This window comes from Cryptomeria japonica, chromosome 1 (assembly GCF_030272615.1).
Source record: "Cryptomeria japonica chromosome 1, Sugi_1.0, whole genome shotgun sequence".
NCBI lineage: Eukaryota > Viridiplantae > Streptophyta > Pinopsida > Cupressales > Cupressaceae > Cryptomeria > Cryptomeria japonica.
In genome coordinates, this window is record NC_081405.1 from 127,334,270 (window position 1) to 127,406,358 (window position 72,089).

The following is a 72,089-nucleotide window of genomic DNA, read 5'->3' on the forward strand; positions in this document are numbered from 1 at the left end:
CAACTAGAAATGTGTTCTTGCATATGTGAAACTGTCCATCAAGCCATCGGGCATGTTGGGAATGTTTCACATATTTTGGAACAATATGAGTTTTAAACTCACTAATAAATGCATTCACACTATTTTGTTCTGTAATCAATTCTAAACGTTTCCCCATCTTTCCATCCTTTAGAGGGTATTCTATATTTTTAAATCTCCTAACATCAACCATTTTTTGTCCAAACTTAGATGAAACATGTTCATGCAAACATTCACCTATTGAAGAATAGTTCCCACATAAATTGCAAAGACCATAAATGCATGAACTGGAAAGAAATAATTGTTCATTAGGTGGTTTACAAAATAAACTTCCAATAAAATCTTTTATAGTTTCAGGTGGAACATAAACACCACAATCCTGCACAAGATCATTACCATGCAACATACAACGAATATATCGAAAAACATCATAATAGTAACGAAACTGGACATGAATTTTACAACAACAAGATATTCTTTGTTTATTGATTTCAACATACCAGGGTTTGCATTTTTCAAATGATCTTTGACTAATTCGTAAATTCATTAACACAGATTCATCACTAAATTTTTTAAAGAATTCAATTTGAGTCATGTCAAGAAGATGTTTTGGATGAGGATCACGAATTTTTGATCCCACCCTTAACTTTAAAACATCTCTAGCATTTGATGAAACTCTAGTGTTATCATGCCAAAATTTTGCAATTAATTGTTTAGTTTCATCATTTAATTTCATGTCCGACCTTTGAAGTCTACCACTAAAACTCCAACAATGGTTTAGTGGATCAATTTCAATTGTGTCTCTTATTTTGGCTGCTCTTGACAAGGTTCTATGATGTAAGTTCAAATAGCCACTTATATCACTTAACATTCTTTTACTAACAATCATTTTGTCAACTATAGCAGTCGTTATAACTCTACGTGTTGCATTCTTATCTTTAGATCGACTTGTTTTTCCTATAGAATCGATGGCACTGGCAACAGTAGATACAACTTGCTTATATGATTCATCTTTTCTTTTTGGTTTTGCATAAATACCTATTTTTTTCATGACTTTATGCATTTTTAACATTTTTATTAATTGTAGCATTAATTGACATTGGAATCCTAACTTTTTATTATAGAAAAATTGTTTATATAATCTGTTTGCATGTGTTCTGATTTGTCTCCAAGAAACTAACCCATTAAGATTATCTAGCACATTGTTATCAATAGTAAACAAATTACATTCATTTTCTTTTAGAGAGGGTGGTGTAATATTTTCAATTTTTATTTCTTTTCGTATTGGTGTATGAAATTTATATCCAGCTTCATTTAAATCAGCAATTTGATTGGCATCATAGTCATCAGGATTTAAAAACATACCAGGATTCACATCCACATCAACATTTGCATCAACAGTCATACCCGTGTGTGGTTCTACATTTCTTGCATCCATCATGATGTCTTCAATGGTCTCATCTACAACGGGCACTGAACTAGATGCTTTAGAAGTGTTATTCAATTCCCGTTGTTGTGATCTTCGATCTCTTTGGCATTTTGCCTCCTTCTCTCTTTGTGCTTCAATTTCGTCCACTGTCATTGTCCTCTTTTTTTTCTTTTGACGTTGCTTAGAACCCATTTTTACAAACTCGTCTTCAAAAAATAATATTTTTTTATTGAGTTCTTCAAAAAATCGTGTAAAAAATATTAAAAAGTACTACCAAATGATGTAAAAAATCTTTGTCAGTACGGATTTCAATGATAGTGTGGTAAATCGATGCAATCTATTTTTTTTTTACAGTAACGGTTATTTAGAAACGGGGGCCCGTTATTTAAATAACGGGCCCCCGTTTTAATAATGGGGGCCCGTTATTTAAATAACGGGGGCCCGTTGTTTAATCCAACGGGCAAAAAATGAAACGGGCCCCCGTTATGCAAAATTTGAATTCACAACCCGCCACTTGCCTCGGGATTAGGCCCGGGATAGGCCTGGGATGGCCACACCTGAGACATGAACCTGCAAATTCAAAGCTCCATGAATGAAAGCACAAATACGATGAAATGAAATAGTTTACATGGCTCTAATCAAAGAATTTTTATACGGAATTGAAACCCATTTCAGATTATACTGTCTAGATTCTAAATATGTAAATTAATTTAAAAATTGATTATTTTAACTATTTTTCATTTAATTTATACTAAATCAGGTTCATAAATTTGAAATATTAACTAATTTTCTTAATTTAATAACTTATTTATTTTAATGAATTTTGAAAAAAAAATTATATGTCATCAATCTACACAAAATTCTTTTCAATTTAAAAAAAAAAAAATTCAAAAAATGCTAAGTTTACGTCAAATTATGTGGGTCGTACACGTCAAATTTTTAAAAAGATAATTACGGCCATTAAAAAATTAATTAAAAAAAAAATATTTAAAAAAAAAATACAGAAAAATATGCTCATCAATCTTCAGTGTGTTACAAACCATTTCCCAAAACGGTTTGAGAAAATAATTTTAATTGTGTCAAAAAGTGTGGGTCGTACACATGCATGGTATGGTCCTGAAACAGGCATTTTTAAAACATAGTTTTTAGAACTCCATTCAAAAAGTTATTTTTTATTATGTGGGTATTAAAATAAATTACATATTTGAAAAGTACACTCAGAGAGCTATCTTTTATATTACTGACTTTTTCCAAGGTTCAATCTCTAAGTGTTTCAAAATTTAAGCTCAAGTGAGACAAAATCTGAAAAACAAGGAAAACACTTCCACTTTTTGGCCAAAAAGTGGACTCATCTTCTTGCACTGACCCACACTCCACAGTAGAACGGAGTTATAGAATGCAAGAATAGAACTCTTAAAGAAATGGCTAGTTGTATGATACATGCACGTTCTCTTGATCCTGCCTTTTGGGCAGAGGCTATCAGTTGTGCCACACACATCCAGAATCAGGTTCCTCACAAAGCTCAAGGTATTACTCCTTTTGAGGCTTGGGTTGGTAGGAAACCAATTGTGAGACATTTCAAAGTCTTTGGGTGTCCAGCATGGGCTTGCATACCTCCACAGAAACGCAAGGCATTGGAACCACAGAGTTGAACTTGCATATTTGTTGGATATCCTGAGGGTGTTAAGGCATATAGATTGATGGATCCAGAGACACATGAGGTATTCATTGAGAGGAGTGTTCACTTTGAGGAAATCCCTCCTAGCTTAGCCTCTCTACCTCCTCCACCTTCCTCCATTGTGGATAGTGATGTTAGTGATTCAGATGATGAGACTCCTTCAACTCTGACTCGCAAGGTTACACCTCCGCAGGGTCCACTTGTAGTTGAGGAGCCTCGTTCTCCACCTCCACCTAGACCTCATTGGGCTCGACAGACACTTGAGTCCACGGGTTTTCTTGTTGGGGATCCTTCAGATACACGAAGAACTCGATCACAACATCAGGATCTTCCACATGCATTCATTGCTACCACTTCCGATCCATGGACATTTAGGGAAGCATCAGGGGTTCTTGATTGGGACCAAGCTATGGAGGAAGAGTATAGTTCCTTGATGAGGAACAACACATGGGATCTAGTCCATCTTCCTAAGGGGAGAAAGATGGTTTGATGTAAGTGGATCTATCAGACCAAGTTTGTAGCGGATGGTAGTGTGGATAAGTATAAGGCTCGGCTTGTTGCGAAAGGTTTTTCTCAGGTTGCAGGTGTTGACTATACTGAGACCTTTGCACCTGTAGCCAAGATGAACTCCATTTGTTTGACACTTGCTATTGCTACAGCTCATGGTTGGGCAGTACATCAGATGGATGTGAAGAGTGATTTTCTTCATGGTGATCTTGATGAGGAGATTTATATGGAGCAGCCACAGGGTTTCATCTAGGATACTTCCTTGGTTTGCAAACTAAGGAAATCTCTCTATGGCCTTAATCTGGCCCCCAGGGCTTGGTACACCAAGATGTATTCCTTTCTTCTCTCCGCAGGGTTCACTAGGTGTCATTTCGATCCGAATGTCTACATTTTGCGACAGGATGACTCTCACTTGATACTTGTGCTCTATGTTGATGACTTGATCATTACAGGGAGTACTTCATCCATCATTAGCAGGGTCAAATCTGCTTTGCATGACAGATTTGCTATGACTGACTTGGGTCTTTTGCATTACTTTCTCGGGATAGAGATTTCACAGTCACCTTCTGGGATTACACTATCACAGCCCAAGTATGCTCTTGATCTACTTGCACGCTTTCATATGGCTGATTGTAAGCCTGCCATGACTCCCTTTCTTTTAGGAGTCAAGCTTGAGGCTCATTGTTCTTCTCCACTAGTTGATGCCACTTTGTATCGTCAGCTTGTGGGTAGTCTCATCCACTTGACTCATACATGCCCTCATATTTCATTTGCAGTTGGCATGGTTTCCCACTTCATGCAGGAACCACATGAGCTTCATTGGAAAATTGCCAAATGCATCCTTCATTACATCCAGGGTACACATCATTATGGGATTCACTATGCAGCAGGCAAAGGACTTCGCTTGGTTGGTTACACAGACTTCGATTGGGCTGGCAATCTAGTTGATTGTAAGTCTACTTCTGGTTACAGTTTTCACCTTGGTTTGGGCCCCATTTGTTGGCAGAGCAAGAAGCAACATGCTATTTCTCTCTCTTCGACAGAGGCTGAGTATCAAGGCGCTGTTAATGCAGCGACTGAGACCATTTGGCTCCAGCAAATTCTCACAGAGTTTGGATTCACCACTCCATGGCCGACAGTTCTACATTGTGGCAATCAGAGTGCTATTGCGATCTCGAAGAACCCGGTCTAGCACCAATAGACCAAACACATTGAGATTCATATGCACTATATCTGAGAGCTCATCCAGGAGCAGGTCATTGATTTGCACTATTGTCCTACCGCAGAGCAGGTTGCTGACATATTCACCAAACCTTTCACCGAGAGTAAGTTCCAGCAGTTGTGAGCTCTCTTGGGGGTGCGGGATGTGTCATTGGGGGGGTCAAATGACTTCTCCTTCCTCTCTTATGGGGGCGACTTTTTCCTCTTTGAGGTTTTGTCCTTCTTCTTTGAGAGTCTTTTGTACATTCATCTCTCTTTTGGGGGGGAGTTTTTTCCCATTGGGTTTTCTCCCTTTCTTTGTTTGTGAGAGATTGCATTGCATAGTTTTGCTTGCATTTGCATAGTCATGGCCTAGTAGCCAGGACCCATCTTGCATTGTTGACTTGAGTCTTCAATCCCCTAAGTTGCACTTAACGGGGGGTGTTGGTGTAAATAAATATTCATTTTGGATATTATTACACTTTACTTAGGTTAACTTAGGATAATGCATCTCTTCGTAGTTTGGATTTGAGACACTTAAGGAAGTGTGCACATAGGGATAAAGCTTGTAGGAGAAATTCGACCTTTTGTGGCCTTATTTTGCTGTTACACTCCATATTCGGTGGGTCATCCACCTCTTGTGGAATATTATATTATTTCCCCTACCTACCCTTAGTATTTCTTACCTACCCTTGTTTCTCATTGAACCACATGTCATATTTGTGTGCTCATACATCCATATGGCCTTGCCTATATAAGCAGGCCTATATTCATTGTATTGGTTAATCCAATTGATCATTTTGCATATTGATGAGAATACAGTTTGTTTTTGTCATTCTATTGTCTCTTTTATGCTTTTCATTGTGCCCTTGATCTTGGCAAAATCCTACAGGCCTAAATTTGGTTTAATCTATCAAGTGGACCCAAAGGATATGCTTTTTCTTTGTTTTCAATTATTGTTTTCAATAACAATCTTCAACACCCACACCTCTTCTCAAACAACCACCTCATTGTGTGTTATACAACTTTGTTCTAGCTTGCTTCCTCAATTTTACTCAAATCCTCCACCATAGGTCCACACCCCAAGTTGATGCCTTAACTGTCAATTTTGATTTAATTAGGCCATTTTGTGTATTTCAATGGTCCATCAAGATTTTGCAAAAGTTCTAACATCATATAGGTAATTGGGTTCACTTTATGTCAAAAGAGGGTTAAAAGGCTACTAGCCCGTGGAGGCCTAATTGGAGTGATTTTTACTTGTGTAGTGCAATGATGGCTAGACCAACCTTGGAACTTGATTTGGAAGGTGTCTACAAGGTCCAAAATCAGAGATTTTTGATGTCTTAGCTCTTGAGAAGGTGGTTTAATGTCTGTCCACAATTTTAGGCAAGAAAGGAGGGTTTTGAGAGAGTTTTGTTCATGCAAAGTAGGAAGTCTCTCTTACACCCTAAACCAAGCTTCCAAACCCTTGAAGAAACTCTTCCACATCATTTTGAACACTTCCCCAATTCTTCCTTGCATGAAATTACATCAAACACTTGCTATTCAAACTGAAAAATGACTGTTAAATGCACTGTCACTATCAAATTCACTGTTTTGCTGCACTTTGAAAGGGTTAGCACTTCAAGGAAAATTTCACCAAGGTTTGTAACAATATGCAAACACTTTTTCAATACTTTCCACAAGATTTCAAAGCATGAACATGTTCATTAATCAACTTTGGATGCAACAGACATTAAATTCCCCAAAACTGGGTACTTGCTGCCAACTATAACTCAACACACTTGCAAGGTGAAATACACATTGTTTGGAGCTCCAAATACATTTAAAACTCCAAGGAAACTAGTGTAGACCTCTGCCTTAAGTTTTTTCACTCAATTGACCTTTGAGCACAAACTTGTTTGAGTCTTTGTTCACATTGCTAGCCAAATCCATCTCCAACTTGCCTAGCATGAACTCAAAAGCACTTATTTTGCACAACCCTGGCCAAAACATGAATTATTTATACTGTACAGGAGCAATACAACTTGTCTAAGTCCGTCCATGGGAGCCCAAACCTGGAACTAGACAAGTTGATGCATTTTGGAGGCCAAAACCCTTGACAGGGCAGCCAAAGAGCAAAAATGAAACAATTTTACAAAACCAACTTCCAAATGCACAACCTGAAAAAATATTACATAAAGTGCATTGAATATACACCAAGATCACTATCCAAAAGGTACAATATGGAAATGTTAAGCCCAGTACAGACTGTTGTACAAGAAGCTCAAAACATGAGAAAAAACATAAAATTGCTGCCCTTTTGATTAATTATGATAGAAAGTACAAAAACCAACCCTATACCATGAAGAGGTAGGAATACAAATATAATTTTGAGGTGTTTATCAAGTCCTGTATGGACATAAGCCATTTTTGTCTTCTTTTTACAAAAAGTGTCCAAAATGACAACTTTTATAAGCAAAATGACAACTTTTGTTGCTCCAAGTGGCAATTTGAGCAACCTAACTCAACCAACCTTCCAAACACACTTAGGAATGATTAAAAAATATTCCTAAACATGTTTAAATTCTTTCCAAACTATGGCTGAGCCTATAAGACAATTTTCCACTTTTTAGCCTTATTTGGCCTAGGAGCACAAAACTTACAACACAAACCTTAAGAAGCAAAACTTAATCTCTCAAGCACAAAATGAGATCAAACACTTATGAAATGAATAAAAGAAACCTATAACAAAATTCAAAACCTATTACAAGACTCACAAACACTAAAGCACAAAAATACTAAAAAGGAGAGTGAAACATGACTAGGTGCTCCTACACCATACTCCCCCAGAGACAAAGAAGTCATTTGACTCCTTGAGGTAGAAAAGAAGAAGGAATTCCAGACTTAAAGAAGTCATACTCATGTACACAAGTGGATTCTAAAAGTGGTTTATCTTTCCACTTGATTAGATGCTCCATGTACACTTGATGGCGAGTCCTCTTGTAAACTCTTGAGTCCAACACCTTTTTAGCTTGAGGAATGGATGGACGAGGCAATGATAGCTCTTAAAGTGACTAGTGAACATTGGAAACTCTAACATCCTCATTAGGAATATGACCTTTGAATGCCACCAAATCTGAAACATTGAAAATAGGAGACAAAGAAAGATTAGTAGGCAAATCAATTTTATATGAATTAGAACCATACTTAGCCAATATCTTGCAAGGACCAATCCACCTCATTTGGAGCTTCCTAAGAACTCCCTTTTGCAATCTAGACTTGTTCAAATACACCATCGCAAAGTCCCCAACTGAAAATTGAACATCCCTCTTTGATGCATCCACTCTAGCTTTCACTTTTTATGAGGTATCTTGAAGAGTGTTTCTCACTTGCTCATAAAATTCCTTCATTGATTGAGCCATGTCATCTATTGTACCACTCTTTTGCGGCATGTTACCAAGATCCCTTAACTCCATGAAACCCGTTGGGTGCATACAATAAACAACCTCAAAGGGACTCTTACCAGTTGACCTATTAACACTATCATTCTATACAAATTCTGCTTGATGAATGAGATGATCCCAACTTTGGCCATATTCCTTTGTCAAACACCTTAAGAGGTTGCCAAGAGTCCTATTGAACACCTTAGTTTGGCCATTAGTTTGTGGGTGATAAGTTGAACCAAAAGAAAGATTAGTACCCAATCTTTTCCACAATGTCTTCCAAAAATGACCAAGAAACTTAACATCTCTATCAGAAACAATGCTAGAAGGTAAACCATGGATTTTAATCACTTCCTTGAAAAACAAATAGGATATATGACTAGCATCATGTGTAGTCTTGCAAGGAATAAAGTGTGCCATTTTACTAACTCTATCCACAATCACAAAAATACTATCAAAACCAGATTTAGTCTTAGGTAAGCGTGCCACAAAATCCATTCTAACACATTCCCCAGGCCTTGTAGGAATTGGAAGAGGCTGATAAAGACCAGCATTAGAAGTATTACCTTTTGCTTTCTGACAAACCATATTGCTCCACATACCTTCTGACATCTCGCTGCATGTTAGGCCAATAATAGAAACGTTGCACCAACTCCAATGTCTTGTTGAGACCAAAATGTCCACTCAAACACCCATTGTGCTTTTCTTGAATCATATTCTCCCTCATTGAGCTTTTAGGAACACATAGCTACCCACCTTTAAACAACAAACCATTTTGCAAAGTATAATCAACATATTTACTATGAAAAGGATTATCAAATGCTTGGCAAACCTTATAGATGGCTGCAAAATCTTCATCATCAGGATACAATCCTGTGAAGCATTCTATGCCAATACTCTAAACTTGTACTTCCTACACTATTAGAAGCCTTTTACTCAAAGAATCTTCTACTTTATTGCATTGTCCTTTCTTGTGCTTAAGAGTAAATGTGTATGATTGTAAGTACTCAACCCATTTGACATGCCTATGATTTAACTTATCTTATGAATTCAAGAAACTCAAAGCTTGATTATCTATATAAACAACAAACTCCTTTGGAAACAAATAATGTCTCCACTTTCTAATTGCTTGAACTAAAGTATAGAGTTCCAAATCATAGGAAGAGTACTTCTTTTTAGAATCATTCATTTTTTCACTAAAGAAAGCTACAAGCCTATCATCCTGACTTAACACTGCACCTACTGCAATATTACTAGCATCACATTCAATAGTAAATAACTTGTCAAAACTAGGAAGTATAAGCACTGGTTGAGAAGCAACCTTGATTTTCAAAAGTTCAAACCCCTTATTTGCGGCATCTGTCTACTGAAACTTTACCTTAGCTCCACCTTTTATACTATCAAGCCTTGGTGCACAAATTTCACTAAACCCTCGGATGAAGTTCCTATAGAACTATGCTAAACCATGAAAACTTCAGACATCACTTGCTGATTTGGGTGTAGGCCAATTTGTGATGGCTTCCACCTTGGTTTTATCCATTTTCAAATCTCTACCTGAGATCAAAAAGCCAAGATAAACCAAATACTGTTTCATATAATCAAACTTTTCCAAATTAATTGTCAGTTGTTCATCATATAATTGTTCAAAACAATTTCAAGATGCTTCAAATGTTCTTCTTGAGTTTTACTGAATATTAGTATGTCATCTAAGTACACCACTGCAAATTTACCAATGAAATCATGCAACACTTCATTCATGAGTCTCATGAATGTACTTGGGGCATTAGAAAGACCAAATGGCATAACTAGCCACTCATAAAGACCCTCATTTGTTTTGAAGGCTGTTTTCAATTCATCACCTTCTTTTATCCCGATCTGGTGATAACCACTTTTGAGGTCAATTTTTGTGAAATACTTGGCACCTCCCAAACAATCCATCAAATCCTCAATCCTTGGAATAGGAAATCTATACCTGATAGTGATTCTATTAATGGCTCTTGAATCTGTGCATAATCTCCATGTACCTCCTTTCTTAGGTGCTAAAATGACAGGTACTACATAAGGACTTATACTTTTTCTTATAAGATTTTGATCTAGGAGTTCTTGCACTTGTCTTGCCACTTCTTTGTTCTACTCAGGTGTCATCTTATAGGCTGCTTTGTTTTCTAAAGAGGCTCTTGGTATGAATTCTATCTCATGCCTAATGGGTCTAGGAGGTGGTAAGGTTGCAGGTGTTCAATCCCTTATAATTTATTTAAAGTTATCAAGTATTTGTTGCACTTCTTGTTGTATTTAAACCTTCTTCTCCTTCTTTTCTTCCTTGGGTGTCACCATGAGTGCAAATCCCACTCCTTTACCCTCTTCAAGTGTGTTAATAAAATCTCTCATTCACTATTAAAACATTATGATTCCTTGACCTGCTATCCTCTTTCTCTTCATTTATAGACTGAATTTTGTATGTAACACCATCCTTCTGAAATGAGTAGGAGTTCTTTTCACCATTGTGTATGGCTTTCCTGTCAAATTACCAAGGTCTACCAAGAAGTATATGGCAAGCATCCATTGGAAGAATATTACATAAGATCTTATCTTGATACCCTCCATTAGTGAATTATACCCATGTTTGTTCATTGATAAGAACATGCAACTCCCTATTCAACCATGTGACTCTATAGGTATGTGTGTGAGGGATTCTTTCTAGTTTGAGTTTCCTCACTGCTTCTTCTAAAACTATGTTATCTGTGGATCTTGAATCAATGACCACCTTGCATACTTTTCCCATGATCTTGCACTTAATTCTAAACAATGGCCTTCTTTGAATAGGTTCCTCCTTGATCGACTCCTTTATCAAGACTCTTCTCATCATCAAACTCTCACCATCTTGTGATGTTAAGCTCACTTCATGAGCTTTGCTGCTTGCTGCATTTTCTTGCACATAATTCACTTTTCTTTAACCTCCTTGTGATGAAGTGGGTTTCTTTGGACATATGTAGGCAGGGTGCCCCAACTTTTGATAGTTGTAGCATTTCATGGTGGAGAAGTAGGACCCTCTTCCTAGTCTACTAGATCTACCTTTACCTCTATTGCTAGATCCATTTCCTCTATAGTTTCTCTTGCTCTATGAATCCCCACTTTGCTCAATAAATTTGGATTCTCCTTGGGACCTTTGATCTCCTCTTCCACCAAAACTTCCTCTATGGCCTCTACCATCTCTTCCCCTACCTCTTCCTCTGTTGTTTTGTTCTTGCTTTCTCATATTCTTCTCTTCCACTTTGAGTGCTAGTTGATAACACTTGTGAACTGTTTATGGACATAACAAACTCATCTACTTTGTATGTGTATACACCTAAAAATGGTCTGAAGATAATTAATTAAATAAGAAATTATTTAATTAATCTCCCCCCCTAATTTAATTAAATTCATCAACAATTTGATTAAATACCCCCTTTCCTCTACTTATTAATAAATCTAAGGATTTATTTAATAGGTTCATTTTCTTAATCGCCTTTGATTAATTAATTAAAATTAATTAATTCCCTTCATCAAATTCATTTCTTCTAAATCCCATAATTAATTAAAACAAATCAATAATGAGTTGTTGACATTAATTAGCCTTTTCCTATTATTTGAATTTTCAAATTTAAATTCTCCTACCCCAAGTTTAATTAACTCCATCCTAGCTTGCACATCTTAACCACCATGTCCCCTTTTCTTGAACACTTTGCCCTCTCATGAGCAAAGCTTTGTGACACTTGTCACTAAGTGTTCCCCTTTCATCCAATCTCTTCTAGAACCCTCTTGACACTTGTCACCATAGAGATGACAAATGACTCCCTTTAATCCAACCTCTTTGCCAACCTCCTCCAATTTAACCATTGATATCTTCAGATCAAATCTCGACCATTGATTCCTGCCACATCACCCCTAGCCTTGGAAAATCCTATAAATGGACCCCATTTTGGAGCACAAGGATCCCTTCTCGAATCCCATCTCATTTGCATTCAAGCATTGTTACTATAGGCATATAGCTTCTAGTTTATCATTCTTAGCATTGTTATCGTGTTCAATTCTAGCTTAATTGCATCTTCATTCTAGCTTATTTTCTAGAATAATCATGAAATCATGTAGCTTAATCATGCTATCATTGCTAGATCAGGCATCTTCATCATTTAAGTCTTCCATTTAAGAGTAGTCAAGTCACTGGAATTTGCATAACCAAATCTGAGAGAAAAATTCATACTCGCATTTACTATGAGGCAATAGATCGATTAGCTATGGGTTTATCTTTCATTGATTAATTTTATAACCATTGCTTGTACTGATTTATTGAGTGTTTTGTGTTGTAGTTGTAGGTATAACAGGTACACACTTCACAGACATGACATTTTGGCGCCCACCGTGGGGTCGGAATCATCATTTTCGGCCTCTCAAGCTTAAACAAAACTCCATCTCTACCGAACCTGATTCACAATGTCGTACGAGTTGATTTTCCAACTCATACAAACTTCCTTTTAGTCTAGAGAGAATCTTAATCCTATGTCGTACGAGCTCATTTGCCCTATCGTATGAGATATAAATGCATGTTGTACGAATTTTTGGCTAGTAAATCCTATCGTACGAACTCATTTTCATTGTCATACGAGAGCTAAATTCATGTTGTAGGAATTTATGGCCACTAAATTCTATGTCGTATGAGTCTATTTTGGTTTTTTTCTAAAGTTTAAATCCATGTCGTTTTATCTCATAAATAAGGTCATACGAATCTCTGGATATGTGTCTTCAAACAAACTATGATTTTTAGGATTTTCATGTTGAATTTTATCATTTATTAAAACTAATCCTAACCTGTTTATGAGATTTCTGGTAGCCTAATCAAAGATACGCTTGTCAAAGACCAATTTCAAAAACACAATCAAGATTGCTAACGAATAAATTTTGCAGGTTGCCTATGAATTCGACTAAACTTTGTGTATTCATTTAAGTTTTATAGGAACACTTCAATTTTGCTAAGGGAAATGAACCATCATGTATTTCATGTCTTTGATGATAGGAAAGTATTCTCTCACCTTTCTTAGGTGATCAGAAAGATAGACTCATCTTTTACTTTCATTAGTGCATTTGTTTAGTATGTTTGCCCTCCTGAGGAGCTTAAAAACTCTTAAAGCGATTACGGTCGGTGTGAGGAGAACGACCTAAGTGGGAATGGCTAACGCCAAGTAATCCAACCCACTATAAAATAAATGTGATTTGATGAAAATTAAGTTAATGACAGTGCTCAGGAATAGCTCTCCTCCGTACCTTTGGGTATATCAAACCTTGGTTTTCAAGGCTGGGAGACCTCTTAATTGAGTTTATACCCCAATGCGCCGAACAGATCCCTTACTAGTACCGATTAAAATAGAAGCTACCCGATTCACATCCGAAAGGGTAATAATATTTGTGCAAGAGAGATAGTAACTCTCCCAAGATACTTTCCATATCATGCCCCCATTAGCATTTGGATTCATATAATACGGCGTTGAGAATCCATTGTGTGAGACTCAACGACCGTATTCTGATTAGCTATTGGGTGTGTACCTAAGCTTGCAAGAAAAGGTTTTCACTCTCAGCCAATTTCATTAGGGTTTAGCATGCTTGGAGTCACTTATCACATCATGTGTTTTCTATGTATTCATCCCTAAATTAAAAAATCAGACATATAAATCTGGAAAACATAAGCAAAACACCAAAACTCACTAATCAAATTTGGCAAAAACAAACATATTTTTCATTGTCCTATTCTCTATCATACGTGTCAGGTTCTTTGTCATATGGGATTTATCTTTTGTCGTATGGCTTAGTAAGGTTTGTCGTACAAGTAATCTATTTTATTGTGTGGTTCATAAAGTATTGTCGTACGAACCTCTATTGTTTCACATGAAAATCTCAGTTTGTCATATGGGCTTCTGTTTCTTATCATTCTGGGCTCTATAATTTTTCGTACGAGTCTCTATGTTTACCAGTCCAGAACTCCTGCTTTGCATGAATTTTTTAGGTCTATCATTTTTCTTGATCAATTTACAGTATTCATAAACATCTGTTATTTGTTACTTTGTGCTTGGATTGTCTCCTTTGTTGGCTTGGTCAAGTTATCATCTGTCAAAATCAGACTTTAGAACATAAATACCTTAAGATTTTCAAAGTGCTCACTCTTAAACATTTCAAGATCTAAACATCTCAAAGTGCATTATCACCCTCTTTGGTAAAGTGGTCACTCAAACATAGTTTCTCATCAGGATCAATCATCGTTTATCACAAAACTAAAACATTTGGTCAGGATAATCTTGTCCCACGTCATAGGATATATTGTTCCTACTGGACTTGGTTCTTATCAAATAATCACCATTGCACTCCAAAACTGATGATCAAAAAACTTGCAAACCTTTAAACACTTGAACCATCTTTTAGTGTCATATCACTCTATCGTTTATACCTTGACAGTTGATCACTTACCAAAATAGCTTTTGGACAATCAAAAATTGCAGAAATGGAAACAAAAACATTTGAAATAGTTGAAAATCATGGAAATGTGATATGCCAAAGAAAAACACAAGAAGAAAATATGACAAACCAACATATCAAAGAAATCAAACAAATCCAAAATCAAAATCCAACTATGTTAGAACCTCACAAGGATTCAAGTACATCTCAAAAGAAAGGTGGCTCTTTTATTCTACTCTTAAAGATATCCCTAAAATATTTGGCTGAGAAAGATCAAAATCACGTGCCTATGTCTAGCAAATACTCATTCCCCCATAAGAAAATTGATTCTACAAAGGCATCTATTCCTACACCTCCTGAAAGCTTGCAAGAACCTTCCATAACATCCTCACCAAACAATATACCCATCAAGCCTATTTCAGAGGATCCTATTCAAAGGTCATCTCTTTCATATCCAAGCATTAATTCATTGCAAAATCCCCATAGCACTTCCTTGCAAATTGAAGTCCTCATTCATAGAACGCTTGTTAAACGTGTCCTAATAGATGGGGGAGTTGGCTTAAACATCTTCTCTTTGAGTCTTGTCCATGCTTTAGGTTATTCAGAAGATGTTGTTGATCCCCTGAAAAAGATCACCATTAAGTCATATGGTGAAGAAGAACATCACTCTAAAGGAATTATGGTATTACCACTCAGAGTGGGACCTTTGCAAAAAGACACAGCATGCCAAGTTTTAGACCTGGACTTACCATATAACATACTCTTGGGAGGACCATGGATACAGGATATACAAGCTATTACATCAAAATGTCATCAGTGTCTAAAGTTTCCCTATAATGGGCAGGAGATCACAATATCAACAGACTAAAATCCAATGTAGTGTTGTAATAATCTGAAATCAGCTCAAGAGGTCATTGTTTCACATAACAGAGAGGTTGCATATTCAAGCACATAATACAAGGAACAATCATTTGCATCAATTTTGTAAACCATGGAAAAAAAATGCAGCTAAGAGATCGAGGGAATGAAGAATATTTGCTATCATGGAAAAACAAGCAAGAGAAACTTGAAATTGAAAGGGAAGAAGAAGATATAGATGTCGATGTAGTTCACACGTATGCAAAACAAACGTTAGGAACTAGACCACTTGAATCAAAATCACATTTGCTTGACATGGACTTAACTGAGGATGATTAGGAACCTTTTGTGAGAGGTCATTCTGATGAGAGTATCGTTCTAGACATTGAAATACATACTGAAATCCCTAACATCTCTATCATGACCCCTAATATCTTTGAAACTATTCAACCTGAAGATCCTTTATCCTTAAGCTATCCTGAACCTATGGACTAGGAAAACATGAAGGACATACCACCATTGATACCTTTCTGAATGACCATGCCATATCTTTATATCTTAATGAAATCAAACCCACAATAACTCTCACCAGGAATTTCAGCAATGTATCTTCAAGTCAAATGGGTGTCAAATCTCCTAGTTGCAAAAGTGAACATAAAGAAAACAATATCAAGTCTAATGCTGAAAACCATTTATTGGCAACATTAGATTGGGAAAAAGTAAAAATAAAGGACGCATCTAATGGTAAAAACCTCCTCGAGGCGTCGAAAGATGGGAGATTTGACACCTTACCTAAATGTTATCAAGAGAAGTTATCTATCCTAATAGAACTAGAAGAGACAGTTACAATTGGCACAACTGATCTATATCTAGCAACTTCTCTATTAGAAATAGCAAGGTAGAAATATTTGGAACCCTTCAAAAGGAGGCAAATCAATTTTACCTAGTCATATAAAGACATTCCAGGGTTCGATCCATATCTTACAATACATCACCCAAATATCAGTCCAGGAACAGGCATCAATAATGGAACACAACACGGATCAGGAGTAGTTATTCTATTCATCACACCACAAGGTCATACAATCCCAAAAGCATAAAAATTAAGTTTTCCATGCACCAACAACACCGCATAGTATGAAGCTTTGGTTACAGGTATCAAAATGGCTATAGAACGGAACATAAAACAACTTCAAGTCTTTGGAGACTCTCAGCTCGTCATTAATGAAATAAATGATGACTATCAAACAAAGGATGAAAAGTTAATGCCTTATAAAAAGATGGTTGAGGATATCAAGAAATACATTGTAGAAATAACTTTCCAAAAGATTCCACGAAATGACAACAAAGCAGCAGACACCATGGCTACACTTGCTTCTCTCCTTCAGACACAGGAAAATCAACAATGTTATGAATTCCTGGTGGAAGAGTTGTTTTATCCCGCCTATAATTGTCTTGATTCTCAAAACATCTATCAACTTATTGGACATGATTCCTCCCGCTATGGCCAAACTTACATATACTTGAAAGATAACATCTTACCTCCTGACTTATCGAAAAACCAAAAGAGAAACTTTATTCGCCAATCCTCCCATTTTACTCTCATCGTGGATACCCTATTTAAATGAGGTCTAGATGGTACTCTTTTAAGATGTCTTGAACAAGAAGAATCTGAGAAAGCCTTACATGAAGTCCATAATGACATTTCTGTCACTCATTCAAATGGTCTTACCCTTTCGAAAAAACTCATACACTTGGGCTATTATTGGCCGACCATGGAACGAGATTCTTTTCAAATAGCTAGAACATGCAAACAATGTCAGATCCATGGGAATTTGATTCATGCACCAGCATAAGAACTTCATGCTCTAGCAACATCTTGGCCTTTCTGTCAATGGGGTCTTGATCTAGTAGGAAACAAAAATCCTTCTTCATCTAATGGTCACAAATTGATTCTTGTAGCTACAGAATATTTCACAAAAAGGACTGAGGCAGTACCTCTCATAAATATCACAGAAAAACAAATTGCTGCATTTATCTTGAATTATATCATCTGTCGCTATGGAATACCCATGACCATTATCATTGATAATGGTCGACCATTCACAAATCCATGCAACTAGGGAGATCGAGAAAAGAAAAAAAATTTGAATCGAACTGGTTAGGTCCATTTGTAGTCACAACAGTATTTGGATCAGGAGCATATCAGCTATCAACACAGGATGAAGATCAACTCGAGGAACCTATCAATAGCATGCATCTAAAAAAAATTATGTTTGAAAAAAATAGAAAAATTCAAAAATAGTGAAAAAGTAGAAAAATTCAAAAATAGTGAAAAAGTAGAAAAATTCAAAAATAGTGAAAAAGTAGAAAAATTCAAAAATAGTGAAAAAAGCAAACAAAATTCAAAAATAGTGAAAAAGCAGAAAAATAAAAAAAAGTGAAAAAGCAGAAAAATTCAAAAACAGTGAAAAAGCAGAAAAATAAAAAAACAGTGAAAAAAATAAATAAAAATAAAAACAAAAATCAAATATCAGAAAAAGTACAATAAAAACAGATGGTGAAAACCTGGCAAACAGGCACTATCTGTCTGCTAGCTCTTCCATCTATTAGTTCATGCATCTTTCTGCTTGCATCCATTCATTTTCCATCAGCGCTGACCATCATAAAGCCTTTGTACATACGCAGACATCCCAGGTGGCTTCTTGCCAGGATTTGGATAATTGGGTATATCATAACGAATTTGTTTCTAGGCTTGGGGCAAAATCCTACACCTAGCTGGGGGCAAACTCTTGATCATTCTTAGCTTAATCAAATAGATAGAACAACAGTTAGACAACTCTTATCAAGCGAAAATTGAGACACATCCAACGTTGAACACAAGATGAAACTATCAATTATCAAGCTATCACGAAGTCGATCTAAGCACATCACACACTTTTCAGTGGATAATATCTTTTGGATAATTATTTTAACATGATTGTTCAACTTTTCTATATTGATTTTTGCTATCATGATTTTTGAGTGACTCTAGGACGTCTTTGACTAGAGGAACAAGGAAGAGACATGATATTTTTCTTCTTTGCTATCTGAAAATTAATCATTAATATGTGCAAATTTGTCTCGAGACATGATCATCAGAGTATTATTGAAGACATTTCTGATTTGCATATTGAAATGATTAATACTGCCTGTTTTATGCAAGCATCACTCGGGTCATCTCAGTTCAATTATACCTCAATGCTTGTGCTAACTTGCCATATCAAAATCCAAGAAAGCAGTGCTTAGATCATCATAGTTTAATTATACAATCGATGTTTGCACTCACTTCCCACATTTCAAAAATCTCAATGATGACAAAATTGCAATAATCCAGTGACTGGTCCAATCGGAGCTTTGCATTTGCATTTGCATTTTAGCTTGCATTTCATTCTTGCATGGGATCTCGCATGCTTCTTTATCCAAGATTCAATCTATTGTAGGAATCATCAAGGTATCATCACAAATGTATACGCAATCAGAATGATAAATCATATCTTTCCAGATATTGTCGACCCAACAAAAATCTTATGCTACCCTCTCATCAGAACTAACATCAGCATATCTAAATCTTTTTGCAGCTTGATATCAACAAACTATTAGTTCTTTATCCAATCAATCTTATCGATTCAATCAATCCATCGAATCTAATCAATCTATCATGTCTTATACAAGATGTATCCTTCCTGAAACCAGACGTTCTGATCATGTCTTATACAAGATGAATCCTTCTTGAAACTAGATGCTTTGATCATCTTTGTCTTATACATGATGTGTCATTTCTGAAACCATACTAAATCTCGATCTTATCAATCTAATCAATCAAGATTTATAAATCTTATCAATCTAATCAATCAAACTAATCCAAGAATTTTCATTTTCATCAAACACAATTGCAGAAATCAAATCAAATCTATCGGGATATCAATTTTGCAAAACTCCAAAGATCAATTATCTTAATTGATCTCTCGAGGGGGCATCATCATACTAGAATTTAGCAATCAAGAGATGGGGTATTCTATCAAACCAATATCATCACCAAAATGAAATTATTCTTTGAATCAACATGTCATCACACCTTGCTTCAAAGAGGGGCAAAATGTATACACCTAAAAATGGTCTGAAGATAATTAATTAAATAAGCAATTATTTAATTAATCCCCCTTCCCAATTTAATTAAATTCAGTAAGCAATTTGATTAAATTCCCCCTTTCATCTACTTATTAATAAATCTAAGGATTTATTTAATAGGTTCATTTCAATAATCCCCTTTGATTAATTAATTCAAATTAATTAATTCTTCCCCCATCAAATCCATTTCTTCTAAATCCCATAATTAATTAAACCAAATCAATTATGAGTTGTTGAGATTAATTAGCCTTTTCCATATTATTTGAATTTTTAAATTCAAATTCTCCTAACTTCTAACCACCTAACCTAACCACTCCTAAACCTAACCCATTCCATCTAACCCCGAGTTTGCCTAACCCCATCCTAGCTTGCACATCCTAAACACCATGTCCCCTTTCCTTGATCACTTTTCCCTCTCATGAGAAAAGCTTTGTGACACTTGTCACTAAGTGTTCCCCATTCATCTAACCTCATCTAGAAGCTTCTTGACACTTGTCACCATGCAGATGACAATGTTCCCTTTAATCCAACCCCTTTTCCTACCTACCACAAATTGTCCCCTTTCATACAACCTCTTCTCAACCCTCCTAAAATTTAACCATTGATATCTTCAGATCAAATCTCGACCGTTGATTCATGCCACATCACCCCTAGCCTTGGAAAATCCTATAAATAGACCTCATTTTCGAGCTCAAAGGATCCCATCTTGAATCTATCTCATTTGCATTCAAACATTGTTACTATAGGCATATAGCTCTTAGTTTAGAATTTTAGCATTGTTATCATGATCAATTTTAGCTTAAATGTAGCTTATTTCTAGCTTAATTGCGTCTTCATTCTAGCTTATTTTCTAAAATAATCATGAAATCATGTAGCTTAATCATGCTATCATTGCTAGATCGTGCATCTTCATCTTTTAAATCCTCCATTTAAGCATAGTCAAGTCACTGGAATTCGCATAACTAGATCTAAGAGCAAAATTCATACTCGCATTTACTAGGAGGCAATAGATCGATTAGCTATGGTTTTATCTTTCATTGATTAATTTTCTAACCATTTCTTGTAATGATTTATTGAGTGTTTTGTGTTGCAGTTGCAGGTATAACAAGTACACACTTCACAAACACGACAATATGTTCCATCTCAATCCATTCAAATACCTTGCTACTTTTATACTCTCATCCTCTACTACCTTGGATCTCATGCATAGTTTCTGAAATTCTTCAATGTAGCTACTAACATCTAGGTCTTTTTGTCTCAAGTTTTGTCTTTTCCTATGTAGTTGGATTTCATAGTCTTCAGGAAGATAGGTTTCTCTAATTTTGGCTACCATTGCATTCCAGGTGGCTATTGGTTGTTTACCTTCTTTCACCCTTTCCTCTTGGATGAACTTCAACCAAGTTAAGGCTGTCCCTCTCAACCTTGATTTTGCTACTTTAACCTTTTGTGCTTCAGTTATTCCATCACATTCAAAATGGTTTTCCAGACCTTCAATTCATTCTATAAGAGCATCAGGTTCCATCTTACCACTGAAAAGAGCCACTCCCTCTAAGGTTATACCACTCATAGCCCTCAAAGCCTTCAAGAATGGTTCTTGCTCAAGAATAAGGTCAGGTATGGGAACCTCATCTTCTATTGCCACCATTTTGCCCTTATCTCCAACCTTATCATGGACTTCTTCAGTCTTAACTTTAACTTCAACTTCAACTAGTTTTGTTGCTAGCTGCTCTAACCTCTCTCTAAGTGCTCTATTTTATTCTTCTTGGTCTTCAACCTTCTTGGCTAAATCAACATTAGTCACCATGTTTGCTTCTAAGGATTCTATTGATCCTAAGTCAATTTATTTTCTCTTTTCACCTGAATCTTACTCAGGCTCTGATACCACTATGATAGGAAGATTGAGTGCGAAGTTGTTCAATAGGCCTAAATTTGGTTTAATCTATCAAGTGGACCCAAAGGATATGCTTCTTTTTTTTTTTTTCAATTAGTGTTTGCAATAACAAACTTCAACACCCACACCTCTTCTCAAACAACCACCCCATTCTGTGTTATACAACTTTGTTCTAGCTTGCTTCCTCAATGTTACTCAAATCCTCCACCATAGGTCCACACCCCAATTTGATGCCTTAACTGCCAATTTTGATTGAATTAGGCCATTTTTTGTATTTCAATGGTCCATCAATATTTTGCAAAAGTTCTAACATCATATAGGCAATCGGGTTCACTTTTTGTCAAAAGAGGGATAAAAGGCTACTAGCCCGTGGAGGCCTAATTGGAGTGATTTTTACTTGTGTAGTGAAACGATGGATAAAACTACCTTGGAACCTCATTTGGAAGGTGTCTAAAAGGTCCAAACTGAGATATTTTTGAGGTCTTAGCTTCTGAGAAGGTGGTTTAATGACTGTCCACAATTTTAGGCAAGAAAGGAGGGTTTTGAGAGGGTTTTGTTCATGCAACATAGGAAGTCTCTCTTACACCTTAAACCAAGCTTCCAAAATCTTGAATAACCTCTTCCACATAATTTTGAACACTTCTCGAACTCTTCCCTGCATGACATTACATCAAACACTTGCTGTGCAAACTAAAAAATGACTGTTAAATGCACTGTCACTGTCAAATTCAATGTTTTGCTGCACTTTGAAAGGGTTAGCACTTCAAGGAAAATTTCACTAAGGTTTGTAACAATATCCAAACAATTTTTCAAAACTTTCCACAAGATTTCAAAGCATGAACATGTTCATTAATCAACTTTGGATGCAAAAGACATTAAATTCCCCAAAACTAGGTACTTACTGCCAGCTATAACTCAACACACTTGCAAGGTGAAATACACTTGTCTGGACCAAATAAATCTAAAACTCCAAGGAAACTAGTGTAGACCTCTATCTTAAGTTTTTTCACTCAATTGACCTTTGAGCACAAACTTGTTTGAGTCTTTGTTCACATTGCTAGCCAAATCCATCTCCAACTTGCCTAGCATAAACTCAAAAGCACTTATTTTGCACAATCCTGGCCAAAATATGAATTATTTATACTGTACATGAGCAATACAACTTGTCTAAGTCCATCCATGGTAGCCCAAACCTGGAATTAGACAAGTTGATGCATTTTGGAGGCCAAAACCCTTTCCATTGCACCCAAAGAGCAAAAATGAAACAATTTTACAAAACCAACTTCCAAATGCACAACCTGCAAAGAAATTACATAAAGTGCATTGAATATACACCAAGATCACTGTCCAAAAGTTACAGTACAGAAATAATAAGCCCAGTATGGACTTCTGTACAAAATGAATCTCAAAACATGATAAAAAACATAAAATTGTTGCCCTTTTGATTAATTATGATAGAAAGTACAAAAAACAACCCTATACCAAGAAGAGGGAGGAATATAAATATAATTTTGAGGTGGTTATCAATTCTTGTATGGGCATAAGGAATTTTTGTCTTTTTTTAACAAAAAGTGTCCAAAATGACAACTTTTACAAGCACAATGACAACTTTTGTTGCTCCAAGTGGCAATTTGAGCAACCTAACTCAACCAACCTTCCAAAACCACCTAGGAATGATTAAAAACACTTTCTAAACATGTTTTAATTCTTTCCAAATCATGGCTAATCCTATAAGGCAATTTTTCACTTTTTAGCCTTATTTGGCCTAGGAGCACAAAACTAACAACACAAACCTTAAGAAGAAAAACTTGATCTCTCAAGCACAAAATGAGAGAAAACACCTATGAAATGACTAAAAACAACCTATAACAAAATTCAAAACCTATTACAAGACTCACAAACACTAAAGCATGAAAATACTAAAAAGGAGAGGGAAGCTTGACTAGGTGCTCCTGCACCATTAACACATTGCTCAATCATGCTTAGAAATTTACCCTTTATGCCAAAAAAATTCATGACCTCAAAGAGGAAGTTCCAAGAGACCCTATCATAGGATTTAAAAATGTCTAATTTGAAGGCCATAGAGGGTTTTTTGTTGTCTTCCATTGAGTGGAAAAGTTCATGAGCAACAATTACAGCATCTAAAATATTTCTTCCTTTGACAAATCCTTTTTGATTAACATAAATCATATTATCCAACATTTTCTTTAATCTATAGACAATAACTTTACAGAGGATCTTATACAAAACATTAAACATAAGTCGATTGACCTAGAATCTTTAGTGGAAAGAGCATTGTTATTCTTAGGAACAAAGGTAATGAAAGTGGCATTGATTTGATTAAGAATTTTACCTAACCTAAAGAAGCTTTTCATTACATGGTAGATTTCCTCTTCCACAATTTCCTAGTGATCTTGAAAAAAGGTTGGGGGAAAGCCATCAGGGCCTGGGGCTTTAAAGGCTCCCAATGAAAACATATTATCCTTTACCTCTTGGAAGGTCACCTTCTCAGTCAACTGAGATAGTTCCTCATCAGTAATAACTTCTAGGATCACATCAAGCAAGCTATTAGGGTCTTGGAAACTACCCTTCTTATTTGGGTTATTTAGACTTAGGAATTTAATAAACATCTCAACCATCTCTTCCTCAATCTCAACAGAGGAGCCATCCTCCTTAGTTAGCTTTCTTATTCTATTCCTACTTCTATGTTTCAAGGTTGACTGACGGAAGAATTTGGTGTTTCTATCTCCCTTATTGAGCCATTGTACTCTTGATTTTTGTTTCCAGAAAACCTCATCTTTCTTACTTAGCTTGACCCATTGATCTCTTAATTCAATTTCCTCCCTTTTTTCTTCCTCCAAAGCTTTTCTTTAATCCACCTTTTTCTATAGATTCTCAAGGTTTGCAATGATATCCTCTTTTTGTTCAAAGATATTGCCAAATAAAAACTAGTTCCATGCTTTGACTTTTTCTTTTAGGATTTTTTTTTTTTTGAGCAACTCGGTACATAGGGGTACCATTGACACGAACATTCCACAATTGTTCAACTAGGGATTTGAAGTTAGGGTGATGCGATCACATAATATCATATCTGAATGGGTAATGTTTTTTCTCCCTAGAGTCTTCCATGGATAGAAGAATTGCATTGTGATCAGATCCATCTCTTAGGAAAGAGTAAAGTGAGAAGGAATCAAAGTCTTCCCAGTAAATGGACACCAAGAACCTATCTAATCTAACTTGGATTAGATTTTTCCCTTTCCTTCTATTTGCCCACGTGAATCTAGAACCATTGAGGATGATGTCCATCACACCCGTAGTCGAAATGAAATTAGCTAAATTAGTCATACTCTTAGAGTAGTCCTCTATACCTCCTAATTTCTCTAAGGGATAAAGTGGTGAGTTGAAATCTCTACCCACCATCTAGAAAGAGTTCACCTAATTCACCATAAGGTTATATTAAGAGGACCAAAGGACAACATGTGGAGATCTCGCATTGGGAGCATAGACATTAATTAGGAACTATTGCAGCTGAGTTCTCAGGTCCCACATGTTAACTATCAAGCATTTTTTTGCTAAGGGAATCAGAGTGGCTTCAATGAAGGATGGGTTCCAAAGAGTAGCAATGCCTCCTGATGCATATAGACAAAACTATCAAGGAAAGTAGCAGAGGTCCAAAAGGATTTAATAGCTTTCTTAAAAATGTCCGCTTTTATTTTGGTCTCCTAAATCAAAAGAATATCCACTTTTTGTTCCACCAACATACATCTAAGTATATGTTGTCTTAGGGGACTATTCAAGCCCCTCATATTTTACGATAAAATCTTCATTTGAACACATCTCAAACTGCTCTATCACCTAAGTAGAAGTAGTATACCACATTTGGGATGTTATATTTTCTTCTTTCTATTCATAGAGAGAGAATCCAAGGTTCTTTGTCTTCCCTCTGCAACTTCCTGGGCTACATGGCTCATCCTGGCCTCCTTTTATGAAGGTCTCCCTAATTTTACCTCTCCACCCACATCCACCTTTTTCTTCTTTTTATTCTTAGTTGTAACCTGGGTCCACTCTTTGTCATCACTCTCATCATCTGAGAGCCAAAATGTTTACTTGAGAGTGAGAATGTTTGAAGAGAATCCCAAGATTTGTAAGTTTTCCTTAAGGTTCACAAAACCTCCATTGATTTTCTTCTTCAAGGTCTTCATCTAATTTTCTAAATTTATATTTTCGTAATCATGGGTAGAGTCCTTTGACTCTCTTTTCTTTGTTGCCTCCAGGTCATCTTCTGTAGTTGCAAACTTATGTTGAACTAAATTTAGACTCAGATCAATCACTATCTCTCCTACCTTCTGGGTAGTCTTTTGCATTTTCTCTTCATGATTTTTAATAATGGGAAGTGGAATCTTGCCACCTTTCTTGGTCCTATTTGATGAAGAGGTTGTGAGGTCATCAAATTGTTTTTTCTTGTCCTAAGCCAATTTTTTCTCAATCTCTAGATTAGAGGGCGCTAACTAGTAGTCAAACAGTACATCTAGTCACCATTAGGGGTCAAACCTAGCTCTTCCTCTAACTTAACCATGACCCTAGGGGGTTGTTGCTTCATTCCCAGATTTTTCTTACAGACAATGCTAAGGTGCCCATATTTGTTACAACTTTGACAGAAAGCCTTAGCATTCTCATATGCAATCGGTTGGACCCATGAGCGCAATATAGAAAGGAGAGTTACCCTAGTTGGTAGCACAGAGTTAATAGTGGCATTCACATAGATTCTATTAAACAACAATCTAGATTTAGATTGAGTGATGTGGTCCATAGCCAGGAATTTACCAAACGAGTTGGCAATTCCCTTACAAACTCCTAGATTCTAAAACTCTAGGGGAAGACCACGAAGATGGATCCATGTTAGGGCCATAGCTCCTAAATCCTTCCATGGATCAAGATTTGGCTTCCATTTGCACAAGGAAAGGAAGTTGCTGCTTCCATAAGCCTAGGGCCCATCCATAAGGATGTAGGCCAAATCCTCTTGATTAATAAAACTAAAAAGGAAAAGTCCATTTGACATAGCATTGATAGAAATTCTTCCTTTCAGTTTCCATTTAACTACTACCCACTTTCTTACCTAATCCATGAAAGGGTGAAAAGAAAGGAACTTACCAACAAGAGAAAGGCTCAGCTCTATTATCATCAAATTCAGCAACATATCAAGAATCTCCACTTGGTGTTCTTTGACTATACATTACACCTGAGATAAAAAAATTTCAAACAATTTCCCCATCTTATTAGGGCTTCCACCAGGGAGCTTTTCCACGAATATGGAAGGTTCCACATCTGCAAAAAAGGAGTCAAAGTGGTACTAAGGCGAAGGAGGGTGCCAGAAAGATTCTACCATCAGAGGGTCAATAGAAGGCATAGGACATAAAAGAGACTCATGATTTTGGGTCCCCAAAGAATGAGAAGTCTGAAGAGGCCCCACCCTTGCAACATTCATCCAGTGCAAGCAAGTACAAGTGGGCACATGCGGGAAAAACCTACTGTGTATGTTATGCAGGTGAAGATTGTTAGATCATTCATGGGATGATATATTATTCAATATGCTTTAGTTCCCTCTTTCTCCTAGAGTGGACCAATCTAAGTATTTTAGGTTTGGGTGGCTTATTTTGTGTAATATTATTTATTTGATTTTGGTCAACCCTTGATGAATATTTCAATGTTGTATCTCATATATAAGATATGTGGATAGATGAATTGATTATGGATGAGTAATGAATTGTGCGAGAAGTGTATGCAAATGATTTGCAAGTAAATTTGAGTTTGTGGTGATGCAGTTTAAAGAATTTGAGACGTCTATGTTTGGAGAAATGTCATTTTTTCTTGGACTTCAAGTTACTCATTTGGATGAGGGAATTTTTATTTCTTAAGATAAGTATGTTAAAGAGATGTTGAAGAAGTTGGATATGAACAATTGTAAACCTATTACTACACATTTAGATACTAGATGCAAGTTAGGGAAAGATGATGCATCTCTAGGTTTTGATCAAAAGAAGTACATATCTATGATTGGAGGATTGTCATATATTTCTGCTTGTAGACCAGATATTACATACATTGTATGTTTGGTTATAATATTTCAAGCTATTTTCAATCATACTCATGATCAAGTAGTAAAAAGGATCTTTAGATATTTGAAAGGAACTCAAGACTTTGGCTTATGGTACAAGAAAGATGGAGATTTCATATTGAAAGCATACATAGATGCTGATTAGGTTAGAAGGGCTGATAATAGGAAGAGTACCAGTGGTAGAGAATTATTTTAGGAAGACCGATTAGTTTCATGAATGAGTAACAAACAAGAATCCATATCATTATCAACTACTGAAGTCGAATATATTGTTGCAACATCTTGTTGTATTCTTTGTGGAAAATCTTAAGAACATTAGAGTTTTATATGACAAAGCTATTCCTATTATGCATGAAAATATAGTGCTATAAAAATTCAAAGAATCTAGTTATGCATTCAAGAACTAAACATATTTTGATCCATTATCATATCTTGAGGGAGAAGGTTGCAAAAAAGAAAGTTAGATTGGAATACATTTTTACATCAGAGCAGATAGCAGACATTTCTATAAAGGCATTAGCAAAGGATACTACTGAGTATATCGGCCAGAAGTTAGGGGTTATTCCGCATCTTTTCTCTAACTAGATGCATTTTTGGTGATGCATCTTTCTAAGGGGAGACTTAATGCTTATCCTTATTTCCTAGATTGATTTTGATTCCATACTCAAGGGGAGTAATGGTCTGAGTTGGTTAGTACATTTTCTTTTTGTTTTTCCAGCACTTCTCATTGTTGTCAAAAGACAGAGATGTTGCGAAATTATTGGAGAAAGGGTTGTGAGATTATTAGTTTTCATTGGTATTGTCATCAATGAAAAAGAGGGAGATTGTTGTTAGCATGAGCTTGCATGGTTATCATTGATGTCAAACCTAGTTATCCGGATGACTATTGTAGATATGCTTTTTCATATTTTGGTTATCTAGATGGAAGATTGGTATGGATAGTCTTTTTTCAAGATTACCTCCAACTATCAAGTCTTTTCAGGAATTGGCTAATAAATTTATCTCCCACTATGCATACAATTGTGAACATGAAACTACAATTTTGGATCTTTTTAATACCAAAAAGGGACAAGGAGAGTCTTTTTTCTCATGTTTACAAAGATGGAGGCATTTGACTAAAAGAGTGTCTCATAGTATCCCTGATCAACAACTTGTGGATCTTTCTTGTCGCAATTTAAACAAAGAAATTGGAAAGGAACTTCATCTAAAATGTTTAGAATCCTTTGATGAAGTAATAGAAATGGGAGTTCAAATTGAAAAATCTCTTATAGATGATGACACTATTAAGATATATAGCAACAAAGATAATAAAGGAGGCTCTAGTTCAAACAACAATAAAACACCTTTTTGGGCTAAGTACAATAATTTGGTTAATGATGGAGTCATTGATGCAAAAGTTGCTAAGGGAAAACAACCAATTTACAACCTTAAAGGGTCCTCTTCAGACAAAAAAAAAGAGAATTAAAAAGACTTTCATAAATTAAATTTCACTCCTTTGGGATAGCCACTTGAGTCTGTGTCAAATCCGCTCCTTGAAAATGGTGTTATAAGATTGCCAGAGATAGGAGAATATAATCCACAAGTCAAATGTCCATGGTGGAATGAAGATCTTTTTTGTGAATATCATAGACATAAAGGACACAAGACAAACAATTTCAATAAGCTTCGAGAAGTGATACAAGATCTTCTTGATGAGGGTAAAATTATAGTTGATGGATATACTCCTTGTAACTTTGACCTTGAGGTGTTTAAAAATCCCTTTCCAAAACATGATAAAGATAAAGGAAAAGCCCATAAATTTGGTGATGGTGTTAATTATACTAATGCTCAATATGACTATTGCATAAACCATATCAATGAAGATGACAATCATGTGAATATCTTTATAATAAAATTAAAAGAAACCCAATGTGATGTTGTTACCCATAGAGGCATAGGTACCCTTCGAGGTCTTGGTTCTAGTTCTAAACCTGCTACGCAAACTTCACAATATAAACTTATAAAGCATTTAGGAAAAACTTGTGCATAAATTTTTGTACTCGAGTTTATCCGCTTGTCTTCTAAGCATAAATCCATTCTTGACAAAGTGCTTGCGAATACCATTATTCCTTCCAACTTGCATGTAGATCAATTCCAAGCCATTGTGGGACATATAGCCAATGTTTGATTTTAGATCAAAGAGAATATCCTAGATGCAAACTAAGAGTTTTATTTAAGCAATGATGTATATGCAAATGGGTAATGACAAACTAAGAGACTCTGGATATGCAAGGACCAAGACTCAAATCCTAAAATATCATAATTGTAAAATGATGCCAAGAAAGTAGGATATACGGATATATTGAATTTTGTATTGTTGAAGTGTAAGAACACTGATCAAATGTGAAAAGTTATGATAATGTGATAAGTTTGGTTTTTCTCTAAACAACTTTGGTTGAATTCGATTGTTAGAAGTGACAAGTGTGACAATAAAACACTCAAGCACAAGAACACAATGTCTAAATGTTTAATAGAAAATAGTGTAAATGTAATGTGTATGTTCAATAGCCCTCAAGGCCAAGTTTTCACTACTCTCGACACAATAAAAAATACTTGAAGACAAAGCTTATGTACATAGGGTTAATTGTGTTAAAATGCAAGTGGTTTAGCTCACAACTTCGTATTTCTTCACCTCAAATTCTCAACAGCTTAAGGAGTGTTTAAAAATCGTGGCTTTGCAAGAGAGGATAGGTAGGGGGCCCAAGGTTTGGAGGCATAACCCAATCACCTTTTCCTAGAAGGCTATAAATATCCCATACAAAGTTAGAAAGCCCTATCTCATCCCAAGGAAATAGATATGGTGAGTGTCTTGGGGGGAAAGCTAGCTATCCCCTTGCACTGAAATCATTGCACCAAGGAAAACAAGGGTAGGCTTCTAACTTAGGTTTCTAGTCAATGTTTGGGGCAATCTCGTGTTATTCATGCAGCGATTCACTCATTTAAGAGGTCTCCTAGACCTTATAAAGGGTTTTTATGAATATTATGGATACTAACGTAAACTTCATTCACTATAGAATAGTGGCACTGGGTGATTGATGGCTTTCACCATAAACAATTATTTATATAGAAAATCGAATGAAAGTACCACTTGGGTAATTCCCTCTGACAAATTGGGAGACAAACCCTTTGTAAAGACAATAACAATTTCTTACACCTACAATTCTGAAGGCAAGGGGAGAGAATAATTTTTTTATTATCTTGGGATCTACTAAAACAAAAATACAAGTGTGTGCAAATGCACCAAACAAATCAAACACTCGTTCTTTTTAAACGCCAAACAAAATGTGGAGTAATCTAAAACAAGAAGAGTTCATTAACCATTAAATGTGATTTAGTTTATGAAAACCAAACAAAATATGCATCCAAAAAGTGTTAGTAGTTTTGTTTTCAAGTCTTCAACATAAGAGGCTAACCTGCACAACTCATTAGTCTAGATTAGTCCCAAAATCAAAACAAAACTAAAACACTACCACACCAAACATGTTAACAAATACTAACCTAACTAACAAAGACACAAAGACACAAAGACACAAATAACATAGACACAAAGACACAAACTCAAATAAACACTAACAAAGTGACAAACAAACTAACAAAGACACTAAGCAAACTACCAACAAAACTAATAATACTAAATAAACCAACAAAATTTAAACTAACTAACACAACTTAAAAATACACTAAACACAAAATAACAAGATACAAATAACACAATATAACAAAGCACACTAACCAAGAAACACTAACAAAACAAAACAAAATACATAAACAAGCACACACACAACACACTAAACAAACAGTAATAAAATAAACTAAAACTAACCCCAAAAAACATTAACAAAGACTAACTAAAATACAAATAAAAACTAACACTAACAAAACCAAACAAAGTATTAGAAAAACAAAAACATGAACTAACAAACTCTAACAAACAAACAAAAATACAAACTAACACAACAAACACAAGCTAACAACTAACTAATCTTAACTAAGCACACTAACTAACAAAAGAAATCTCAAAACACAACCTACGAACTTTTACATAATGCCTCAAAAAAATAATGTTCTCATGGACGCCAAAAAAATAAGATCATTAAAAGAGTCTAGAAACTTTTTAGCAAATTCAAGTAGCGGCTATAAAGCCAGACCGAATTACAAAGGATAAAGGAATTTAAAGCATAGACAAAGCATGTAACTATTTTAGTAGAATGCTTAAACACCATGTAACTGTTTTAATAAAATGCGTGGACAACATGTAACTGTTCTACGTAATGCATAAAAGAAATGTAGTCTCATGGATTCAATGATCGTAAGATATTATAAATTTGGGTCAGCATAAATAAGACATGTGAACTGTTTAACAGATTTCTTCAAAGAACTGGACAAAAAAAGTACGATATGTAAAAAATGAATTTAGTGAAACCACTTTCTAAGCCACCAAATTAATTAAATGTGCAGATGTAAAACACAGAGCCAGTCAAGTGTTTCTAGTGCAAGTCCACCAATCAACTTGCATGAAAAAATATGAGGCATAAAGAAGGTTCATGAATTTTCTAACAAACTTCCTCAAAACATTAAATCCACAGTTTGTAAGAGATCACCGACAAGGCAAGTAGACATAAACTTTCAAACAAACGTATTCACCAAGAACTAAGTTGAGACCAATAGCAAACTCTTTGCCAACATCCTCGCTGTTCATGTTAAGAGAACCTTTCGAAATGAGAAACTTAGAAAATTTCATCAAATATTACAATTGCAGCTATTACACATGCAAAATGTGGAACCTTAGGTGACATCCCTAATCGTTTGACAAAATATCTCAAAGACAAACTATTTTCCTACGAATTTAAAGAAAACCACCTTCTACCAAATAAAAATAAGATCAATAAAAGGACAAAGTAGGTTCCATTAGGCCTGCCAGATGATGATGAAGGATACGAAAAACTATTTGTTAAATGCTTAGAGCCCAACCATAAGCCAAGGATTCAAGAATATAAATCCAATATCATACAATGAATTTTTTTCCATATGAAATGCAAAAATATAAAACAAATAAACAAATTAAAACTCTGAATTCATAAGACGCTTCACTCCATTGTTTTCCTATCTACCAAGGTCTTGGATTAAGCATTTTAGTGCTCTCAAATTTTTAGCACTATGCACAAGAAGCTATGTTAGAATGGAAAATGGTTAATTGAAAGTGATTGAAAAATAACTATGATTTCTCAAGTAAGCGAAAGATTTCAAAACAACATTACGACCTCAAGATTACAAGAAGCAAGAGAGATCCAAATAAGAGGGAATGGATGTATTTATAGATGTCTTCATGAGGAAAGTGATTTGAGGGATGAATGTGGGATAAAGGTGGTGGTATGGAAATACAAATTCTTATCCCGCATTGGTTGGCCAGATGTGATTAATTGTGGTGGAAGAAGATAAATAAGGTGATTTTGTGAAGTGGATGGATTAGGAACTCATAAGAATGACTTAATTATTAGAATGAACTTATGAAAGAAGAGTTTAATGAATCAATTAAAAATACAGTAATACTAATAAATATATAATGATATGCATTTAACCAATAGGACAATTATGATAATGTATGAGGATATTGGATTCAAATTTTTTATGTGTCCACAATAATCTTTAGATGTGAAAGCTAAAGTTTCCTCTAACTGTCGAGACTATCGCTACCGTCACTAGGTTGGCTATGGAAGGAACATCCTTTCAAAAAAATATTTCTGGGCTCGGAGGGGAATGTAGCCCATATCCAAAGTAATATCAAGTTAGATGACCTTCTTGGTATTTGGAAGGATGTGGTGGTGCTTTTGATTATTTTTACCACCCTAAATGGGCACTTCAAACAATTTCCTTCCCAACTATTCCCAATGCTCAATCATTTAAGGTATGGAGTTAAGATTAACTTTCCCTTCTATATTTTCTCCTCCTTTTCCTAGTTTAGGATAGTGGCTAAGTCAAAGGGTACTCTCCCCTTACACCAAGGTCTCATTTTGCAGCTCTATAATTTCCATCTAGGTCATATGCTAGCCAGTGGCATTGTCATAAGGCCTTCTAGCCCACTCATTTGAGTAGAGTTTCCAGTCAATTTGGTTGATGCTATTTTTTCCCTAAATCCCCAAGAATCCCACTCAAGTTAACCCTTATCAGTTTGCTAAATCTGAAATCCCTCCAGGTCCCCTTGTTGGTGAATGTTTTGTTAAAAAGTTGGTTATTGTTGAAGAGGGTTCGAAGGAGACTACTTCTTCTTGGTTTACTAGGTCTGATTGGACCCCTAATAAATAGATTAGCAATTTGGCTACCCATCCCACCCCCAATTCTCTTATTTCTTCTCCTCGGGGTGCTCTAATCAAGGAGGAATTTTCCCTCTTTGTGACTAAAGTAAATAAATTATGTGAGGGGTTTAATAAGCATCAACTTGGATGGAAAAAAAGAAAATTAATACACTTGAAGCCCTAATTGAAATGGATGCCAGAATGTCAGGTTGGGTTGTGGATGAAAAGGAACATGGGGTTTGGATGGCAGTGGACAAATTTTCTACTATGGTTGATATGTGGGAATTGTTGGATAAGTCTGTGAAGGAACTCGGTGAGAAAGTTAGCCACAGTAATAACACAAAGGATTTCATGGTGGTGGTTGAGGTGTTGCATGAAAATCAAGAATCTATGAAGAGGAAAATGGAGAGTATGTTTGCTTAGAATTTGGAAATAACAAAGAAGAATTACACTACTCTTCAAGCCATTCAAGATGAGATTGGAAGGAGGTGTACTAAGAAGACAAGAAATTTGGAGTCCTCCACAACTTCGGGGCTTGATGCGTCTATGTTTAAGGTGAAAGCTACGCTTGATTTTGTGGCCATCTCCTCTAGAAAACTCTCAAACAAAAACCTCCTTAGTTCAAAAAAAGACAAAGAATTATGTTAGGATAGGAAGCTGGTGTTCTCCCCCACAAGGTAAACCATCAATTTCTGCTTTTGGTGGGAGAGTGTCTTGTTTGGTTTTTTCCAATTTTTAACGTTTGGTTGTTTTCTTTTCTACTTTTGTTAATAGTGGCAAAGGCCTCCTGAGTATTTTTGTCCTTTTTTGGTAGTAGGCTTTCTGTCTTGGGTCCTCACCCCTCATGAGCCCTTGGATTTTATCGCTTGTTGGTTACAGTTATGTAAAGGTTCAGGCCTCTCTCGATTTAATATATTTGGAATTAGTGTTTTTGAGATTTTTTATATAGATTATAAATGTATTTAAAAAAAAATGAAAGATGATTTATGAATATTTTTATGTGACATTTAATTAATTATTTTTACTAGTTAACAACTTTTTAAAAAAGTGACATTTATTGAATATCACATTGCTTTTATAAAATTAGTTTAAAACTATACCTTCTTAAACATAGATTGGGAACAAACTATAACATATTGTTCATATATTAAGAAACTTAGGCCAGGTCCCCATGGGGCTGCTTAGCTTATTTTGGCTAGCAACTATTGCTCAACTTTTTTACGAGAAATTTGATGAGCAAGTGACCCCATGAAGAATAAAATGGCTTCTTATTTTTAAGCAATCCTCTTAAATCATTTTATAAATAAAATTATTAGTAATATTTTATGCAAACAAAATTTGTAGGCATAATTGTAAGAAAATAAAAAGGAAAGGAGAAAAATGGTGAAGCCACATGTCATTTTTTCAATAGGCAGTTGTTGCTTATTTCTAGCCCCCTCTTTTTTTCAAAGCTTACCCCGTGACCCCATGCAACTACTTAAGTTTATTTTTTGCTTTTGTCTTGCAGTTGTTGCCTAACAATTGAAAATAAGCTAAAAAATGACCAAGCAACAAATTTGATTATCCATGTGGTCACTAGCTTCACAAATTGTTGCACAGAATGTTGAGCAACAACAGCTAGCCAAAATAATAAGCTAAGCAGTCGAATGGGGAGCTGCCCTTATTTTTATTTTTTAAGTAGGTGCTGCTCCACTACAATAGGGAAAGATTTCATTTTATCATTTTCTCCTTATTAAAATTTTACATGGGAACATCTTAGCTACTTAAATTTAAGCAAATAATGTTCATAAGTAGCTACGCAGGGACATGGGATAACAACTACATGTGTAAGATTAAACATAAGATCAGTTAAATACAGTAAATAGATTATATGTATAGATTAATAAAATATGAATACATAAAATTTATGTCTCCAACATAAAATAATTCTCAAATAAAATAAAATAACTTTTAGATAAATAAAACAATTACGAATTGATATCTACCTAAATTTTTTAAGATATCTACATTTTTAAAACTAACTGTTATTCATCAAATAACTTAAAAAGCATGTGGGACCATTATAGTTTCAAGTGCTATCAGACAAACTGGACCAAACAAATATTACCTACGTACTCATTAACTCTCAAGATCACTTAAATACAATATACTGATTACATTGTCTGGATTGACGAAATGTAGGCAGATAAGCTCAATTCGCCCTAAACCAGCACTCAAAGAACAGATTAGCTACAAACACCATAATATCCCAATCATAGCCGCTGATGTATTTGAGACATAATAATTTAAATGTGCCATCAAATATTTCAATTTTCTAAGTGCTGTCATAAAGAGTACAACATAAACAAATACTGCGCATAGATACTTCTTTAACTCAACCAAGAGATTAGCAACTAAAACCATAATATATCCCAACAACTGAATGGAGGCATTTGAATTAATTTGCTTTAGGTAGTGGCACTGGGGGAATGGTGAACGCATCAACTGGTGGGAGGGAGTTTTTTAGCAAACTTCCAGGAGACGATGGCAGACATATATCAACGCTACCATAAACACTAGCCAAACTAGCAAAACATCGACCTTCAACTCGTCTCGTGGAGATCACCAAAATAAACGCTACCATAAACACGAACACGGCCACATATTTTTTCGTTTCCATCTCTGTGTAAAGCCAATGCGAGAAAAGCATACCATATGAAGAGATATAAAAGTATTGGTGCTTTATATTTGCATTGTCTGAGACGGTGAAGCACAAATCACGGAGGCGTGTCTAAGACGGCGTTATTGACATTACAATCCAGAGAAACATTTGAAAATTTCAGTGGATAGAACGTGCATGTCGGGTTGTTCAAAAAGTTAAGACGGCGTGTGATAGGTAATGATTTGATTCCCGCGTTCAAACTGAAACAACTTACTCAATACAATAGTTGAAAATGAAAACGTTACAAAGCATAGGTGTGATAAGAGTATCAGTGCTTTAAATTGACGTTTTCTATGGGATTCGTTTCCGAGACGGTAAAGAAGAGAATGAAGGCACTTCGTGAGGGGTAAGATGCGTTGCGTAGTGGCCGTTAGTCACATCAGTGTGTTAAAATGGACATATCGGTGAAGAATGGCAGACAACCCGAATTTGCGATAGTATTTGCCGAAGTAATCGGGCATGTTTACTCGCTGTCAAAGCGATTCAAAATGTCGAGTGGCAGACAACTAGGATTTTGAAATACCCGAATTTTTCGATGGTACCGGCTGATGTAATCGGGCATGTTTACTCGCTATCAAAGCTATTCAAAAAGTCGAAAATGGCGTGTGATTGATAAATATTTGGTCCCTGCATATCAGAAATTCATACCGAAATGTTCCACACGCAACCCATAATCAAAGGAGTAAATATCCGCTTCACTACTATCACCCGAGCCGATGGACAAGCTAATTTTCACAGGAGGAAGTCTATTAGTGCTCACCACCAATGTCCTAGCATTTCTTGTCTCAGTTTCACCTCAGCCAGGTAGAAGAAAGGGAGAAAATTTGTTTTAACATCTCTTTGTTCCTTTATTTCACTGATTGCTTCCCATTTTTTGCAAACCAGGATTCTTGAGCATCAATTGTGGCGGCGGAGATGATTACACTGATTCCTTAACTAACATAACTTGGGTTTCGGATGGTAATTATATAGATGTTGGTGAGACAGCGACTGTTAGTAATTCAAGCATACCATACCACTTGAAGTCCTTGCGTTACTTTCGAAAGCCTCTAAATAAATCTTGCTATAGCTTGCCCTTAAACATTAATGGCATATACCTCGTACGCCTGTGGTTTCTTTTTGGTAATTATAATGAAATCCAAATACTTCCCAGCTTTAATGTTTCTTTGGAGACGCAAGGCATGCTTTTTCAAAAGATGCAACTTATACAATCTCCAGAAATCCCAGAATTTACCAGAGAAAGTATCATCACTAGTTTTACCGATGTCCTCTATGTTTGCTTGATTCGAACGTCAGACAGCAGCGATCCTTTCATATCTGCAATCGAGTTGAGGAGTCTTTCAGGCAGCCTCTATGAGGCTCAGCTTAAGCCTGGAATGATGTTGAATTCAATATTACGATATGATCTGGGTGCTCGATCCCCCGATCTTGTCAGGTACTTCTTTTTTGAAAAAAGCTTAAGAATGTAGCAATCTTCGTAAGAACAAAGGGATCTTCTCGTAAGAATAGTTTTTTAATTAAATATTGTCGTGACGTTTGTTACATATATAAATCAATCAAGTCGAAATGAATTAATGATCTTGTCTACAAATACGGTTATCGATTGATTAAATTTAAGTAAACATAAAGATAGGAAATTGTTAGGTAATTATATTAGATAAGTCATTAAATTTAAGCTTTTATATTGTCTAAATAAAAAACCTTAGATTATTGAAGTAAAAATCTATCACAGTTGGACATTCAAATTATCCACTCCTGATCAGGTACCCTCAAGATCGGTTCGATCGCCTGTGGAATTCGGACAGCCCCATGTCTGTTGTAGAAAACATTAATCTTATTCGAAAGGCACATTCGAATAGAATGGTTTTGAATAAGAATGATATCACCAGTTTCCCTCCTGCTGTTGTAATGCAGACAGCTGTAATTTCCAAAACGGCTCTAAATCGGTTGCGTTTCATACTTGAGCAACAGAGTGCGAGAACTTTAGTTGTACTATACTTCGCAGAACTCGAGAACCTCAACGGATCAGAGGCAAGGAACTTCAATGTTTTGGTAAATGAAGAGACAGTTTGCTCCATAGACTACGCTCTGCAAAACCATTCGATTGAGCTGCCATTCACATACAACTACACACAGGGAAGTGGCGTGGTGATATCTCTTGAAACCATAAACCAACCGGGAAAGTCTAGCCGTGGTCCTCTACTTAACGCTCTCGAGTACTATAAAATAATTTAAAGTGAGCCAGAGACTTATGCAGGCGATGGTAAGATCCTAATATCTTCATTTATCTGATTCAATTTGTAACCATGGTTTCCACTAACGGAGTCTTCAACGTTGGTACGCTGCAGTTGTTGCGCTTTTATCAATTAAAAGAGCATTTAGTTTGAAAGGCTGGATATCGGATCCTTGTTTTGGTATTGAATGGACTGGAATCAGATGCAATAAAGGGCTTCCAGTGAGAATATTGGATATGTAAGTTTACATAACTCAGTGACATGTATTCCGATTCTGCATCAAATTTGGGTAGCTGAAAACTAACGATTAAGCAATTGATTATGTTGAGTTCTATTTTCAAATAGCGATTTGTCGGAGAGAAATCTGTCTGGAACTGTACCATAACGGATCAGCCAGCTGACTGAATTGAGAAGCGTGTGAGAACTCCTGAATTAATTGCAGTCGGTAATTTTGGTTAAAATTTCGTTTCAAATAATTTATCTAATGATTTTGCTAACTCTTGTGTTAAACAGTTCTCTTCAGAATAACAATTTATCAGGAACAATACCAGACTTGTGTAGCTTAGCCAAGTTGGAGATAATGTACGCTCAGTTCTGTCATATATTATTTTCTGTAGTTACAGAATACACGATCTTACACAATTGTATGCAGTTTACAATTTGGTTTTCGTCTAATAACATTTTTATTGCAATTGTCAGACGCCTTGAAAACAATTACTTGACAGGAATCATCCCAGACTGTTTGTCACATTTGAGTAACTTAAAACAACTGTAAGTTCCATTTCTTTGCTTGCTAGTTTTAGGGATGCTAATTTTATTTCAACTGTGCACTCTTTTCTATGTTTACCAGAAATTTAGAAAACAATAACTTCAGCGGAGTTGTTCCCGAAGGGCTTTTGAAGAAACCTTCATTGACTCTCAGGTAAATCTAATATGAAACAATAGAAAGAAATTAGTCTCTTCATTTTCTCATACACGGATAAACTGGAAAAAAAAACCCGTCGATTTGAAGAATTCATATACTGGTGTGCAGTTATGTTGGGAATCCCCATCTATGTAAGGGTAAAGATAAGTGCCGGCCTAAGCGTAATAAAGTTGGGATTGTTCTTCAATCAACTATTGGTGCTGTAGTTCCCTCTTTTGTAGCAATCATATTTCTAATTATATGTCGTAGAAGACGTAACTCCAAGAAACTAAACGAAATGGTGAATATGAACGCCGATCAAGGTGAAGAGATCATTTCGGCTCTTTATACCTGTAAATGTATTTATTTTATAAATTTATATTTTTATTGATTTGATAATAAAAAATGCAGCTGTATTTGTGCCCAACCCTGTGAAGTCTCATTCATTTAGTCTAGTAGAGATGATGAGAGCTACACAGAATTTGAGCCAAAAGATTGGCGAAGGGGGTTTCGGAAGTGTCTACTTTGGCAAATTGCAGGATGGTAAAGATGTTGCTGTAAAGCTTCTCTCCTCCACATCAAAACAAGGAGCAACGGAGTTCCTGAACGAGGTAATGAAAACAAAACCTGTTATCTATCTTATAGTATGAAGGTAAATATTCGACATGGTATGCTTTATGATGTACCCTATCCCAACCTTAGCCGTTATTTAAGCTATTGGATAATTAAAGAACGAAACTTTCTTTGTGAGCAGATCGACCTACTGTCTCGATTGAATCATAGGAACTTGGTGTCCTTGCTTGGCTATTGCAATGACTTCAAACAACTTATGCTTGTTTATGAGCACATGCCGTGTGGATCACTTAAAGACCACCTCTACGATGAGTCGATAGACATATATAATGTTTCAGTAAAAAGCAAATAATAGGCAAGCAGCCTAATCAGCTGCTGATAATATTTTCATGTAGATAAAAGGAATCAACGTTAATGGCTATTTTTCCAGCTTGAAATTGTTTCAGTATTTTCATTTTCTTCAAAAATAAGATATAAATTTATTATTCACTGTCTGATCATTGAAACTTTTAAACTTGAACTTCAAATAAAACACTTGTTCCAACACATATTAACTCATTTACATCTATATTCTGCAGGTTCCTTGTCCAACTCTTCTACACTGAAATGGAAAGCTAGACTTCGAGTAGCTTTAGATGCAGCAGAAGGTACTAGATCGCCGGTGTACATCGGTTATTCCAAAGTTTGGAATGATTCCGGGTTTAATTTTGCACTAGACTAGATTTATTAAAGCCAATTCGGGCTTTTCAATCCTAATTGTGTATGGATGATGGATAAAGTTTGTAGGGATAACTAACAATAAATTTAGTAATAGTTTGCTTGTTGAAATTGTTAAAGGACTGGAATATCTGCATGTAAACTGCAAACCAAAAATCGTTCATAGAGACGTGAAGAGCTCAAATATCCTGCTGGACTCTAAATTACGGGCAAAAGTAGCAGATTTTGGCCTTTCAAAAATGATTGGCGATGACAATGCATCTCACGTGACCACAACTATAAAAGGATCAATTGGATACTTAGATCCAGAGTCAGTGTTTTATTCCCTTATACCTCTCTTCAGCTTTTATCATGGCTACTTTGCAGATTTACCTAGCAATTACGCATGTTAAGGAGGGAAATAAAGTTAATAGTTTGGTAGTGGTATATTGGCTGTTTTCTCTTAAACTGTAAAATTCAATGTAAATTCCTGTATTGCCCTAAAAGTAATCATTGTTTTGGTTAAAATAAAGGTATTTCCGTACGAGCATGTTAACAGAGAAAAGTGACGTATACAGCTTTGGAGTTTGTTTTGCTGGAGATCATACGCGGCAGAAAGCCGGTAGACGCGGAACGCTCCGAAGAAGAGATCAGCCTTATCAAATGGGTTAGATTTTATCTACTTTTTCGGGTTTCATTGCCTGCTACTTTTATACATTGATAGAGTATATCTAATGAATTGTGCAATCGATTATATCCAACAGGTCATGCTCTATATGGAGATGAATGAAGAATCTGGCCACCAATTGACAGACATCCTAGATAAAAAGCTGCGTCTATCCGAAAGTGACTTCAAATCCTTTTATGATCTACTGGCCTTGTCAGTAAAATGCATTCAGAGCGAGGCATCAAATAGACCAACGATAAGTGAGATTGTAACACATATAAGAGGCGCTCTGATTTCAGTCAAATCGGATGACACGACTGAAGAACATGTGCAGTGTTTCAGCTTTGCAGAATATAGTTCCAGCTTATTCCATACTGGTAGGTGATATTAGATTCTTATGACTATGGTGTGTGTAGTTACAGCTGTTGGATAATTGATGCTATGCGGAAAACTCTACGCAACCTTCTGTTCGATGGAGAGTTATTCAGGGGAATTTAATTATCCAGTTGACAGCATGTTTAAATCTCCGACTATATAGTATTTTGCTTATAAATAAGGTTTGTTTTTCTTAATTAATATTGTCTATATGTAATTTTGGATGAAAAAAAATATTATTGTAAAAAAAAGGTGGGTATTAGAAGGCATTCAAAGTTTAAGGGAGGTCAAGTTTAAATAATAACAATACCGGACAGTGAAGTAGTATAAAAGATAAATAAATATTGTGATTATGAATAATTACAAGTATTAATATTCATGATGTCATAGCATTCAACAATTTCTACTAATTGATCATTTGATCAAAAGATGATAAAGCATTACAATTGTTTTTCAATATATAGAGACTTTGAGATACTTTCCAATGAATATTTTATGACTATAGCAAATATGACACATTTCAAAACTACTTAAAAATTACTTAGTACTTTTCTTCTTCTAGAAACACCCTAAATTACTAAATTATAATTTACATCATGCTCCTAATATTTAATGTTTGTGGGAGAAATGCCATAATTCAAAACCTCCCTTTTAATTTCTACAAGTAACAATTGCAACATCCACAACACCCAAATTGCTCATAGGTGGTCAAAATCCTCTTTTGCTAATATCGTTGTTAATATAACTATCAATTAGTGTGCAGATCTATAAAAATTTAAATAGATTTTTGAATTGTTTACTAACTCTCTTATAAAATGGTACCTTGTATCAATGTGTTTGCTTCATTAATAACATATAAAAGAAACTTACTCTATTTAAAATGGTAAGGCTAAGTTTGGGATTCAAAATCAATTGGGAACACAATTATAATTCATGGATTTGATACTATGATGGAGCAGTCAAATATCAATTCAACAGATAAGAACTACAAGAGAACACATACAACCAAAAATCCATAACATATCATGAATATATTTTAAAATTTCATCTCCATTATAGACAAAGACCAAAATTATCTAGAAATCCTTATTGAATCATCTAGTTTTATAACTAATAGTTTTTGCAAGAAAATTTTATCTCCTATATTGTATGAACAAATAATATATATAATATATTCTTCTTATTATTTTTTATGAGGTAACTTTTTTTGAAAATCCAAGCTTACCAATTTGAGAATTTTTTTTGCTAGTTTAGCTTAATTTTATAGTATTTTTCAATATCTATTATTTTTTTCTTTGCATAATTACTTGGGCTTTATTTTACTTGAAAAACTAATCCTTACAACTCAACCTCGAATACCCTATTCATTATGGCTCATTATAGTTTTGGAACCTCCCATGGGCAACACAGTTGCACCAATAGTAACATTAACAATTGAAGTTTATAGCTCATTATCAATTGTGAAGGATTTTGATTTACAAATTTATAAAACATCACCTAAGGCTTGGATTCATCCAAGTGAATACTCATAAGCTAGCCAAGATTATCACAACATATATAGCTCTAAACATCACCCCATAAGTGCAACTCACACCTTATGCCATGCCATATCTACATAACTCCAATCTATGGCCAACTTGGTATCATGCCCATTTATTAGAGATTATGCACAAGAAAATAAATAAGCCACAAAATTTATTCATTTGACCTCGTAATAACCTCATTTGTGTCCTAACCAGCTCTTATACCTTCCACATAGATACTTCATCAACAATTATCCATTTTTTTGCTAAACACATAAATAGACCAAGAGGAGGAGGGTAAATCAATATATGTCAATTTAAGTTTAATTCACTCTGAATTTCTGTTTATAACTATTCAAATCATCATAGAAATTGCTAAGAAAGAGATAAGCACACATCAAAACAATAGAACACTAGATTTATGTGGAAACCCAAAAGAGAAAAATCATAATGTGAATAATTTCTTAGATCTATTTTCCAAGTCTAGCCTCACAAATAAAAGAAGAATTTATAATGTTTTGTAGGCACCAACCTACACGAGGCACCAAATTCCTCAACAATAATTGAGCACCAACCCAGAAGATGAGTCACAAACCTTAATTACAATAAAGTGCATAAAAGATATGTCATGTAGACCTTCAAGTATGAACCTTTAGAAACTCTTAGATCTAATTAGGTTAAAAATATTCTTATAGTGTGCCTAAGGTTTATGTTTCAAGTTGCACAGTTAAACACAAATTGAGTAGATAACTTGCACAATTTTTTCCATGGTTATCAATCTAACTCAGTTTCACACTCTCACATCACACTTGAACTGAATCTGATAACTATTATATATACATTCCTAGACATGAGTTACTTGCACAAGTTGGATTGGGACTTATTTACAACACTCACAAGTTGATCACATGAATAAACCTTAAACAAAATGTGTAATAGGATCTATCCCAAATTCCAAACATCACACTAAGAGTGAGAAAACATTATACATTACCTAACACTAACTCAACAGAGAGGGTGGGAGGGGGTGGAGTGGTAAGAGACACACATGGTGGCCTCAACCTTACCTATGTGGTAAAATTTAGTATCTAAATCTCTAATGTGGTTGAAGTGGTTGCAGTTTATCATAGGTTGGTTGTCGTGAGGGTTAAGGGACTCTCACACATTATTGTCCAAGGATATTCTTGCAATATAACCATTATTCTTAATAGGATGGATAAAATAGACCGGAAGAATTCCTCTCTCATTGCTAATTGCAAGCTCTCCTTCTGACTCTTGGCGATGTTAGCTTCTTCCACGAGCAACAGGAGGGAAACACTGTGGCAAACAAGATGGCGAGGTTCAACATGTTTGTTAATAATTTTAAAATCTAGACCCACCTACACCAAATCCTGATTGTGGTTCATTATGTGATTTTGAATGACTTACCTATTAATGATATATAATCTTAAGATTTCCTCTTTTCTACTTTCTATTCTTACCTTTTCCTTTCCTTGTTGGATGAGGCGACATGATTTAAATTTTGTTGGTACCACCTACCAGTGTATCCCTTAAGACCTATTGCTTTCTAATTCTAGCTTTAGTCTCTTTGGATATGGGTGGTGATTTGAACTAGGTTGAACATGACAAATGCTCCAAATTCAAGAACAATAGGGAGCTTTGGAGTAAGATGATTCAAGGAAAATTGGATTCTTATGTAGAGAGAATTACTAGCTATGATCCTAAGATCTCTACAACTTTTATTCAGGCTTGGGATAATGGTTGCATTTAGATTGGGAGTGTTTCCTTTGTATTTTCTATGCAGACCATTATGAAAGTGACTAGGTTGGCCTTTGATGGGATTTCCTTTCCTAAAAAACTCAAGGGGAGTTATAATGAGAATGTTGATCATTTTTTTGAGCCTGGGGAAGGGCTTAATGAGACTCAAAGTGGTTATAATAGGGAAGAGGTTCATGGTATCTAGAAGGAAGCAACCCTTATGTTCATGAACTACTTCACCCTGGACGAAAAGAAAACGAGGTTCCATCTGCAAATTTTTCCCATGTTGAATCATCTTCACCACAAAATAGGAAATAATTTTCCCATCTGGGTTTTGTCCTCTTTATCTTAGTCTGTCTCTAAAGATATGTTATGGATAATCCCCCTCTAAATTAGGGTCTCATTTGTAGGTTGTATAATTTCCACCTAGCCTTAACCCATTCTCATGGGATCCCCTTTGTTGAGATCAGGTCCACATATGACCCTAGTTTATATGTTAATCTTATTGTCACTCCTTTGAATTCTGATGAAGTGTCGCATTCAAGTTTGAAAATATGTAATTAAATCCTACTTCTTTCTTAACAGTTATATACTGACTATCACCAAGAAATAAAACCATCCCACTTGTACTCTTTTGGTCATCCATAATTCTAGCCCAATCTACATCATTATATATTTTCAAGCTAAAATTACTTCTTTTAGGATAAAATCTAATTAGGCATGACTCATCATCTTTACTCAATTACACCCTATAACCATATGTGCTAATTAGATTGCAATATTACATCTTAAATTTGTTCAACATTTCTTTTACGTTTACATAGTTTGAGATATGAAAATATCACTATTTGACTAAGTAATTTCTAAGCCATTGAAGAACTATAATTGATAAATCATTGACATCTCAATTTATTTCTACATTGTCTCTAAATCATATGCATATCCTACCGTGCTACTACATCCAAAAATGATATCATCCATATAAAAAAAAAAAATTAATAATTAATCACCTTTATTTTTTATGTATAGATTACTATAAACACTCCCTATCTTGAATCCTTGTTGTTGAAGACACTTTTTTAGCCTTGAATACCATGTCTTGGCGACTTGCTTGAGTCCATAAAGAGCTTCTCTCATTCTACGCATAAATTTGGATTCTTAGATAGTTGTAAGCCTTCCAGTTGCTCAATGTATACCTCTTTTTCTAACTATCCATCCAAGAATTCATCCTCAACATCCATTTTATATAATTGATAGAAGGATGGTGTCAGGAGAAGGAGCAGGATTGGGAATCAGAGCTGGAGTTGGTGTGGGAACTGGTTCAAGGCTGAATTTGATTTTCGCTAGATCTGGGAGCCCACGGGATACCCCCTTGATCCATTGGATGAGGCCTCAGATGATACTTGGGATGGTGGCACCAATACTACCAATGATTTTTCAATCACCTTCAATAAAAATGGTGAGGTTGAGGGCCCCAATTATAAGATTCCTTCTATGAAATGCAAATGAAATGGGCCTCTCTTTTTTCATCAAAACTTAAAGGCAAGGCTATTTTGCCGGTACCACATAAGGTAGACCAGGACTCTGGCACTTGCTCCATCTGCATTCCAGACAGTATTGTAGATCAAAATATGGCTCATATGCATTTGGTCTTGGTTGGAAAATTTATCGGCCCATGCCCAAATATTGAGGCTATTCATTCTTGGGTGGTGAGGAAATGGAAAGGTAAAGGTCAAACTGATGTTGTGGCTATGGTTGGTGGCTTCTTCTCCGTTTCATTCTCTTGTGAAGAATATTTTTGTTTTGTGCTGGCGGGAGGTCCTTGGATGCTAGGGAAAGCTTCGCTGGTTTACCCATGAAATTCTAGGGAGAAGAAAATTTTGTAGGAATTGCTTCCTGCTTTGGGGATCTAATCTCAGTCGACCAAATGATTATAGAAAAAAGAAGACTAGTCTATGCCAGACTATGTGTTAATGTCAAAAAGTCCTCAAACCTACCTTGTGAGGTAGATCTTTTCTCCAAGCTCGGTAGATGAGTGCAACAAGTTGACTATGAATGTATCCCCTTTGCGTGTTTCCACTACAAAAAAATTGGTCACTAGGCTAGAAAGTGCCCGTCTAAGCCAAAGAAGGAATGGAGAAAAAGGAATGACTCGCTCTTAGAAAAGAAGGATGCCTTAGTCACAGAGCCTTCCTCAATTATTTTGGGCTCTCATCTGGTTGGCTCTACACCTGAGCCAATCATTCTCACTGACCTTGACCCAAGCAGCTCGGACCCTATGGAGATTGTTGGGGATCCCTCTGCTATGAATGCCCTCTGCATTGATGGGGTTTCCTCAACCTCTACAAGATCTGCCTAGGATATTCCCATTTAGTTGATTATTGATATGGATAACTCTTTTGAGTTGAATCCCCACACCTACCCCTTGCAGGATCCTCCTCCTGAAGACCCTGATCCTTTTATTGAGGTCAAGCCCAAAAATAGAAGAAGGAACTCCCCTATTAGCCAAATCACCTCATCTCCTGGGGGGGTCTTATCCAGAAATAGACAAAGAGCAGACCGTGGCTTGGATTCAAGGGGGGTGGGGAGACCTTCTAATGCAGTTAGCAGAGATAGATAGAGTCAGGTCGCCATTGCTAACAGAGCCCAGAGAACATTACCAGAAATGGGGATGGGATCCCCCCCTCATGCAAAATGAAGGTCATCTCATAGAATATAAGGGGACTAAACCACCCCCATAAGCATGACCTGCTATCTAATTTGGTCAGAGATCACAAGCCTGATATTTGTCTTGTCCAAGAATCGAAAATGCCTGGTAGTAGAGTGGAAAAACTCAAACAGATGATTTTTGGAGATTGTGGTGTTCACTGTGTGGATGTTGATGGTGGTTCAGGAGGTATTTCAACCCTTTAGAATTTCAGACTACTATGAGGTAAGGTGGTTCTCTCTTCTCCCAATCACATTGCTACTAGATTCTTTAATCTTAAAGATGGATCCTCCTAGATCATTTCCAACATCTATGCTCCTAATGGGAGATCAACTAGGAAATCTCTATGGTTTTCCATTTGCCTTGCCAGATCTCTCTTCCCTAATGAGAAATGGATCCTTCTGGGTGATTTCAATACCCCTCTTTCTAATCTGGTAAAATCTGGTGGTATACCTATTTCTATTGATGGTAGACAATACTTGCCTGACATGATCAACTCTTTGAGCCTTTTAGATCTTGATCTTATTGGGGCCAAATTCACTTGGTCCAATAGATGCAGTGGGGAGGATCTTATTCAGGTCAAGCTAGATAGGGGTCTTATTTCTTCGGATTGGCTCTAGTTGACCTCCCGTAGACTCAATACCTTAGCCCGTGTTGGATCATATCACTTATCCATCCGCCTATTGGTCTCTCCGTTGTCTAGTAGAAAGGCATACCCTTTCAGATTTGAGAAAATGTGGCTTATGGCCCCAGAAATCCAAGATAAAATTTTGGAGTGGTGGAATATTGATATCCAAGGAATGGCTATGTTTCGTATAGCCAAGAAGCTCTCAAATGTTAAGTCTAATATTCAATGCTGGAATAAATCCACTTTTGGCAACTGTAGACACTTCAAAATAATTATCTTAATTATTTTAAATTTCCTGACATAATTAATTTATTAATTATGCCAATTTTTAATTCTCCTCAATATTAATTAATTATAATTAATATTGTCACTATGGTCTGTTGATTGATTTATTTAATAAATCAACCCCCTTTTATTCTTCTAAAAATCCTCAATATTAAATCTCCTCAAATTCTACTCTTAACTAATTAATTTTAATTAATTAAGTTAACCTAGGTGATTCCTACAAATCACCTTTTTTGCTAATCCATCATTAACTTAATCAATTCTTCTAGAAATTCCCTAAACTCACTTAGCATTATTCTTCTAATTTTTAATTCCCTCCATTCATTCTCTCTCCTAGTCAAATCCTCCTACAAATCTCATCTACCCTAATCCCACCTAATCTTTCCTCTAATCCCTCTCCTAATGAGTTGCTAGTGGCTAATCATCATGATTAGCCACAAAGTCAACTCCTTGTCCCTTCTATCCAACCACTCCCCTTTAATGCTCTTTTCTTAGGTGAATGTGAGATTTTCAAAATCTCACATTCCTCTAAGCATCTCATCTCCCAAAGAATTTTTAATTCCTCCTTATTCCTCCAATCCCCATGAGCACCCCTTTTGAAGAATTTTTAATTCTTCATTTTCCATTCTTCATGGAATATCTTATCCCTTATTCTTCTCAAGGCACATTGAGAAGTCTTCTTAATGAACCTTGAGGAGTGTGGAGACAAGAAATGCCTTTTAAGGCATATCTCTTGGTCTCCACACCTCCTCTTGGGCCTTGTGTGGTCTCACAAGGAATCATGACCCTCCATCTTGGGTCAATGCTAGCCCTCCATTCCTCCTCTCTCCCTATAAATTGAGGAATCCATCCCCTCATATCCCACCTCCAATTTTAGCAAATTTATGCTGCTAGTTTGTGCCTAGGAAACCATCTTTTCATCCTTACCATGACAAAGCTACTTCTCATCCATACTTAGCCATATCATCCTCCAATCCTTAATCTATCACATCCCTTTATGCACAATGTTGGACAGCCAACCACATCAAGCAATCTAGGAGGAAATCAACAGCATGTTGGAGGCATTTGGGCACACTTTGACTTCATCCAAGCTCCATCTGAGGGAGAAGGTAAAGGTTGTCAAGGTATAAGCATTGTCTTCATCTTTTCATGTGGTTTGATTCTTGTTTCATGTTTTACTATGTTTTATTGTTTTGTTTGCATCCTAACCATCTAGATTCACCTTGCTACATTTTTACCATCTTCATTCTTGCACGCCCGGTAGGACCCACGTCCCTAAAATGAATGTTTTTTTGAGATTTAATGAGTTTGCAAGTTGAAGGTATCGGAACGGCACGAGTGCTTGTAAATCAGTGCGAGTGATTAGGGTTTAGCGTGACACACAGACCTATTCGACATGTGCGTAGGTGCATCAGCATGAGCACAGGCACACTAGCATGAGCAAAAAACTTAAAATTCAAAAAAAAATTCACACTGCCTTTTTTGAAATTTACTAATTTCGTTTATCTTTTCAGCACATGCACAAGCGTTTCAGTGTGCATGAATGCATTTCATTATGAGGAAACTACACCAGTGCGACCATTCTCAAAATCTCACCATCTGCAAAATTTTGTTTTTAAATATGAATTTTGAAATTTAACCGTTAACCTTTTTCCCTGGTTTCAGTCTTTCAACATGAGCGCAGGCGTTTCAATGCGAGTGAATGCATTTCAGCGCGTATGCAGGTGCTTCAGCGCGACCAATCCAGAACAAGGCGACTGACAGGTATAAAATAATGATTTATGTTTGTGTTAATTTCTTTTTATTTGTTTAGGTTTCTGCTAACTGCGGCACCTACGCAGACGTTTTGGTGCCTGTGCAGGCACTTCAGCACAACTGACTACATTCCAGCGCGTGCACTGTTTCTGCAGGCTAGTAACTACTGATTTTTCTTTTATTTGAGTGTTGCAGCTTCTTCGATTGTCCAAGACCTAAGAAACACAAAAAACTACTAATCTGAATTGTTTTCCATGTTGCCTAGGAGTTCCAACCAAATATTGTGTCTTTTCTTAACTAGGCACCTAGATCTAATTAGAAGATAAATGAACTATTATCTTTTGTGTGTTGTGAAAATTATAAAGGTAGGAGAGTATGCTCTCATCTAGCTAGATGATCAAAAATCTAGACCCTCCAAGTTTTTCATGTTTGTTGCATGCTTACCTTTAGCAGGCCTACCCTCCCAACTTGGTCTTTGAGAAGGGAAGCGGGGAACAACCCAAGCGAGTACACCCGGACTTGGGGTTCCCAACTCACTATAATAAATAGGCCATTGATGATGAAAGGGTCAATGGTTGGGGCTATATGAGAGTTCACTCTCACATTAGGTGCTTAGTAGGATCCTAGAGATCTCAATCACGCTTGCGTGACTACTAATTTCTTGGTGCTTCGTTGGGCTATAGGCCTCAATTGTACTTGTGCAACTGCGAAGGGTAGCTCCTAATGGGAAGACATATTAAACACCTTGTGCATAGTGACCAAAAACCTTCTAGTCATTGGTGTAGGAGGCCGGACCTCTGAAGCCGCCCATATTTTTACGGCTCTTAGTAGAGACACAAAGTTCACCATGGGGATTTTTCATGGGAATTGATACTTGGCTACTCTGGAGAAGCATCCTAAGAAGTCAATCCACCGACCTATCAAGAAGAATGAAGCTCACACAAGCACAACTCATTAGACATTGAAAAGTTTGGTATACAAACCACAAAATCTTGCTTAAAAATAGGACATTCTTGCATCATTAGAACGATTCAATCCATGGTCATAGCAATGAGTTTAACTCTAGTGATGAATTAAGAGTCCATGCCCTCATCAAGGTTTAGGTTTATCTTTTAACACCAACTATCGTCAAAATCAAGGTGGTCGTGTCCCTTCATACAACTTGCCATCCGAACCGATCATCTATTGAGTCATGTTCATACCAAGGATAGCCTAGTTACCAAATTTCTTCTAATAATCACTATCATCCCTCTTCAATCAATCATCCCCAATCTTTTCCTAAGGGCTTAGCACATCAATCAATCACAAAATCAATCACCTTCAATTATCAAATCTTCTCAAAACCCAAATCAAATCATCCTTTAATCCAATTTAAACTCACATTAAGGTTGCATGCCTTGTGAAGTTTCATTTAGACCTCATCCTCAATCACTTGGATTTTGTGCTTGAAGAAGAATCCTCCCCAAGTACCTTTTCCTTATCCTTTGATTCAATGAAGACTCTTAACTTATGTCTTTTCTTTGCTTAGGGTCATTAGTCAACCATTAGTGGAAGAAAGGTTTTTAATCGTCATTCCAAGGTCTAAATTCTACCCAACTTGGTCATTACCTTACTTGTGGTTTCATCTCCCACCTAAGATCCTCATCGAAGGACTAAGGTGCCAATCCTAATCAAATTCGTGTCCTAATCTAAGGACCCTATCAATCAGCAAAAATCCATATTCAACAAATTCAAATCCTAAAATCCAAGAGCCTTGCTAAGTCCTCTCATCAAAAATATCCTCCTCCAATCTTTTCTAAGGTTATTTTTGTATGGTCACAACTCGATATCAAAAGAAAAAGATGGCCGAACAACAATATGGTATGCCGGACATTAGTGTCCTATATGAAGATCCTACACAAGATCCTACACAAAGTGTGCAACCTAGCACTGAAAATCAAACACAAAATCCTAATATGGTTGACCAAGATGAACTCTCTCCGGAAGTACAAACTTTCCTAGCAGACTCTTATAATCAAGAGATGTTGGGGAAATTTATCCAACATAATCCTACTGCGCTTCTAAAGACCCTCCTTGAAAATGGAGCTCAACTCCCACCTGATTTTGATAAATCCACTGTTGGTCAACAACCACAAAGAGACCTCTCTCCCACACACAATTTTGTACCTATTATTCAAACTCAATCAATTGCGGCCCCACCAAGCATTCAAACTCAATCAATAACACCTGTGGAACCTCCTCGTATGGTCTCCATTCTGCCTTCTTCCTCCTTACCATCCATACCACTATCAAATCTGATCTCATATATTCTCCAACATTCCTCTATACCATCTTCTTCTACTCAACCATATATTTCTATTCCAAAAACCTCCATTCCTGTCAACAATATCACTAGGCTCATTCAGGCCACACTTAATCCTATCATAACAGTTTGCAGGTCACAACCAGCTCTCACTCAAGTCCCTGCGATGTCGGTCATCACATCTCACATCCCCACTTCCTCATTATATCAATACATTAGTGGTGGTGCACCTTCCATGACTCATCCGATTCTAGGGTCGAACACAATCCATCATTTCCAAAATCCACAAAAAGACCTCATTAAAGAAATTCAGGACATGAAAAACATCATCAAGGAAATGAAATAAGGGACTAACAAAAGGAAACCTTACTCATTTGAGGAATTTTTTCCTTGTCCTTATGACCCATCTATATCAGTTGCACCCTACCCCCCAAGGTTTGAGATCCCTAAATTGACCAAGTATGAAGGCAAAGGGGATCCCCGTGACCTATACCTTCGAAGGCTCTTCCCTAAGAGTCTCACGGGAGATGCCCTCGCATGGTTCTCGTCCTTACCATGAGGTTCCATTATCTCCTTCCCAGACTTGGTAGAGAATTTTGTGGCTCACTATACCTACAACATGGCTAATGATGTTTCCATGATGGACCTGTGTAACACAAAGCAAAGGCCCGGAGAGACTTTCGCTAAATTCTTGCAAAGATGGCGACACCTCATCAAGAAATTCCAATGGGACATGCTAGAACAACACCAAATTGAATTATTTCAAAATAACCTAGTGCCCGAACTTTCAAGACCTTTTACATCTCAATGTATTAAATCTTTCCAAAAATTGACTGATAAGGGCCTAGCCCTCGAACATGTCTTGTTAGAGGAAGGAACCTTGAAACACTACCAAATATCAACTCAAAATTCTTCCTCTTATCACAATGATAAACCAAAATTTTGGTCCAAGAACAAGAACGTAGTCAATGATGGTGTAACTGATGCAAAACGGGTCTAGACCATGGCTACTCCTCCAAGACCCACCACCACCAATCATCAATTCAACAATCAAAATAATCAAAATCAATCCCAAAAGCCTCACAACACTGTCTCAATCTAGGGGTGACCACCCCGATCCAATAACAGGACTCCAATAGACTTCACTCCTCTTGTTAAGCCTATTGAAGTGGTGTTCCAAAAGCTTGTTCAATCAGGCATAGTGGTTTTCCCGATCACTCACCCATTTGATCCCAATCAACCCAAACCTAGCTGGTATAATGAGAATGAATATTGTGAGTATCATCATATCAAGGGACATGATACACGAAAATGCATGAAGCTTAAAATCTACATACAAGATCTCATTGATAGGGGTGAAATTGAAGTAGCAAATGCAAAACCTGGTAATAACAATGACAAACACAAAATGTACCAGGAACCCTTCCCGAAATATGATAATGGAAAAGGCTCATCATCTAATGCGGTGAACTATGACTACACTAATCACATAACCGGCTTTGACTCTTTAGTAGGTCGCATTGAGCCCACAAACAATCATGTCAATGTCATAACTATCCAAGGAGTTAACCCTCCCCCTTCCCAAAGTAGACCTAACCCTGCTAGGATAGTCATTCAAGGCGCTACACCTTCCACCCCGTACTCTCTGAATGATTGCAATGTAACCACTCACCGAGGTAAAGAAACCATCCAAGGAGCTCCTCCCCTACCAAACCCTCCACCCATGTCTTTTAGTCACCGATATGACCTCCTTGACTAGCTTGGGAAGACCCCCACACAGATCTCCATTCTAGAACTTCTCAAGACTTCCCCTATCCATAAATAAATTTTGGAACAAGCCCTCCTTGAGTCTCGCATTCTCGATAATATCAATGCTACCCAATTCCAAGCTGTCATTGGAAACCTTGCTGCCCTGCAAGACCTTGTGTTCATTTCCAATGATGCTCCTGCAGATAAAGACCATAATAAACCTTTGCACATCAAATCCCTTATCTAGAAGCACAAGGTCAAACGTATCCTAATAGATGTTGGATCCACACTCAATTTGTGTACATACAAGTTAATAAAACAATTGGGACTTTCTGAGGACCTAGTACACACATCAGGAAGGATCACAATAAAAGCGTATGATGATGCAGAAAGAGTTTCAAAGGGCATGATCACCTTATCTCTTCAAGTGGGCCCTATCACAATTGAAAACCCTTGCCAAGTACTAGATCTTGATCTCCCCTACAACATCCTTCTCGGTCCACCATGGATCCACTCCTTGTAAGCCATACCCTCCACTCCTTGCAAGCCATACCCTCCACTTATCACGAATGCATCAAATTCCCCTTTAATGGAATAGAGATCACTATCAAAGGTGATCCACAACCTTTCTAATATTGCAAACTCTTAGAGGGGAAAAAGCCATATCATTGCCCACTAAATAGACCCTCGCCAACTCCTCCATCAGACACATCACATGTTGCCTCCACCTCATCCCAACCAGACACACAAATCAAGATCCTGGATAATGCTTGCGGAGAATACAAATTGGAGGATGCCTTATTAATAGGAAACCTCCCCCTATCTCCTAAGTCATTTGGCAAACCAAAAGAGCTCAAAAAAGATAAAAAATCGGTCATACAATGCAAAGATACCACCTTCCAGCAATGGGGCCTACTTGATGAGGAGAGCCTCGACACAGATGTCTCTTCATGGCTATATCGGGAATAAGTTGAAGACCCAACAAAAATACCTAAAAAAATGTATCCAAAAGCATTAGCTATAGTCAAAAAAATGGGTTACAAAGGACACGACTTGGGACTAGAGGAGAAAGGAAGAAAAGAACCCATAAATCCTATCTCCTACAAGTACAACAAAGGCTTGGGGTACACCCTGGTGCCTAAGATTATTATCATTGGTTCCCCTTCAAGTCCTTCTTTGGATATCAAAAGCTCTGATGAAGAGGAGTTCCATGAAATGCCTTATGAATACGAAAACAACATCTTCTTTGACACTACTCTCAATGCCATCACCACCATAACCCATCCCATTTCACACGAGCTACATCTTGTCCATCCTGAACTCATAGACTGGGGCCAACAAGACAAACCCACTTTAGATATCTGCGTCGATGATAATGCTCTCATTACTCTCCTAACTATACGAAATTTGGAAGACTGCAATAGAGTACACGGTATTCAACTACATGAAAAGGGATACTTTGGTAGTCAGGTCAATGCCCTTAGCCACAAAAAAGATAATAAAAAAAAAACATGATTCCCTAGGTGAAAATCTCTCTAAGGAACCTTTGGATGAACAAAAATAAAAAACAAAGGGCGTATACGAAAGTAAAAACCTTGAAAAAGAACTTGACGATGAGGGACTTGACCTCCCTACTATTGGTTATCTTCGACAAGATAGGTCAAATTTGCTAATAGAAGAAATAGACAGTATCAACATGGGCACCGAAGACATTGCAAAAACCATGCTCATTCCCAAGTCCCTCACAGAACAGGAGAAACATGACTTCATCAATTTCCTTACAGAGGTAAAAATCAATTTCGCATGGTCCTATGCCAATATGCTAGGTTTAGATCTTGACTTGGTGGTTCATAATCTCGCTATCCACCCAGAGGCAAAACCTGTAAAATAGAAGTTGCGCAAAATGCATCTGCATATTGCACTCCTGGTCAAGGCAGAACTCCAAAAAAATTTAGACATAGAATTCATCAAACCAAAAGACTACGTTGAATGGGTATCCAACCTTGTACCTGTCAACAAACCTGCTGGGGGCATCCGCATCTGCATTGATTTCTGAAATCTAAACAAGGCTTGTCCTAAAGAGGATTTCCTGCTCCCAACATAGATATGATTGTGGACCTTACAAGAGGACATGAGATGCTATCACTTATGGATGGATTTTCTGGATAAAATCAAATCGGGATTGCAAATGAAGATCAACATAAAACTACATTCACAACACCATGGGGGACTTTTTGTTACCATGTCATGCCTTTTGGCCTCAAAAATGCTGGAGCCACATATCAGCGTGCCATGACAACAATTTTCATGACCTCTTTCATAAAGTAATGGAGGACTATATGAGTTATCTTCTAGGCAAATCAAAGACAAGACAGGAACACATCCCTATCTTAAAGTAGATCTTTGAAAGATTCAAAAAATACAAATTGTGCCTGAATCCTAAGAAATATGTTTTTGGTGTGACATTGGGAAAACTACTTGGTTTCATTGTTTCTCACAGAGGCATTGAGGTCGATCCTAGAAAGTTAAAAGCCATCATGGAAATGCCTGCACTAAAAACTCTCAGATAGCTACACAGCCTCTAGGGGAAACTCCAATCTGTTAGACATTTTATTTCACAACTAGCAGATAAGTGCTATCCATTTGTGCACCTGTTGCGCAAAGACACAAAATTCAAATGGGGTTGCTTGTGTCAAAATTCCATTGAAAACCTAAAAGAATATCTGGCATCACCGCCAATGCTTATGCCTCCTACTCCTGGAGAACCTCTTATTTTGTACATATGTGCTACCACAGTGACATTGGGGGCATTTTTTGCACAAACATATGATCAAGCAGAGGAACATGCCATATATTACATCAGTCGGACACTAGTGGGGTATGAACTCAATTATACCCCAATTGAAAGAGCATGTATGGCATTGGTGTCTAGACCACAGAAACTCTTACACTATATGCTAAACAACAAAACAAAACTGATTGCTAAAATTAACCTGCTTAAATATCTCTTTTCAAAAGATGCCCTCACTAGCAGAACTGCTAAATGGGTCATGATGTTAAGTGAGTTTGGCATTGAGTATATAGATAGAAAAGAAATCAAAGGACAAGTCATTAATGATAGGCTCACTGACGCTCCACTACCAGGTGACCATCCTATTCTCACAGAACTACCAGATTAATTCATTATGACTGTCACCACATCCCCCACATGGCAGTTATACTTCGATGGGTCTCGTACATAAAATGGATCGGGGGTAGGAATACTACTGATCACACCTCAAGGAGATTGCATCCCAAAGTCCTACAAGATAGCTTTTGCATGTACCAATGATATCGCAGAATATGAGGAACTCATTATAGGATTACATTTGGCTATCCAGTGGAAGATAAGGGAATTACAAGTCTATGGTGATTCCCAGCTTGTCATAAAATAAGTCAATGAAAAATACCAAACAAATGATGACAAACTCCTCTCCTATCATAGCATGGTTGAAGATCTTAAGCAGCACTTCACAACAATCAAGTTTGATCAAGTCCCACGAACAAACAATAGGGCTGCAGATGTAATGGCCCCCATTGGCTCCCTCCATCAGATGCCAACATATAGTTAGAAGTGTAAGTTCTTGGTCGAGCAACTATTTATTCTGGCATACGATCTACTAGAGTAAGAAATGGTGTGTGTACTCGTTGGTCCCGAGTCCCCCTGCTACTAATAAACCTTTGCTTTCCTAAAAGACAACACCATTCCCCCACACCTTACAAAAACCCAACAACAAACCTTCATTCACTGATGTGCTCGTTACACCATCCTTGGAGACACCTTATTGAAAAGGCATTTTGATGGTTCCCTCCTAAGGTGTTTAGATAAACAAGAGCAAAATGGGCATTACATGAATTACACAAAGGCATCTGTGGGGCACATTCAAGTGGGCTCACCTTGGCTAAAATACTTTTGAGAATAGGATATTATTGGCCTAAAATGGAAGTAGATGCATATAACTATGTGAAGAAATGAATCCCTTGCCAGGAACATGGCGACAAGATTCATGTGCCATCACAAGAATTGCAGCTTTTCATTACACCCTGGCCCTTCTCACAGTGGGGGCTCGATCTCATTGGGAAAATCCACCCTTCATCCTCCAACAAACATAAATTCATTATCACTGCCACTGAATATTTCACCAAGTGGGTAGAGGCTATCCCTCTTACTTTTACCACTAGTAAGCAGATATCCAAATTCATCCTCAACTACTTGATCTATCGATATGGCATTCCAAAAGTTATCATTACAGATAATGGCAGACAATTTAAAAACTAGGATGTCAAATAAATCTACCAAAAATTCGACATCCAACATCTCTTCTCCACCCCATATTACCCCCAAGGTAATGGTCAAGCTGAGGCTTCTAACAAAACCCTAATCAAAATCCTCAAACAGATAGTCAATGAAGCTGGTTGTGATTGGCACCTCCAACTCCATCCTTCTTTGTGGGCCTATCACACTTCCATCTGCACACCCACAAGTGCCACCCCTTATTTCCTTGTCTTTGTCTCCAAAGTTGTCCTCCCCCTTGAGATCAAGATCCCCTCTCTAAGGGTATCGCTACAAAATATCCTACTAGATGAAGAATATAGAATTGCCCACCTACAAGAGCTAGAATTGTTAGATGAAAGGTGCCTCAAGGCCTTGAACCATCTTTGGGTATATTAGAACTATCTACAGATGAGTTACCACAAGAAAGTTAGAACCTAGGAATTTAAAACTGGTGATCTTGTCCTCATGGAGAATCAGAAAAACCTTCAAGAATGAGAAAAGAAAGGCAAGTTCGAGCATAATTGGCTTGGACCATATCTAATCACAAAAAAATATGGATCAGGGGCCTATTAGTTGGCTACTCTTGAAGGAGATCCTCTGGATGATCCAATAAATATCATGCACCTCAAAAGATTCTATGACTAGTCCTTAGAAAGTCTTAAATTGTCAAAAAATTAAAAAAATCATGAAAAATACATAAAAATAGGAAAAAGATCCTGAAAAAATCGTCACTCTAGTAAAAACCTAGCAAACAGGCACCCTCTAACACCCAAAAAAAAATGAAAAAAATAAATAAAAATAAAATCAATTCGTCCATCAGTGAAAACCACTTCGTGGCACTATGGACAAGTACCTTGGTGAAAACCTCCCTGCAAGTGCCAAGGTAAATAAACTAGATCCATTGTCTATCATAATGGTGCTCTATCGCCCTCACTATCCAAATCCTCCCATTGCAACATTCCCTCCCTTCCACCTCCGGATAAATCACGTGTATGATCATGAGTCTTCGCCTAAATAATGAATAAGGAATATCCTATCAACTGAGCTTGTGCGCCTCTATGTGAGCTTCATGAAGTCTTCAGAATAGTCCTATGTCCACAAGTTAATCTTCAAGGCCATATGATCACTTGCCTAATCCAAAAAGTCCACCCACTTTATCCTTTTCCCTAGGGATAAATCCTTCCCTCGCTTGGCAACTTAATCCTCCACCCTAATCCTACTCTCGGCAAGAGGTGTCAGTTGGTCATGAGTAAAAGATTTGTTTGATTTCTTAGATTTTTCATTGTAGACTTGCACTTTTTTCCCTATGACTGCATCTATCTAGGACTGCTTGGATTTTCCATATCCAAGTATGTTTAAAATAGGTGCATATTGGGAAATATTTTAATACCATGGCATATTTTGGATCTCTCTTGTATAAACCAGTGACCTGGTACTATTTTTTATCAACACTTACCCTCTTGTGTACAAGAGGTATCAGTGTGTTTGAGGGTTTCCTTGCACGTACCCACAACTATGTTATAGTGTTTCTCAACACTTACATAGCTGTGTGTAAGGAATTCTCATTTGACTATGAGTCAGTCCACACCTTGGGTTTCTCATGGCATCCTAATTCCTATAATCAGTGGTGCAAGTCACCCAGGGAAATATCAAACTAGGTTGGCTCTCCACATTGTTGTGCAAAACTCTCACCATAATTCTATAAAGTCCTAATCTAATAATTCCATGGAGTCCTCAATTTACCCCATTCCCCTTCTATTCCATATTCTTTGATTTTCTATCTAAGATCATTGTATTATTATCGACATATTCCCTCTTCGCATTATTCATTCACTTTATCCATGTAGGTGGCAATATTCATATAGATTGCATTACTTATTCATTTCATTACACTACTCATTTAGATTGTTATTTTTCATAAACATTTACCTCATAGGTTCAACTTAGATATCATCACATACATCATTTATAATAAACGACATCAATTCATCCACATAGATTACATTACATTACTCATTTAGATCACATCATTTACATATCATTGGCGACTCATATTGCAATATCTGTATAAATGACATTACATTCATCCCTCATATAGATTGCACCTACGGTAATTATTCATTCATAATAAATCATCTATATCTACATATCCATCATACATTTGCATATGCAACATATATACACAAAAAAAAGCACGGTGTGTTATGAATTAATAAGCTTTCTTGTAACTTGTATTGTTCCCTTTTTGTCAACTACAATAAAAACATTCTCACTACAAATGACTTAAATTGATTAGTTGGTGAAGTAATCTTATGAACTACAAGATAATTAAAATAGAGGATATTAATGATTTTTTAAAAATAACAAATACTCTTATGGGAAGTTCAATGTGTGGGACAATGCATTTCACTGAAAAACCTTCAAGATTTTAGAAGTTGACTCTTCAAAAGTGGAGACAAACAAAACATATCCAAGTGTTGAAGTAGACATTCACATCCTATTTTATTAAACACATCATGAAACCCTAATCTCATGTGGAGACAAACAAAACCTCACAAACAAGTATATCATTTGGTTTTCAGTCATTATTTAGCATCTCCCTTAAAAGGAGGATCTTCCATTACAACATTTCAATTACCTTTTATCTCTATTTCATGGTTAATATCAAAACTAGGGTTTGACCAAAGGAAAACCCCTATTCCCAACCCTTTTCCTTTCTCGAGAGTGTGCAAGTGTAGGTACGCAGCTGCAATCTTCAGGATAAGATTTATTCACAGTGACGAATCATTCTCCCTTTGGTGTGCATAAATTTCAGAGGACCATGATGATCACCACCACAGTCTCGACATTTTATGTGCTCCTTCGAGGATCAGATCTGAATCTTCTTACATTTCTCAATTCCAGGTTGGTGTTTTAGTCCTGCATTTGTATCTTACTGTTTTCATGTTTTTGTCTTTATTTTTAGCACTTTACCCTAATTTCAGCAATTCAACTCAAAAAGAGGCCTAATTAATTCATCCAATTAGTATTCAGTCCTAATCATTACTAGTTGGTGACTATATCTATTGGATTCCAACCCTGTTTTGAATTTGATAGGTCCCTAAGTAAAAATTAGTGGTTTTCTCCTTCTATGGTGGAAACCCTAATTATTCACCATCACACTTATGTGATATATATTAAACATATATTTCACAAATCAATATAAGTATCATTTATATTCATATTATTTTATTACAAATATGTTTTCTCAATAAAATTCAAAAATTTAACCAATACGATTTTTGTTTCGCTAGAATTCTAAGTAGAATCTATATGCTTTTTATTCTTGTGTAAAAAGAATTTAAAAAAATTAGCTTATAAAATAAATCTATAACTTTTGTACAATCTTATTTTTTTGTATATCTTCCTCTCTTTTGAGTTTTACTTAAATTCAATGGATCACTTCACATCCAATTAGATTTGATAGTAGGCATACACTCCCATATATTAAATTACAATATAGGTTATCCTCTAGGAGATTAACATTGAAAATGGTAGGTTCAACTAAGTCACCACAAGCCATACACCACCCCTTTCATCATGGTGGCTATTACACAACCACATACAAATATCTTTGTGTGAAATCCATCTCAACTATATTCTAAGTCATTTATGTAAACTCATTATTAATGAGATGTCTAATTCTATTTTCTTTCCTCCATAGCCACTTACCATCTTCCTATTTTTCTTTAGATGTAAATGGTTTATCATGGAAATGTTAGATACTCTAACTTAGTTCTACAAACATAAAGTAAATATAATTTTTAAATGCAATGAACTATGTTTTCTAAGTATTTTCATGGTGAACATTGATTTTTTCTCATGTGTATTGAATATCTAAGGACAAAGCTCAAACATTTGACTCACAATTGATCTTAGCCACAATTCTTTATCTTTTTATTTGTATCATTTTTATTAAGTACTGTATTATAATATCTAGTTAGTTTAAGATAAATTATTCTTTTGAGTTCAAATCATTGCTGAAGAAAGAACAAAAGCAAAAAGAAAAAGTGAATCCACTTCATATGTTTCTACTTCACTTTGTATAATCCTATTTTAGCAATCATTAGAAACATAAAATACTTTGGACTTTTAAAAAACCCTTCTAGAACTCAAATTGCTTGTAAAATAGCTTGATACACTAGAATAAAATCTTATTTATTAAAAACTTTATTATACTTATATCCTATAATTTTTATTCCAACATTGATATCACTTTAATAGAAACATGTAAATTTTTATCTCCTACAACTTAACACACCATTTTTTACCCAATATTTAATTTTTTAAATACTACCCTAACACTCAACTTGCATCCAAACATATCTATTTAAAAAATCTTCCTTTAAGACAAAAAAATAATCGAACCATCAATCTATATTAATCAATCATCAAAACATATTTCATATTAAACATTAAAGCTCTTGAACACATTTTCAATAACTGGGGACCTGTTATCTTCAATCTTCTAAATCGTCCTGCTATGTTTTTCAACCCTCTAATGAAATGTCTTGTTGACTGAAATTTGTATCACGCTGAAAGCGAGAAATATTTTGCTGTTGTTGTCGATGTTCCCGCCTCTATTTTGCCACACTTGTTGACGTTTTTTGCCCAACTAGTTGATTATATTGACATGTTATTCTGTGTAATGTCCTTTGGAATATACATTAGCATGTGCAGATTGTTTTTTATTATGTTAGCGGGGAGAAGGCCCTAAACCTATGAAATAGAAAAATCACATAACAGAAACAAAACCTTGGCCACTAGTAGCCAGTCACAGAGAGTTATAGCAACCTAAAAAATAGTCAAATATTAACATGTCCCTATAACTAAACTTGCTAACTCTAACTAGCCACCATCTCCCTATCATAATAATAGTATTCTGAGTATAATGAAAATTAAACATAGTAGCAGTAGTCATAATCCAAATAACATCTAATTGGAGAGGCACGCAAGCCCAGAATCTAGTAGACATATTAAAAAACACTAACCTTCCATACCATGTATACCACTTAACAGAACAAAGAGGGGCAGGCCTAGTCATTATTAATCAAGTTCCAGTTGTGCTTAAGCCCATCGACCTAAATTGCCCATGTGTCTTGCATTTCTTCCCAGCCTTTCATGTCCTCTTCTTTCTTCCCCTACTTAGTCATCTTCCTATTCTTCTTTTTTATGTTTCCCTGTCCAGACAACACTCCCATAACCCCATTGTTAATCACCTTGTCATTAAGTTTGCATAGAGAACTAAAAGAATCACATAGATTATCAATTTTTTTTCTATAATCTTTATTTTTTCTTCCAAGTTGAAACCCATTCTTTGAGCTCTTTTATCTTATCCTCTAAATTATTGATGTTTTGTTTATCCAATGACAATTCCTGAAAAATAGGAGACGATCTCATCTTCTTCCATATTTTTTGGGGGCAATGGGCTCTAGTCAGACTCTTCAGAGTCTTCCTTCGTTTCACTGTCATCCTCCATTTCTTCCTTAAACTATTCATCTTGGTCTTCTTCTTCAGCTTGGAACTCTTCATCCTCTAAATTGTTAATGGATATCTCCTCAATCTCCTCAAAATTAAGGGATTCCTCAATGTTTGTCGTCATCTTCTTAGTTTCAGTCTTTCTTTTCTTCTCCTATGCACGGAGCCTATCCAACTGTCTCTCTCCCAACCTCCCATCTTTTCTTTCTTTCTCCAATTTACTCTCCTCCTCATTACTAGAGATGTGGAGGTACAAGTTGATTGTGATATTCTTCCTCACCGAATCTTTTTATTATTTTTGGATTTATCCAGGCTATTTAGGGTTTTCCATTTTCCTTTTGTTCAGGTTGCTATTTGTTGGGATCCAAGAAAACTGAGAGGGGGTTTTTGTACCAGTGTTCTGCCAATAAGATAATATTTTATCCTTTTATATCATACACATATAAATTAGTAAACAAATAAACATATAACTAGAAGCGAATAAACCATCCACATAAATGAGCACCATAACACACATAATTTATATGTGGAAAAATTCAAAGAGGAAAAACCATGGTGGGATTTGTGACCCACAATATCAGTTCACTGGCCATATGAAAGGATATTACATATAATTGGGGCCTACACATGCAGGAAGGCACACCGCTCATCACTAAAGTGTCTCACTGACTACAATCTTCTACTGAAGTAAAACACTGAAAAGTGAACTCAAAAATGCATTTGCTATGCCAAATAGAGTTCTGGTTCTAGCTCTCCTCTGTATTGGTTCATAAACCTTGAACACTACTACCAGTTTCTCTTCTCCTCCAAGAATGCTTTCCAAACTATCTACAGATCATTGCATGATATAACATTCACATACAAATGATCTACATACATATACTTCACATTATACAGTTCTACTATATTCTCCTATACCATTACCTTATCTTCCAAAATGACCTAGCAGATTGACCTATATACCTATTACAAATAATATGCCTTATGTCAGCTTACAATACATTACAAAAGATATCCAATGTCGACCTCGACAATAATTACAAAATGATTTTCTAAATAAATCTTCCTTGATGTCAGCTTCCTTAAAGTACTTGATGCCGGTGCCGGTGTAATCTTGGATACTCCAATGTCGGTGTCTGTCGGTATATGCCTCCTAATGATAGTGTATGACTTCCATCTGATCTTGTTGCCATCAATGACAACAAAATGAATCCGATGAGTGTCAATAGCCAACATTATCCCCCTTTTGCATTGATGGCAACACTCATGTGAAAAATGGATTCCCTACCGATTCAACTGAAATATGCTCCCCCTGAGCAATACACTCCTTTTGATATTCTGATGTCCTTCCCATATGTTCCTGTCTGATATTTTTTGATATTTTTCACATATATAAACTCCCCCTTTGCCATCAATGCCAAAGACTAGTGAAAGAATTGAAAGAATTCAGAACAAAAGAATGAATAAGTATTGTTTGTTTTACTGGAGCTTGACTATCTTCAAAATTTCTAGGTAAGCCTTGTCCAATAGCTATAGGTATGTATCCCAGCCAGTTTTGAAGGTATCGGATATGGATGCTAGTCCACTTAGTAAGTGGGCAAGTGTTTCCTTCTCTTTGACTTTTTCTGGTGTGGGTTTATCAATCATATCCATACATTCTCTTTTATGTACACCCAGTGAATCCAATCTGGGACTCACCAATCCTCTAAGATTCCTTGCTCTTCGCATGATTTTATCTCTCTCCTTCTCAAAATAAAAAAATTGGTTCTCCAAGGACAAAATTTGTCCATCAACAGATGTTGTTAGTGAGGTTAATCCATCAAAATAATTTGCAGTGTTAGCTATCTTATCATATAACTCCTTTAATATGCTATCTACATTTTCTATAAGAATTTCTATGTTACAACAGACCCTATAGATATTTGTACAGTGTTTCAAACAATTCTCAATAAAAATGAGTTCAGCTTCAATTTTCTTTTTCTCTATTTCAACAATATAGTTAGTGGTGGCTCTCTTAGCCATAGTAAATATTTCTAATGCCTGTCAGTCTACTATCTACTGCAGTGATTGAAAATTGTTAGATATATACTCTATTAGTGCCTTAAGCTTTCCAAAAGGGCTTGCTTTATTCTCAATCTAGCAATTAGGGATTAATTTATGCAATACTGTAACTGATTGTTCTATTATTCCCTTATCTGTAGATCCCTCCTTTAATAGTTTCTGAGTAGCCATCATCATTAACTCACTTGGACTCATCTCAGTGACTGGTTTCTTCTCAACTTGAGAAGTGTCAATTGCCAAAACCTTTTCCGAGGAATCAATATGAACTGTCGGTATAGTCTTAGTTCCATTTACCTTATCTTCTTTAGCACCAGTGGCTTCGCCACTTGGTGCTGTGTCAATTACTACTAGTGGACTATTATCCATAATATTCATAGTGTCCTATACATTGCCTTGCTCAAGAGTAGTTTGTGTCAGTACAGACTATGCACTTTCCTTTTCTGTCAGTTGTGTCTGTATATCTATAGTTACTGTTGGTCTAGTCAAAATTGGAGTTGAACTATCCAAAATACCTTTCCCTTTTGATTTATCTAGAATGGTGGAATTTGTTGCCTTAATTAACTCTTCATGAGATGTAAGAAAATCTGGATTCTTCTGGAAGAATTTGCTCCAACCCTTACTAGTCTCATTTATCACCTCATTAACTCTGCCCATCATTAGGCTTATTTGTCGTGGTTTGCTACTAAATACTATTTTGTTTGCAACATCTATGCATCTTTTCATTTTCTCATTGTTTATTGAACCACACATTTCCAAAAGTTCTACTTCCTTAATTTCTCTATCCCTCTTTATTGCATCAAGTCTTCTAGCATCCATTTTATTGTATAGTGATAGAGGAATTTCCTTCAAAATTTCTACTAAGGCTTTCTTATATATATCCATGTATAACAAAATTGCCTCTTCAATCTCATTTTGCTCACTTTCTTCTAAATTTTCATAATAAATGGATACATTTTTCAACATTCCATCCTTTGTTATTTCATCAATTAATTCAGCATAGGTCTTTGTGTCCTTACCAGATTTAGTGTCATCACTCTTCTTCTTTTTTCTTGTGGTTGTCAGAGTAGATGTAACTGGTTTTCTCTTTTGTATAGGCTTCCTTGCCAGAGGTGGCAGTGTAGTAGGTTTTGTTTCCTTTCTAACAAGTATCCTCCTAGGCTCCACCTTCTTCTCTACCGGTGGTTTATCTTATTTCTCCCTTGTACCCTTCTGAAGGCTAGAGGTTCATTGTCCTCAGGGTCAGAATCATAACTGATGGTAGAAATGTAAGCTTTAGGCTTGTTCAATTCTGTAGTAGTAGCCACTGTTGGTTCTGCTGCCGGTTTGGATCCAGAACCCAATTGAGTGTCTATCTTATGAATTACATCTTGTACATATGCAAACATCTTTTCTATTTTCTTCTCTCTTCTCTTCCTGTTGAAGACAGTTTTGACTTTAAGGGCCTTCTCTTCTGTCGTGCCAAAATGCTCTGTTTTGTCATCCAATGGAGTTTCAAGCAACATTTTTGCATAGAGTTAAAAAATGCTATCATCCACTTCATATCCAAGCCCAGTGATCCATATGATCCTTGGTTCAACTTCTTCAATAAGAGTTTCACCAGTTTTCACCATAAAACAAATATCAGTGGAGTACTTTTCCATAATGTTCTTTGATATCCTCTCCCTCTAAGTTATATTTTCTTGAAATGTTTTGAAATAATCCCAAAGTTTCTCATCTCTGCCAATACCAAGACTAGTGATTTCTTCCTTGATCTACATACCTACCGATATGTCATGAGCCCAACTCTTCTTCCCTAGACTAGGTAGCTCATTTAGGTTCAACATCAATTCACTCCTCAACCATTTACATAAATCATATTTTTCATTATTCCTTAGCATCTGATATGCGGCATGAATGCAAGAACAAGCAACAAAATTCAATCAGTTAGATTGAGTTACCTTATAACCTATTATCATGCTTGTAAATTTCACATCAATGTCGGTAATTGTGTTGATCCTCATTGATCTGCTATCAGGAGTTGCACCAGTGAGTTTCTCAACCTCAGTGTTGGAAATTTTCTTGCCAGGTTCTTGTCCGACTTTGGGTAAGATAGTGACTACTTGAATAGCCTCCTTGGTGATCATGTAAGGCCAATCCAGCCATATGAATTTGTTGTGAACCCTACTAATAACATATCTGATGACCTCACCTTTGAATTCTGATATGTACAGAATATCGGTTAACCATAGATCCTCGATTGTTTTGAATTCCATCTTGATTGTTCCAGAGTCTCCCAGTATCATGGATTGATACATGCCTTTGATTTTCTTTATGCCTAGATCCTCCAGGTTGCACTGAATGTATGCCCTCACATGTTCAACATACATCATGCCATCAAGAACCCTAGAAAATGCTCCCGCAGAGTCTTCTTTCTTAGCAATCAGGGGAACCTCCTTGAATACGGGCCTCGGCCTATCCTTGACTTCAACAATGGTGTGATTTACAATAAAAGTAGGAGCTGAAGATCTAGATACCATTTTGAAGAATACCTAAAAGTGAACACTAGTGAAAGATTTAGTGCTTCCTAGATAACTACTAGAAATCCTTTCAGAATGCCTTTTCTCACTCTTAATTCACCTAAAATTTACTTTAAATTTTCTCTGAATGCTTAAATGCAGGGTGAGTGAAAAGGAATTCACTTTCCCCTTTTATCAGCAAATAAATCCCTAATCTTTCTCTGTCATAAATGCTTCATGATGTACCCTATTGGATGTCGGTTTCATAGTCCTATGCCGGGTGAACCTTCAACAATGATGAACTCAACTCTTCAGATCTCTTCTGATCTCCTCCAGCGGAATAAGAAATATTTACAATGAATTTGCTAACCCCTAAGGCCTATGCCTCAGTTACCGATGGAATTTCCTGCTGGTGCAGGAATTCTCTATTCTACCAGTGGAGATACTGGTGTAGATCCATCTCCACTTGGTTCTTCTGATGTTCTAACCCATCTCTTGGTGTGATCTTGTTGTATTTCATCTACCTTCTACTTTCCTTTCTCATTATCTTTATCATTGCTAATCGATTGAGTCTTGGTTCTGTAGTACTTAGCAATATTACCTATTTTGTTGCATGCATAACATGTAACATTATTCTTTTGAATTGCTTTGACATATCTAGTGTCATTCCTTGACCTACAATGATTAGCAAAATTTCCAAACTTTCCACATGCATGACATTTAACATTCATTATGCAATCTTCTGATCTATGACCATATTTCTTGCAATTTGTGCATTGGCCAGGAACAGAATTGTAGTTTTGATCTACTTTATTTCTACATTGTTTAGCCATATGCCCAAATTTACTGAAAACAAAACATCTACCATTGAATTTATAAGCATTAGATTTCCTTAACAATTTTCTCTATTCTAATGAGTTCTGCATACCGGTTGTTTGATCTTCATTTGTAGTACCAGAGCTTTCACCTTGTACAAATCCAAGTCTTCTAGAATCATCAATCTGCCTTTGTCTTTTCAATAAGTCATCCAACAGTGCAACACTAATCCTCAATTTTTCTTTATATTCACTTGTAGTAGTTAGATCATCTCTCAGAGTAGTTATTTATCTTTCAAGCTCTTGTTCATTATTCTGGGAGTGTGCCAAATCAGTTCTCAATAGATTATTCTCATGAGTCAATCTGTCACATTCATCAAATTTGTTCTTCAAAGATATAACAAGATTCTCTTTCTTCTTTTTGTCCTCAATATCTTTTGATAACCTCATAGTCAGGTCTTGCATTTTATTCTTCATGAGCATGTTTGCTTGACTTAGTTTATGACATTGTTACTTAAGTGCATTCTTCTCCTCATCATCTAGGTTTTGCAAAAGTTCCTTTCTCTTGCCTTGAATAGATGATAACCTTTCTTGCAGGATAAGAATGAATTCATTATCAAAATTCAATTCATCTTGCAATTTCAAGTTTTTCATCCTTTTAGCATGATAATCCTCAAGAGCCATCTCAAGTTGCTTCTCCATATCCATGTTCAAATATTCTTTTTTCAGGATCTTCCTCAAGCTGTAAAACTTCTTCTGAGGTACCAAGCTCTAATACCAATTGTTGGGATCCAAGAAGACTAAGAGTGAGGGGTGAATCGATGTTCTGCCGGTAAGATAAGATTTTATCCTTTTATACCATACACATATAAACCGGTAAACAAATAAAAATATAACTAGAAGCAAATAAACCATCCACATAAATGAGCACCATAATACACATAATTTATACGTGGAAATCCTCAAAGAGGAAAAACCACAATGGGATTTGTGACCCACAATATCAGTTCACTAGCCATATGAAACGATATTACATATAATGGGGGCCTGCACATGCAGGAAGGCACGCTGCCTAGAGAACATTGCTCAACACTAAAGAGTCTCACTGACTACAAGCTTTTGTTGAAGTAAAATACTGAAAAGTGAACTCAAAAATGCATCTGCTATGCCAAATAGAGTTCTAGTTCTAGCTTTGCTTTGTACTGGTTCATAAACCTTGAACACTACTACTAGTATCTCTTCTCCTCCAAGAATGCTTTCCAAACTATCTACAAATCATTGCATAATATAAAATTCGCATACAAATGATCTACATACATATACTTCACATTATACAGTTCTGCTATATTCTCCTATACCATTACCTTATCTTCCAAAATGACCTAGCAGATTGACCTATATACCTATTACAAACAATATGCCTTATGTCGGCTTACAATACATTACAAAAGATATCGAATGTCGGCCTCAATAATTATTACAAAATGATTTTCTAACTAAATCTTCCTTGATGTCGGCTTCCTTAAAGTACTTGATGTTAGTGCTGGTGTAATCCTAGATACTCCAATGTCGGTGTCTTTTGGTATATGCCTCCTAATGCCACTGTATGACTTCCATCTAATCTTATTGCCATGAATGACAACAAAATGAATTCGATGAGTGTCAATTTCCAATATTATTTAGAAGGGAAACCTCTAGGGGTTCAATTCCCTGCAATATTAGGGTTTTTTAACCCTTGGTATTCCCTAGGGAAGTAGAAGCCAGAGAACGAAGGGGTTTGGATTTGATTAACTCAATATGAATAGAGGAGCCCTATTTTTTCTTATTTTGTTCAAAATTCCCAGGTAGGGAAAGAAAAAAACTATGATTTGGAGAGTGGTCAAAGGCAAATTTATACATAAGGTAAATTAAGCCTTAGTGAAGTGG